The 72,089-nt window shown below is 37.2% G+C and overlaps 2 protein-coding genes and 1 long non-coding RNA gene across 4 annotated transcripts; 1 reads left to right on the plus strand and 2 right to left on the minus strand.

Moving 5' to 3' along the window:
* The first annotated feature begins 14,732 nt into the window (after positions 1–14,732).
* Positions 14,733–52,929, plus strand: LOC127010881 (uncharacterized). Of its 2 annotated transcripts, none has more exons than XR_007763745.1 (3): positions 14,733–15,766; positions 52,410–52,614; positions 52,684–52,929. It is a non-coding gene; the product is annotated as an uncharacterized LOC127010881 (long non-coding RNA). The 2 variants fall into 2 exon arrangements; XR_007763746.1 differs by lacking the exon at positions 14,733–15,766 and adding an exon at positions 52,146–52,355.
* On the minus strand, positions 29,223–31,883 carry LOC108036888 (vacuolar protein sorting-associated protein 11 homolog). The gene has a single exon (XM_017113267.3). It carries the CDS (start codon positions 31,839–31,841, stop codon positions 29,292–29,294), a length of 2,550 nt encoding a protein of 849 aa, XP_016968756.1. The 5' UTR covers positions 31,842–31,883; the 3' UTR covers positions 29,223–29,291.
* On the minus strand, positions 37,151–37,779 carry LOC127010880 (uncharacterized). The gene is made up of 2 exons (XM_050886302.1): positions 37,302–37,779; positions 37,151–37,243 (listed from the first exon to the last, which is right to left on the minus strand). The coding sequence occupies exons 1-2, from the start codon at positions 37,617–37,619 to the stop codon at positions 37,241–37,243; spliced, it is 321 nt and encodes a 106-aa protein (XP_050742259.1). The 5' UTR covers positions 37,620–37,779; the 3' UTR covers positions 37,151–37,240.
* Positions 52,930–72,089: the final 19,160 nt, after the last annotated feature.

Below are 72,089 nucleotides of genomic sequence, written 5' to 3' on the forward strand. Positions count from 1 at the left end.
AAAAGGAGAGTAAAAAGTACGGAAGTAATGCAACCATAAGCTCAAACCGTTGTAACATATTATAAATAGCCGCAGTGTATATCCTTGCTTAAGAATTGGTAACTAAGAAAGGAGGTTAGGGAAATTCGGCAGAAAGATCAGAATAAATGAACCGCAAAATTCTTGTGATATTGATTTTTCTTGTAAGAATATGTTATGCGAAGAAATGTCAGACACTTCACTCCTAAAGAATACAAATTACCCATCCGTGAATTCTTCATAAGAGAATCTCCCCATTTTGTTTCGCCGTTTGCCTAAAAACAAATAATGTTCATGTGTTTTATGTGTTTACGAGTAAAATTAAAAAAGTGTTTTTGCCTAACCATAGTCTGAGCTTAATAATGCTCTCGTGTTTTGATCTTAGACTGACAGGTTAGACATAGAATATGGAGTATATTTTGGGAGATCAAAAAAAAAAAGCCTTGTTAATATTTGATTAAACAAAAACACCAGTTAAAAATGTAGTGTAGCAAGATGTCCTGATCAAATGATCTTTTATTATATTTGGAGCACCATAGGTGCCACTACCAAAGTTCAGTTGTTTCTATTTTATACATTTTTCCTTAGGTTCTAAGTAAACCTAATTCTCGTACTGCGCTGCCCACAGTCGAACAGCATAGAGATGTCCATGTATATCTTAAATGTTATTTGTATATAATTATGCTCTCTTGAGCTAGAGCGCTAGCGTCTATGAAAATTAAATTTTTGCTTAACCATAGTCTGAGCTTAATAATGTTTTCCTGTTTTGATCTTAGACTGACAGGCTAGACATAGAACATTGAGTATATTTTGAGAGATAAAAAAAAATCTTATTAATATTTGATTAAACAAAAAAACCAGGTAAAAATGTAGTGTAGTAAGAAAAGAAAGATGTCCTGATCGAATGATCTTTTATTATATTTGGAGCACCATAGGTGCCGCTACCAAAGTTCAGTTGTTTCTATTTTATACATTTTTCCTTAGATTCTAAGTAAACCTAATTCTCGTACTGCGCTGCCCACAGTCAAACAGCATAGAGACGTCCATGTATATCTTAAATGTTATGTGTATATAATTATGCTCTCTTGAGCTAGAGCGCTAGCGTGTATGCAAATTCAATTTTTGCTTAGTGAATTTTTAAATAAATATATTTATTATTGTTATATCTTATTCACTAGTTTACAAAATTGTTATTAGTACCGAACTTAATTTTCACTTCTCGCGATATTCAAGTTGTCGACCGATCAATTCGGATTCAAAAACGGACTGCCTGACTTTAGTTCAATAATCCATAATAAAACCACGGCTTAAGAGATTTATCTCAAAAATCATCCAAGAGAGTCGGAAAATAGGGTGATGATTAAATTTGAAATTATTGTTAGTTTTTGATATAAGTTAGGCCAATAATATAGTCGGTTAATTTGTTTATAATTTTCATCAAGCACCCTGTGTGCTCGACTATGCGTTTCTGTTATTATAAGCGATCTGTCTTCAGCGTTTTCTACGTCTTGAACAAATATTCTAGTAAAAAAAGGATTTTGGAAATTATCATTAAGTGGTTTTAAAATTATATAAAGGTCTTCTATGCTACAATGAATTCCGATTGTTATATTAGATGGAATATTTTCCTTTAAGATAGTTATGAAATTTTCCGGAGTGTCATACTTTATATGTCTAGTATTTCCAAACAGATTAATAGACTCATGTATTGTATACCTCCTCGTTGCTATTAGCAATTGTTGCTTAAACTGGTTTAAGGGTTTTCGGGTTTCTTGTATAACATTCTTAAAACTACTCTCTGCTGAATGCTGAGTGTTTCGATCTGAGACCGACTCGATACTTTTTGTTAAGTTATTAAATTGTATCCTAGATAATGCATTTGCAACAACATTTGTTGCTCCTGGCTTATAAATAATTTTTGTAGAATAACTTACAATGAAAGAATACCATATATTTTCGATATTAGAAATCTTTTGAGAAATTGAAAATTAAAGAGGTTGATGATCTGTGTAGATTTCAATGATTTCAATATTCCATATAAATAATTTCGTAAATTTTTAAAAGCCCAAACTATAGCTAAAAGTGCGTTCTTATTAGAAGCATATAATTCTTCAGTTTTTGTGAGAGTTTTTGATATAAAAGTAATTGGTTTTCCTTCCTGAGAAAGAACCGCACCAAAAGCCAAATCTGTCGCATCGGTGGTTAACGTAAATTGTTTATTATAATCGGGCTTAAATTAAATTTATTAAATTATTTTTGACCTCGTTGAAAGCTCTTACAGCTGGCTCATCTAACTGTATAGAAGTTTTACGGGATGCTTTGTTTGATACTTAGCCATTTTGGCCTTCTTAATATTTCGTTAATGGTTTAGAAATTTTGGCGTAATTTTGAACAAATTTTCTGTAATATCCAGTAAGGCCTAGGAAGCTTCTAAGCTCTCGAATATTTTTAGGGCTTGGATATTTTACGATTGTGGAAATTTTTTCGGGATCGGTTTTGATCACATTGTGAGAAACAACGTAACCGAGAAAATTTGTTTCCAATTTGAAGAACTTTGATTTTTAAATTGAAATTTTCATGTTTGCGTTTAGCAAAATGATAATTATAACAATTAAATCTTTATAATGCTGTTCAATTGTTTTTGAGAAAATAATAATGTCATCCATAAAAACATGACACGTTTTTCCAAATTGTTCTCTCAAAATATCATCGCTCTTTGGAATATGCTAGGGACGCTTGTTAACCCAAATGGCATTCTCAGGAATTTGTTTTTTCCATTATTTATTGAGAATGAGGTTTTATGAATTTCTGTTTCATTCTTAAGAATTTTGTGGAATCCTGATTCCAAATCAATTGCGGGAAAGTATTTAGCCTTTGCGAGGTTATCTTGCATTGGATATCTATCCGGTATGGTGTTTTCGTTAAGTTTCTTATAATCTACTAGTTTAAGTTTTGGAGTTTCATCTTTGTTAAAACCGATTTTTGGTACGACTAATACAGGACAGTTATAAGGGCTTCTGCTTGGCCTTATAATTTTTTCTTTAAGCATTCTGGCGATTTTAGAATTCACAAAATCTGAAGCTGATAGAGCATAAGGGTATTGCTTACTATAAATATCCCTATAATTTTCGGTATTTATTTCACCGCGTACGAGTATGTCAGTCCTAAAAGGAATAAAAAATATTGTTATTTTTGAATGTTCTTTATTAATAATATTTAATATTTTGTCCTCCAAATCTTTTATTTCATTTATGGATAAACTCTGTATATTGTTAATTTTTTGGTTGTCGTGACGGCGCGTTCAGGTTTTTTATATACCAAACTTTTATTTTTGTCGGAAATTTCAACGACGGCGTGTTCAGGACTTATGTTTCCTAAACTAAATTCACTTTGATTTCCCTCTTCAGATTCGGATCTGATTTGAGGCTTTTGATCAAAGTATTTTTTTTATTATGCATTCTTTTAACGGAAAAATGGTGTTTTCTTCTGTCACAGAATGTTGGTTTAAAATATTACCGTTATCGTAATTTAATTTTTCCCATTTCCATTATACTTTATTACCCTTTTTGCTGTATCAATCCGATTTTTTCAATAGGTTATAGCCAACAGTAAATCTGAGTCTAGCCCATCTATTTCATAAAAAGTATACCGCGTATCGAAAATATTTATCATATGATAAAACTTAATTATTGAATATCCATTCACTGTGGATATTCTTTTATATATAGTAGTTCGTTTTTGTTTTTATAAATTCCTCTTTTAGTATAACAAGAAGTTGTCCATGTATCAATTAACATCTTTAATATTGTATTTATTTTATTATCATGTCTTATTATGTAGGGTCGGCCTACTCCTGAGTTTGCCCTAAAAAATTGTCCTCTTCAATGTTGTTTAACCTCATAGTCTTGTTAGCCGGTTGGTTAACAGTTCCTGTTTGTACTCTTTTATTTCATTGGCTCTGGCTTACTTTGTTGTCTAAAAGAGTTCCACAGATTTTGTTGGTAATTATTAAATCTTCGATGATTTGAGGTATTGTTTCTATTTTGATTGTTATTTTATTTCTGTTTTTAATATTTACTTGATTAAACCTTAAGTTATTAGTATATCTTTGATTATTATTATTGTTATATTGTCTTGGTTTATTATTTGAGTTTTTTTGCCCATATAAGTTTGACTCATTAGTCTTGCGTTGTGATGATATAAAATTGTTCCCGAATTGGGCCCTCAAATTGTTGCTATCAAGTTCTTGTATTATTACCATTGCGTTCTGTAAATCAGGTAGATTCATTGAAAATATTACATCTGACATATGGCCGTTAAGGCCAGTTATGAACACTCGAAGTGCTGTCTTTCTATGTTTATACCCTTGCGAGGGTATAATGATTTCAGTCAGAAGTTTGCAACGCAGTGAAGGAGACGTTTCCGACCCCATAAAGTATATATATTCTTGATCAGCGTCACAAGACGAGTAAATTTAGCCATGTCCGTCTGTCCGTCCGTTTGTCCGTCCGTCTGTCCGTCCGTTTCTAGGCAAACTAGTTTTAAAGCTATCGGGCTGAAATTTTCCCAAAAGTCTTCTTTCTATTGCAGGTAGTATTTAAGTCGGAACAAGCCGGATCGGAAAACTATATCTTATAGCTCCCATAGGAACTATCGGGGAATTAATTTAAAAAAAATTATATCTTTCGTGTTTTTTCACATATACCTATCTAAGCTTGGATATAACGTTTTTAAATTAGTTCTGAATTTCGATTTAAATTTTATCAAAATCAGAAGACTGTTTGTTTCTATGGGGGATATATGATATAGTCGTCCGAGTTTGATAAAATTTAATTCGAAATTTAAAACCAAATAAAAATGTTATTTCTAAGCGTAGGAGGTAAGTTAAGTTATAAGTTAAAAAACGCCGAAGATATAACTTTCTTTTTTGTGTTTATTAAGTTCAGATGTAATAGGCTTATTCCTCCCATGTGTCATAATGGTTTTGTTAATCAAGAGAGTTAATTTTTTATTAACCAAATTATAAAATTTATGCACATACTTGAGTTCGGTTAAGCGGTTTGCGCGTGCAACACAATGCTGACACTTGCAGTTTCTGGGACCTCCGATCGACTTATGGTTCGGCCACTAAGATTTATGAGCGGCGGAGTTTGGGAATATGATAGTTTTCTTATATAAGCAATGCAACAAAGTCTTAAATTGTGTTCACTTTAAGAACTCTTGGAAAATTAGATATTCAATATATGCATACTACATCTCCCTCCTCTTCAAGAATAGCGTTATAATAATAAGTTATTTTATATTTAGTATATTTTATTTTTGGTATAATTTACGTAACAAAATAAATTTAAATCAATCAAAAAAAAAACAATTAAAAATTTTTTTTTTTTTGATTACTTTTAAAGAAAGTGAAATTACGTAAAAAGGAGTATTACTTTCTAAGCATGGCCATACTAAATACAATACATACAATTATAAAATAAATATTTTTAATCCTTTCTTATGAACTGCTTGTTTTTTGTTTTTATTATCTCCCATTTCCGTTACTTTATACGGACCAGTATTTTTATAATCTAACTTATGACCTCTTTAATTTCTTGATAAGACTCCTTCACCTACTGATGTATCTATGTTGTTTATTTTCTGATCATGAAGTGTCTTATTATTTTTCTTATTGTTTTCTATCATCATTCTACTTCTACTGTAAATTTCTTTCCTTAGCATAGTCGTCTATCCTATATATGGTTTCTATATTATCTGTACTGTAAAATTATTTGGGTAAATTATTTGTTTTATTTGTACATACGAGATTTTTATTACATTTTAGTATTTTCTTTCTTAATGTAATAAGTTCGTTAAGAATTCAAATCGAATGTACTAAGTCAACACCTTTAGTCAACGCTTTATACCGCAGCTTAGAAGCTGACTCTACATTTTGTAATCCAAGACCCTTGGTGGATATTGGTAATTACAGTTTCGTTTCCCACATAACAATTTTGAACGTTATAGTACTGAACGAGCAATTTGGTAATTGGATGACCTCTGCTTAAAATAATTGGATTTTTAGAGTCGACACTCATCTCCTCGTCATTTAAGTTATTTATTCTGCCTCTGAGCTTTAACATGAGAAGTCGAAGGATGATATCTTTTTTGCTTTATCAGCGGGGCTCAGCTTTGAGGGTACGTGTCGCCATTCACTTAAATTTGCTAATTCTTGTATATCTCTCAAGCGCTGGCCACAAAAGTCTTGAAACTTTTGATGCTCGATTTTAGCCAGTATAAGACAATCAAGTAGTAGACAAGTAGTTTATTGTCGTAACTTTTGCGATATAGACCACATTAAAAATCTGTCATCGCCTCGTTTGAGGGATTTGTCGACAATTTTTAAACATCTTGAAAGTCATGAGGAGTTAATAACTCATGCTCAATGGACCAATAGAATCTAACCAAATTGTGTAGAATGTCTACGTCATCATTGGGGTTGTTGTAACCTATGCAATTAAATACATGGCATGAACAATTTCTATCTTCTATTTCTCTAGTGATTCCTACCGTTCCACGTACAACCCAACCTAGCGCCGTTTTGCTAGCGACAGGACATTGAATTATTAATATTTTAATTTCCAAGATACGATGATTGACCATTTATCTAGACCAATTTTTGGATGTGCCTTTTTGGTAGGAAAAAAAACAAAAGGAAGGAAAAAGAAAAGTCTTTAGTCTTTACCTTACCGTCTTTACTTTTCGAAGTATACTGAGATCCCACACTAACTATCTTTGAGTTCGTTGGTTCATACACCTCGTTATAAGTCCACTGCATCTTCAAAGAAGTTGCACCGAGAACTTCTAGTTGTAAGTCAGTCGCTAGTTGTTCATCGATCAATGAAATTATCGAGGCTTCGTCGAGTAAAGCATACGACTCGATTGCTTTTTGGTAACCTATTAGTGTGACTGGAATGACTTTTTGTAATACTTTGTTAAATCCAAAGTTAATGTTGCAGTTGGTGTCGGGAATTGACTTGTTTTGGTCAGGATTACCAGGCATATCAAGGGAAACGATTGGTGTGTTGTCTTTATGCAATAAAAATTGTGGTTAAATTAACAATTGGCTGCCCTACAAGTCTGATTGCGTTTGCAGTCTTTCATAATGTGATTTCTACCCAGACAAGATATACATAACTTATTGTGTGATGTGAATTCCCAACGTGTTATGTGATGATCACCAGACTTATAATAATTGCAATAGTATTTGTATTTTTTAACCTGTCTTATCTGGACTTGAGACTATTAATGTCGTTTTTTTTATATTTATTCTGACTGAATCTGAGCAATGTCGCTGCCTTTAAGGTTTGACCTAACCATTCGTAAAATATAATAATCTTCGGCTCGCCAGACTTGATATTTTGAAATTGAGGCCCATGAAAGGACGATGCTACGCCACGATTGAGGAGATAAAGCTGGCATCGAAGGAGAAGCTGAAGGAAATCATAAAAAATTATTTTTCAAAATGCTTTTAGGATTGGAAAAAACGTTATCACAAGTGTATAATGTCTGTACTTGAAAGGGACAAAATAGATATTCATGATATACAACATGAACTTCGCGGTACTTTTTGAACAAACCTCCTATACTCATATACATATGGTTCAACAAACCCGACGATGATTCCGACTTGTTTTTGTATTTCGTTCACCTGAAAGTGCGGGCTTCTGTATTTTTTTTATACACTGCTTCATCATCTTTTAATCTCAGTTTTTGTTTATAAAAATTATTTGTGCTTATTGGTTCAGTGTTCAATCCAAATATGTCATTACATTTGGTGCATAAACTTGAAAGCTGTAATTTGAATTATGAATATAAGTTTTCTGAAAGTAAATATAATAAAGATTTTTCTATATTTTTACTAGATTTGTCGGAAAGTGTGTAAAAGGTAGAAGCTAGCGTTTCCGACCCCATAAAGTATATATATTCTTCATAAGGATCACTAGCCGAGTCGATCTAGTCATGTCCGTCTGTCTATCTGTCCGTATGAACGCTGAGATCTCGGAAACTATATGAGTTAGAACAATCAGACTTGGCATGCAGTTTCCTGTGCTTTCTGCGCAGCACAAGTTTGTTTCTACCGCCCACAAACCGCAAAACTCTGTAGTGTAATCTACAGTTTTTATTATAGAAACAAAATGTAAAGTGAAATGTGTTTGTCTCAGCAATACCTATCAACTGACCTAAAAAATGTGCCACTCCCACTCCAACGCCCACAAACGGCTTAAACTCTTAAATCTGTCTGCCGCCCACATAACATCTACTGAAATAGCCGGTAGGTGGCGCCCTAAAATATAGTTTTGCTGCTTACACATCTATATTTCTCCTTTGCTTCCTTAAGCTGAGTAACGGGTGTCTGATAGTCGAGGGACTCGACTATAGCGTTCTTCCTTGTCTAGATTAGTTTTGACAACTTCGTATTGATTGATTGATTCATATGCTAAAATATTTTTATTGACTACTTCATCTTAATGTGTTATAATGAGTAGTCTTATGAAAGCGTTTTTGAAGTTACTATGGTACTTGCTATGTAAGTACCATCCCAATTTTTTGAAGACTAATTCACAGTTGTATTCTTTAATAAAATTGATTCCCAATATGCCATCACACAATAACGAATTGTAAATCCACAAAACAAAATCGTGTTGGATTATGTACTTCGGGGTCTGTATCTCAATAGAAGTTAACCCCTTGGATTTGGTTACCAATTGACTTATTTTTTTATGTCTATGATATAATTTTCTTTTTTATCATAAACAACATCAGAAGACAAGTTCTTTTCCTGTAGCCATATGAAATTAATCGAATGAACCCTTGAATTTTTTCCCGATGTACTATTGGTTACTCGGACACTTCTTGGTTTATTATTATTGTGCCCTCCTCTTTATTGGCCTAGATCATAATTGTACTGGGTACCATTGTTGTTGTAATTTTTATAAGTACTACGAAAATTACCTCTATATTTTTCCCATCTGCAGGGTCCTCCGCGCTACCAGCTTGCATGATCGATTGTGGCATTTTCATTCATTGCACCTACATATGCACCTTTAAAGCTTTTGTTATCTGCCCAACCTCTAGACTATACTGGCTAGCAGTTTTATTCGTTGCTGTAGGTTTATCAGTTTTGCTGACAATACTTCTATAGTTTCACCATTTACGTTGGTTTTTAACCTGGAAATGACTGTTGCTTCATTTCCGATTGGATTTCTTGCGGCTCCTTTTAGCTTTGTTTTTATTATAGAAACTTTTCGCCTTTTATCTTTTCTACTCGTATTATTTGTAATGGATACTGTATTAATAAAATCCATATTAAATTGCGCCATTGTGATATTGTTGCTAAATTTGTTCTCTATTATGCTTGAACTAGCATCAGAATCTGTAGAATTATCCAGCTAAACCCTTTTTTTAAAATAAGGTCCCAATGATGTGTTTCTCTAATTGCCTTAAGTGTAGCCATATATTTTAATATTTTTTTATATTTTTAGTTAATATTTTTATTTGCAATTAATTATATTTATTTTATTTTATTTTTTTAAGTTTTACAGGATTGCTTTTTTCGATTAATGTTGTTTGTGCTTCTTTTTTTTAAATTAAATTTGGTTCAGATCATTTGCCTGGCCCATATATTTCTTTTCTAAACATTTATTTACTATTTTATATAGTTTATAAAAACCATTTGCGTACAGTATAATAAAAATTATTATCAACAGTGGATGTATTAATTATAAATCATTATTATTTGACTCTACTTTATTAATGACATTATCATTCACTGAGTTAACGTGGACTATTGCTATCTTCAAATTATAATTATAATTACAGGTTTTCTACGTATTGTTGTTTATAGCTTTACGGGCTATACTTCTAATTGAGCGGAGATGGTTCCGTACCATTTTACAATTTTCGTAGGCAAAAGTGGAGGGGCACCCCTCGCCCTGTTATCTTCCTTCTTATCTTACCTTCCTTGCTACTGATGCCCATGTGGGTGGCGTGTTTGTGTATAATAGCCACTTAATGTGTGCTATTCTTTTATTGATTTTGTCCTTTTTTGGCCTTCTTTACCTCCTTTACCCACTTTACCGCACTTTACTCACACAGCATAAATTTTATGTAATTATGTACACATATATGTATATATAATTATCTTAATGCACCTCTTAAGAGACAAAGGGAAACTGACAGTGCACAGAATAGGATGGACGTACATTTTCATTTTGCCCATATGTCAGGGTAATGATAAAGGGAAAACCACATTAGAATGGGATAGTCTGCCCTTGTCAAATAAGCAATCATTTAATTTTAGAACACTTGAATAAGAAAGAAAAAGAAAATGTAAAAAAGGTTTTATTTGAATTTAATGACATTAAGTAAAAGGAAGGTGAAATTTGACTTTTACAAGTACTATTAAACATTCAATTCAAACCAAGCAGGAAGACCCAGTGTATAGGAAAACATATAAATACCCTCTTTCGGTGAAGAAGTTAACAAACAAATAATTGAAATAATTAAACTGGGAATAATTCTTAAATCAAAATCTCCCTATTGTTCACCAATTTGGATATTTCCAAAAAAAGAGCAACGCATTAGAAAAACCGAAGTTCAGACAAGTAGTAAGTACAGAAATTTTAACGAAATTACTATCAATGATAAATTTCCGGTACCCAGAATGTATGAAATATTAGGAAGATGAATATTTCACTACCATTGATTTATCCAAAGGACTCCATCAAATTCAAACCAGCAGAGCCCTTAATTAACAGGAAATAAATTATGCTACGATATAAAAATAACTTTTACCAATCGGCTACCAATTATTTTAGATCATATTTATTCGGTAGGTCTTTTGAAATATTAAGCGACCACAAACCTTTAGTTTGGTTCGACAATATCAAGGAATCAAATGTGAAACTACAAAGTTGGAAGATAAAAATAAATGAATATGACTATCAGATAAAATATTTGCCAGGAAAAGAGATATTAACGAAATCACAATAGCTAAACGTAGTAAGAGAGGTCTATTTAATACTGTAGGATTTACAAATATCTATTCGGAACTTTAGATCAAGACGATAAGGATGAAATGGAAAAATTAAAAACACTGTAAATCAGATATGGTCATTGATGTTTTAAGTAAAGGAATTGAAATAATTAACAATCTAAAAAAAAGGAGAAAGAGATCAACAGGTATCGTATTAATCGTATCGTATTAATATTTAATTTACAACATTTTACAGAAAATGTAGAAGATATGTTATGTGGGCGAGAGACAGTTTGGGGGTGTTAGAGTGGGCGTGTCAAATATTTTTTTAAGGTCAATCGAAAGGTTTTACGAGACAAATACATTTCACCAATAAAAAATTCTAGCATGACAACTTTGGCCACCACAGTTTTGTACGGTTTGTGGGCGTTAGAGTGGGCGTGGCACAATTTTTTTTTTTTGAGTTAGTCAATAGCTATTGATGAGAGAAATACATTTTAGTTAAAATGTTTGATCTATCATAAAAACTGTAGGCGCTACAGGTTTTGGCGGATTGTGGGCGTTAAAGTGGGTGGGGCACCTCGCAGGATCATCAGGAACCTGCATGCCAAGTCTGACGCTTCCTGTTACATACTTTCCGACGAATCTAGTTATACCCCTTACTCGTAGAGTGAAAGGGTACCTACCAAATCGTCAATACGCGCTTACGGTTCTAAAAATGAAAAGTGCCCATTGAAAATAAAAGAAAAGTTTATGTCTGTAAACTAAGTTAAAAATCCAACTCGCATTGCATTGCATTTTACTTTTTAATTTTGCTTCAAAAAAAAGTATCCAATAAAATCATAAAAGTGTAGTGACTGGTTCAATAAATCTACATTAACGCGAAACGACGCTTACTGCGATGAAACCGCTAATGTTTATATTGATTAATTATTTTATTAATATATAACATAAAACCTAAAAATTTTAATAAATCTACCTCGATTACAATTAATCAAAATGACGTTCGCGCACAACGGCAACGTGAGCAAGACGAGAGACGGCTTTCAGTACAAAGAAACAAGGCGTACTTCTCTTTTAAAGCAACCGAAAATAACGTAAGCTCTGATCAAGCGCGGTCAATTACCTCCAACGAAGTGCAGAAAACGACCCTACTTCACAACAACATGCAACGGTAAAACTTGTGCATCCACACTAAATTTTTTAGCAACAACTACAGGTTTGGCAAAAAAAACAACAACAACCTTATCACGGCTATTAGTTCGGAATCGACTGTAACTGCAGCTCTAAATACAACGGCAACAAAAACCACGACAACAAAACAAAACTCAGCAAGCGGTCCGGCCATACAGACCGGACTAGATCGGTACAACCACATCAAGCGTAAGCTTAGCTCGCAGAATAGGGGGGATAGGGAGGAAGAACATTTCCGAGCTGTATTCAAATACCTGCAGAAAGCTGGGAAAAGCTACTATACGTATAAACTAAAAATCAGAAAGGGTCTGCTAGTGGTACAAAAAGAAATAAAGCCCAACGTAACCGCCAAGGAAGTTATCGATGTTCTCAAGGAAAAAGGGTTTTCTGCAAAGAACATCAGGATCGAGCTGAAGCTAGTCAGCAGTGTCTTTAAGAAAAATGAAGTGCACCCCATTTATAACCTGCAATACTTATTGCACCGAAGAATAAACATGGAAGAGCCACATAAAAGAAACGGCCCAGTGCAATGCACAAATTGTAAGTAGTATGGTCGCACCAGGGCATACTGTTCACTTTGAACAGTCTGAGTAGTTCGTGGAGTGTTTCCGAATTCGGCTAACTGTCCTGCCAACAATGAAGACCCCAAAAAGAAAAAATGCGTTAACGCATCATAAGAATACCCAAATATGTACACTTACTCGCATACGACGCCGAAAGTATTTTTCGGCACGGCTGCAACATCCTCATTTAGTCAACTAAATACCCAGAAGGGCTTCTCATAAGCCGATGCCCTTCGATCAGGGACGTAAAACCCACTCCAGTCCAATCTAGGAAGCGCTCAGCAAATCCAAGTACAGTCACAAAGCACTCTGGCATCTATGATGGTCACCATGCAACAAAGTATGATGGAATTCATGTCAGTCATGAAAACGACCATGCAAACACTGGCTCGAAACCACAACATGGTGTTACAGCGAATTGCATCTAAGCAGTCCAAATAAAAAAAAAAAAATCTACGATAAGCAATGTGGAACGTCAATGGCGTTTTACGGCGCAACCTTAAAGTAACCCAGTTCCTGAATGACAATCATACATACCCCACAAGCAAATGCAACATCCAAATAAGAGGCTACACTTTCTACCGCACAGATCATCCAGATGGTAAAGCCCACGGCGGAACCGGCATCCCTATCAGGAAACGCATCAAGCACTACTTTTACCAAAGGTTTGTAACTAATTATTTGCTAGCCACGTCTATCAAAGTGCAGTGAGGTAACGGAATCCTCACCATAGTCGCTGTTTACTGCCCGCCGCGCTTTACAATCATTTCCGCCTCTTTGACTCAAGCTACTATCGAGATCGGTTTGTTTGCTCCATAAAAAAAAAATTGTTTCATCCGATTGCATCCATATTCCCGCGTGTGGTAATCTTGCTAGTCTGTGCTTATTCTATCCAAAATCATTCACAATCTTGGTGGTAAGATAATTTCCCCGAAGTATTGTCATTATCTGACTGGAATTCCCCAGAAAACAGAAAACCATCCAACCGATTTCCAAGAATTGCGAAAGTTTTGCGAACCCTCCCTGGGCGCACAGCAAGGAGCAGGTTCCGCTTTCAGCGGATTCATTTTGTATCGGTGCCACGTCTGGATCAGCGCGACGCACAGAACCCGCGCCATCGCGACGCCCAGAACCCGCGCCATCACGACGCCCAGAACCCGCGCCATCACGACGCCATAACCCGCATCAGCAGAGCGCCAACCCGCAAGCGGCACTGCAATCCGCGTCAACGTTTGCCACGCTGGGATCTACTTCGTAATTTGCAACAGGATCGCCGGTGCATACCCCCCCAAGTCGGTAGCACAATCGACACGCCTGAACGTGTTCCCACAGGGACGCCTGTTCGCCGCGATCGTCGGCAGCAGGTCGCCCTAGTCCAAATGGAAGTGTAGTTCCAATTCCAACTATTCCAGTTCATCATTGGCCGGAGCTGCCAACTCGTTTTGTATCGCATTAAGTTATTATATTCAATACATTTAAGACAAGTTTCTAATTCACTTAACGATTCCTATTTAGCCTTCAATATTTCGTGTGTGCTTATGATATAATATGACATATTTATCCCATACATAGATTTAAAGTTCCACAGCGCACATCGATCGTCATCAGGCCTGCTGACTTCGTTGGAAAATTCGTAAGTACGGCAAAGCCGTTAAACCATTTAAATTAACTCATATTCATACTTGTCTAAGCCCACACAATTTTCTTATATATATATATTTACCTATCTACAATCAATTAATCTTTGTTATATATCGGAGTGTTAAATAAGAATCGTTTGTCTTTGAGTATTTAATCGTAACCAGCCCAAGTGCCTTTGTATTGGATGAAGAGTATTAATTAATCGACTATAAAATGTAATCGTAATTTCGTAACGTAATTCAAATATCCTTTTTCATTTTCCTTTTTTTATCGTACATTCAAAAACAATCGTATAGAGAGTTGTTGAACGTAAATAACGTTTAGTCTTAAGACCTAGTGTTAGGATTATTAGTATTAAGAACCATGAACCAATTTATCGTTTTTGATGAATTATGTATGAGGTTAGCACTCATTAACTTGGCTGTCGTCAAAACCATTGAACAACTGAACAAGTTAACACAATAATATCAGAAATAGGCACATCCTTTGAGCGTTGGGAATACTGCAGCCCAATATTCCTCGATGTTTTTCAAGCCTTCGATCGTGTATGGCTAGATGGCCTCATACACAAAATCAAAACAAACTTGTCTTATTACACTCACAAGCTACTTGAGACGTATCGCTATAACAGAACCTTCGCAGTAAGGTTCAACATGATAACATTCCACGACTATATTATCAAAGTTGGTGTCCCGCAACGAAGCGCGCTAGGGCCTACTCTGTTCCTCCTATACACAGCGGATATCCCCATAGGTGCCCAGGCGGAGGCACAACACAGCTAGCAAAATACCTCCCCATAGTAGAGAGGTTGCTACCTGATTGGCGGATTAAAATAAATGAACAAAAATGTAAACACATAACGCTTACTCTCAACAGGCAAACATGCCCTCCACTATCATTGAATAATACGCAGGTTCCCCAAGTCAACGACGTAACGTCCACCTTGACAGACGACTAACCTGGACAAGAAACATCTAACGCAAGAAAGTACGTCTATAGACAATTAAGGATTGAAACTAGAGAAAACTTCCCGACATATTCTCTTTATCTAAAAAAGATAACACAACACTTGCTAAAACAAGCAGCAATGATTTTAGGCCATCGGGACGCAGACCCATTCGATAACTATAAACTCAGACGTCATGATAATCGAAGGAATTCGGGAGGTTCACATCAAAATTATTGTTGACAAAAATATAATTTCCAATCAAAGTGCTATCCAAGATATAACAATATCAATTCAAGGGATAAAAATAATTCAAATAATTCATCAAGTCTCCAAGTCTCCAAGGTTCACAAAATAAAAATCGGATTTTCCCTAAGAACCAAGGTAATTATCATGAGTTTAGGAGGAATCTACCCCAAGGTAGGGCACAAAATTCTTCCAGGCTCATCTTCAAGTAATTCTCCTAATGCACTTATTAAGAGACAAAAAGAAACTGATGGATGTACATATTCAGCAAACTGTCTCAGATACAGGAAGGGTTGCCCATATGTCTCCTCCTTAGAACTATGATAGATATCAATAAAAGAAAATAAAGAAGAGGAAAAGTTAATAAAATATGTGGATCAATGGAATTAAATAAAAAATTTACATTAGATCCTTGTAAAATCTGTCCTACTAAACAAAAATTTTATTTGCATACATTTTCTGACAATTACTTTAAATAAAGTATGGAGAAAACGATATAGAAAAAGATAAGATCGCAGTAAAATGCCTCAGTCCACCATCATTTGAGAAAAAGTTTGTGAGGATAAGACCGCATTAGAATGTGTTAGTACGCCCTTGTTAAAGGAGCAATCATTTAATTTTGCCATTAATAAGAAAATAATGAATACACGTTAGAACATTTGTATGAGGAAGAAATAGAAACTTTTAAAAAGGTTTTATTAATGACATTCAGTACAAGTACAGTTTGACTTTTACAAGTACTATTAAACATTCTATACAAACCAAGCATGAGGATCCAGTGTACAGAAAAACATATAAATACCCACAAACTTACGATGAAGAAGTTGACAAACAAATAAATAAAATAATTTAACAGGGAATAATTCGAAATCTCCCTATTGCTCACCAGTTTGGATAGTTCCAAAAAAAGAGCAACTCATCAGGAAAACCGAAATTCAGAATAGACTACACAAATTTAAACGAAACTATCAGTGATAAATCCGTTTGCCATTTAGCCTTAAAAATGCCCCGGCTACTTTCCAAAGATGTATAAACAATTTATTAGAAGATTTAATCTATAAAGATTGTTTAGTATATCTAGATGATATTATAATTTTTTCCACTTCATTGAAAGAACATATTCTATCATTGAAAATAGTATTAAAAAATAACGAGATGCAAATTTAAAACAAGGAAGAACGCTATAGTCGAGCTCCTCGACTATCAGACACTCGTCACTCAGCTTGAGGGAGAAAAATAAAAATAGAGATATATAAGCAGCAATAAAATATTTTAAAGCGCCACCTACCGACTACTTTGGTATATTTTATGTGGCAGACAGTTTTAAGCGTTTACCCGTTTGGGAGCGTTAGACTGGGCGTGGAAAATATATTTAATTAGGTCAATCGAAAGGTTTTAATAAGACAAATACATTTTAGCACAAAAAAATTTCTAGCTATACAACTGTGGCCACCACAGCTTTAAGCGGTCTGTGGGCGTTAGAGTGGGCGTGTCAAGTTTTTTTGGGTCGCTTACTTACTTTACTAACTTTCCGACGAATCAAGTATACCCTTTTACTCTACGAGTAAACCGAAAGAAAAGAATTGCCATCATAAATTTCCCCATACCAAAGACCCCAAAAGAAGCTAAATCACTTATAGGATTGTGTGGATATTATCGGAAATTTATACCGAATCTCATCACAAAATCATAAACCAGTTTGTTAAGTTATCAGAACCCTTAATTTAATTATGCTACGATAGAAAAAAAACTTTTACCGATCGTTTGGGCTACCAAATATTTAGGTCATATTTATTTAGCAGGTCCTTTAAAATATTAAGCGACCACAAACCTTTAGTTTGGTTCAACAATATCAAGGAATCAAATATGAAACTACAAAGTTGGTATATTTAATATTGTAGAATCGGCTTACAAATATCTGTTTAGATCTTTATATCAGACGATAAGGATTTTTAAGGATAAACGGATATTATGCCACAAATAATCAATAATTTGGTAGACACTAGTGTTCAAAACACCTATTTAAATATGATCATTGATGTAATAAATCATGGAATTAAAATAATTAACAATCTAAAATAAAAAGGAGAAAGAGATCAACAGGTCAGAGTATTAATATTTAATAATAATAATAATAAAAATAATTAATAAAGAAATTCTATTGTCGGAAGTAACATTGTTAAAATTCTTAATTGTTCAATACAATTAGATAAATACACACTTTTAAATTCAATGTTAGATTATACACAGAGTGTTTATGTAAGCAATAATATAACAATATTGGAACCATTGTCCTATATTAAAACAAAAGAAATAATAGTCTAGAGTTCAAAGTGTGAGATCCACTCAAAAAGCTCATCGTAAATGAAGTAAGAGTTGGAGGCCGAGGTCGGTTTGAAATTTGTCAATAGCAAGCCGGAGTTCTTTCTTTATAAAAAATATTTTAACCAGTTTAAGAATAAAATTACTTAAAGTTTTTTTATTAAACTTTTGTTGCAAGAATTTAATTATACATATATTTATGTAGTGCAGTGATGATGTTCTAAATATGTCAATTTTAAAAGCAGCACCACTTTTTTTAGATAATCTTTTAGTAACTAAGAAATGAAAAAATGGCCATTGTTTGAATACTTTTTTTTTGATTAATCCTGTTAGAACTCCCAAAATATACTGAGTCCCTCCGTCTCCGCCCAATCATATACATCCTTGAGTGTTGATTCCATCCTTGAGCTGAGACTCGAGTATACATCTTAGTAAAGACACTATCTATGTTACCATGATGTGGTATACTGTATGAATTGTTACTGTGAAATAGTTTGCTCATATGTGTAGATTTTGACGCAGAACGTCCTATGTTTTAAAAAGTTCCTAGCCTTTGAAGGTACGTGTTTATTGATATTGATAAATTTAATCAAAATTATTATTTATCAAAAAATCACCTTAGAAGATATAAATATTTTTTGGCATTAATTAGCTCACTATTTATATCCGTTACTTTTAAAATAAAAGTGTATAGTAGACTCGTCGAAAAGTATGTATCAGGTAGAAGGAAACGTTTCCGACCCCTTAGAGAAGTATGTACGAGGTGTGTTAAAAAATTAAGGTGACTTTGTATTTTCAAGAAAAAATATTAATTTATTTATCAATATTAATGTTGTTCCCTTCAAAGTAATCCTCAAAGCACTTCCCATAAGCACTTTTCGGTATAGCCTTGAGCTCTTCCAGCGATGCAGTCTTTATCTCTTCAATCGTCTGTTTAGTTTTGGGAACAAGAAAAAGTCACATGGGGCCAAATCCGGTGAATATGGTGGCTGAGGCATTATTGTGGTGTTGTTTTGGCCAAAAAATCTCGCACAAGCAAAGATGAGTGAGCAGGGGCATTATCGTGATGCAAAAGCCATGAATTGTTTTTCCACAATTCTGGACGTTTCTTTCGTATTGCTTCTCGCAAACGGCGCATACTTCCAGATAATACTGTTTATTGACCGTACGACCATATGGTAAGAACTCCTGATGCACCATAATCGAAGAATACAGTGATCAAAACTTTGAAATTTGATCGAACTTGGCGTGCTTTTTTCGATCTTGGCTCACCTGGGCTCTTCCATTGTGACGATTGGGCTTTGGTTTCGATATCATAACCATGCTTATGCGACGGTTCTTTTGGTCAAAATTCAGCAATTTTGGAACAAACTTCGCTGACACACGACTCATGCCCAAAACGTTTGAAAAAATTTTATGGCACGAGCCAAGCGATATACCGACATCTTCAGTAACTTCGTATATATTGATCAGGATCACTAGCCGAGTTGATATAGCAATGTCCGTAGAAACGCCGAGATTCTGGAAACTATAAGAGCTAGAGGAATGAAACATGGCATGCAGATTCCTTTCTTTTATCACGGTGCCACGACCAAAAAAAATTTTTAAATAAATGTATAGGTGTCATCAATAGTTATCGTATGAACCAAGAAAATATTGCCAAGCCCACTTTAATGCCAGCAATTTCCGCAAAACCACAAAACCGCGCCCACAGCTTTTAGGCTAGAATTTCAGAATTTCACTTAACACTTCCAAAACTTTCCAAAAAACATTTTTAGTTTTTCATGATATTTGGGACTCCGCGATGTATCATAGAGCACACGAATATGTATTTACTGACCTTTAGAATTATATGTCATATATTATTGGACATATCTTAAGTATTTTCGCTGTAACAATAAAAAAGGCCGACCACTAAGAAACGAAAGCCAGAGGACCAGCACAAGCATATCTATCCAGTTTCCAATGGCAAACCCGGAATCAAAGCTAAAAAGAAAGGAAGTTAACTTCGACAAGCCGAAGTTTGTATACCCTTGCAGTTATAAGAAATAATCAACGTTAGTAAGACCATGTACAATTTTTAAGGATTATTGCTAGCTTCAGTGATATTAAAAATAAATTATGTCATTTTTTTTTGAAAAAAAAATTATATCTTTTGTGTTTTTTAACATACACCTTTCTAAGCTTGGATATTACATTTTTAAATGAGTTCTGAAAAATAATCAAAAAACAAGAAAGGAAGTTAACTTCGGCAAACCAAAGTTTGTATACCCTTGCAGTTATAAGAAATAATCAACGTTAGTAAGACCATGTACAATTTTTAAGGATTATTGCTAGCTTCAGTGATATTAAAAATAAATTATGTCATTTTTTTTGAAAAAAAAATTATATCTTTTGTGTTTTTTAACATACACCTTTCTAAGCTTGGATATTACATTTTTAAATGAGTTCTGAATTTCGAATTAAATTTTATTAAAATCGGACAACTATATCATATAGCTGTCATAGGAACGATCGGATAATTGGTGGGGCTATTTGACATATTATCTAATAATATTAGGAATATAAATTTTTATATTTTTAAGAATTTCGATTTTTTATAACTGCAAGGGTATACAAACTTTGGCTTGCCGAAGTTAACTTCCTTTCTTGTTTTTTGATTATTTTTCGTAATGAATCAAATTTTATTTTTAAATGCTTTTAATTTCTATAGCTGGTATAGAGCAGTAAAAACCAAGAAAGAAAGCTATAGTCGAGGGTCTCGACTACCAGATACCCGTTACTCAGGTTAAGGAAGCAAAATAGAAATGAAGATTTATAAGCAGCAAGGAAATATTGTAAAGTGCCACCTACCGGCTTCTTTCGTATATTTTATGTGGGCAGCAGACAGTTTTAAGCGTATTAGCCGTTTGGGGGCGTTAGAGTGGACGTGGCAGACATTTTTTGTGCCAATCAAAAGGTTTTAATGAGACAAATTTAGTGTTAGGGGACTAAATATGAAGTTACCCAAGCTTTATGCTGATTCCTCTGCATTTACTGAAGATATTTTAACTTTTACGGAAACTTGCCTGAAACCAGAGATATACGACTCGGAAGTTCTGTCTAATAACTTTAATACTTATAGGACCGATCGGCGGTGTCCTGATTGCCGTTACCTCTAGCCTAACATCTGAAAGAATTCTCATTCATATTCCCAATGAAATTGAATTTCTAAGTGTTAAAGTTTCTTTGCAATCTTTATCTGTTTTGTTACCTGGCTCTGACCTAGTAAATTATGAGCACCATCTGTAATAAAATCTGTTTTATCCATTCTTTCTAAGAGAGACCTTTTGATTGTTTAAGGTTACTTTAATCTACCTGCTATTTCTTGGTTTCCTCTTAGTGACTCATTTGTTGTTATGCCGTTACCCGCCCATGATTTTGTGGATGGCCTTTTAGAATTATCGTTACAGTAAGTAAGCTTTATAAAAAATTCCTTACGTAGATCTTGTGTTTGTTTCAGACCCTCTGAAATCACAGTATGTAGAATTGACGCTCTTGTTGTACCTGAAGACCGATATCATCCAACTATGGAACAATTTGCCTCCCCTGCTCTTATACCCTCTCCCCTTTAGTTTCTCCAGCTAAAATGAGATGTTTTCGTAAATGTGACTATAATAAACTTAACGATATGATTTCTCATTATAATTGGACAGACTTGTACAATTATACAGACATTGAAAGTGCCACTGAACTATTCTATACAGTCTTAAATACGTTCTTTAATAAATGCGTACCTGATGGGTTTCTTTCAAACCTAAACAGACCTCCTTGGTTTACCATTGCGCTTCAAAGACTTAAGAACCTTAAATCTAACACTTATAAAAAGTATAAAAAAATCGGGTAGACCAGCAGATTTTTCGAAATATGTTGTGGCTCGAACAGATTTTAATGTTCTCAACAGTCATTGCTAGTCTATGTATCTAAGTCGATGTAAATTTGAATTTTCAAACGATCCGAAACAGTTTTACAATTTTGTCAATGCCAAGCGCAAGGCATCGGCGTTGCCTTCATCGATACGTCTAAACTCAATGGAGGCATCGAAGGATTCTGAAATTGCTGATTTATTTGCTGAGTTTTTCCAAACTACTTATAGTTCGACAGTTTGGTCAAATTCTAACTGCCCTAATCCTTTAAATAGGACAAGTTGTATTTTTTCCCCTTTAATCACCGAAAGCTCTCTCGTAAGAGATTTACAACAACGCCAACATGTTCTCGCGGTCCCGATGGACTTCCTGGATGTGTGTAAACCGATTCTTAAACTTTTTAATTTGTCTATTTCATCATCAGTTTTCCCTTCTATCTGGAAGGACTCTTTTATTATTCCACTCAATAAAAAAGGTGCGAAGGCAGATGCCCAAAATTATAAAAGTATTTCTAAATCGTTGGCAATTCCTAAAGCATTTGAACATATTATCACTTCTCATTTGCAACATTTATGTTTCTTGCTTATATCACCGTGTCAGCATGGTTTTGTTAAGCGAAGATGGACCACCACCAATCTTCTTGAATTGTCATCTATTGTAATAAATGGGTTTAAGAATAAAAAAAGGAGACTGCCATTGTATATACAGATTTTAGTAAGGCCTTTGACTCCGTTAACCACTCACTTCTTTTATTTAAATTAGATCAGCTTGGGTTTCCTGGTAATCTATTATCTTGGATTTCATGTTACTCGAATGGTAGGACTTAGAGGGTTATATTCAAAAATGCTGTTTCAAAATTGATCTACGTGACATCTGGAGTGCCTCAGGGTAGTCATTTGGTCCCTTTGCTTTTTACTTTGTTTATTAACGATCTTCTCTCAATCATAACACATTCTCGTGTACTAATGTATGCTGATGATGTTAAGATTTGTTTATCATATAATGATATAGCGTCTTGATTCAACTTACAGTCGGATATTGATTGTTTTCAGGATTGTGTGAGTACAACCTTTTAAATTTGAACTACCTTAAATGCATCGTTATGACTTTTTATAGGGGTACTCCTACGTTTATCAGTTACTTTCTTAAAAATACGCAACTTGACCGTATATACTCATTTAACGATTTAGGTGTTCTTCTATTAACAAAGCCTTGAGTGTTCTTGGATTAATAAAGCGTTGGTCAAAATAATTTTATGACCCTTGTACGACCAAATTATTATTTACCTCCCCTGTCCGTCCTATTTTGGAATATTGTTCGTCGGTTTGGAGTCCACAATAACAAGTGCACATCGACCGTACTGAGTCGGTACAAAAAAAAACGTAAGGCTACCTTCCTACGAGAGTAGATTACAATTGCTTAATTTACCTACACTTGTAAATCGTAGAGCAATGTTTGGTACTATTTTTATTCAAAACTTATAAGAGGTGATTCTGCAGATCTTTTAAGCCGCCTAACATTCAACGTTCCTGTTAGACTAACACGAAATTATTATCCTCTAAATTTGCCACGTCTGCACGAGCCCTTTCGCGTTCTATGTAATAACTATAATAAACTTAATCATTTTATTTGCATTTCAACATCTATCCCGGTATTAAAAACTAATATTTAATTCTTAGTTGTGCCTTTTATTTTCATTTGTGTCCCGTCTCTATTTGTTTTATGTATGTATCTTCCTCGCGAACTCGCCTTTCTTGCCCAAATTGATAAAACGGCCCCGCGCGAAACAAGCACGTGCTTGGTGTCGTTGGGCCACTTGATGGTACTGTTCGAAGTGCATTAACGTCCATATATATTCCATGGCCTATATTCCATGACAACTGTGGCTAGCACAGTTTTGGTCAGTTTGTGGGCGTGGATAATATTTTTTTTAGGTTAATCGAAAGGTTTTAATCAGACGAATACATTTTAGAAAAAAAATATTTCTAGAATGACAACTGTGGCCACCGCACTTTTGGGAGGTTTGTGGGCGTTAGAGTGGGCGTAGCAAACTTTTTGGGTCAATCGATAGGTCTTGATGAGACAAATACATTTTAGTTAAATTTTTTGTTCTGCCATAAAAACTGTAGGCGCTACAGATTTCGCGGATTGTGGGCGTTAGAGTGGGCGTGGCAACCTGCTGAAACAAACTTGCGCTGATCTGAATGCCAAATTCGACTGTTCTATCTCTTATAGTTTCTGAGATCTCATCGTTATAGTTTCTGAGATCTCATCGACTAGGCTAGTGATCCTGATCATGAATATATATACTTTATGGGGTCGGAAACGCTTCCTTCTACCTGTTACATACTTTCCGACGAATATAGTATACCCTTTAACTCCATGAGTAACGAGTATAAAAAAAGCTTTAGAAAATAATAAAATAAAAAAAATAATTTTAATAATTAAATAAAAAAATTTTAAGCCCTATTTTATTTTCATTAATCGTTTTGCAATCGTAACGATCGGTCGTGTGTTTCTCCCAATTCAAACTTAATAGCGTGACTCGCTAGCTCAAGTGACAAAACAAACAACAACAAACAAACAACTTTGAATAGATTTCTTATCAGTTCTTACAATATAAGCACTCCTAACCATCCTCCAGACATCTGAAGGAAAAAACCTCACCTACCAGCAAATTCTTAGTAATAAGCAGGATTAATAATGAAGAAAAAACCCAATCTAAAGTCCCACTAGCCCTAGCAGATGTATAATCATTCACCATATAAAAGATCATAGATTTAATATGCGGAGGCGAAGTAGTGAGCTGCAAGGAAGCCCGCGGCGGAAACCTTCTAGTTTAAACAAAAGTCCAATAGCAAGCAGAAAAACTGTTAAAGATAGGCTGATGCATTCCTGCAAAACGTCAGAAATCTGCGAAAACGAACCACGTCGACCTGGCAATAGGTCAAAAAAGCGATCGAACAATTTGCTGCATTGATTGCTCTGAAAAAAAACCGTCCTAACTCCAATTACCATCCACCTCTCATAACTCACCACAAACAACAGGGAAGGAAAATAATTTCCTACGACGACAATGATGATGAAAATATGTCTACATACTCTGGCGAAGAAGCCATCAACAGTGGTAAAACAACTCAAATAACTATTATTGCAAAAAATATAAGTAACAAAACCAAAAGACATCTTATCAACAAGGAAAAATCGAATACCACTATGTTAACTAGATATAACAAATAACTAAAAGTTAATATTAGCGAGTGGGGTATGCTACCCCACAATACGAATTATGGCACTTATTATATTACAATGGAACATAAATGGCTATGTAAATAATTATAATGAATTACTAATACTCGTAAAATTCCATTACCTCAAAATTATTTCGCTTTAAGAAACACACATAACACACTTTCAGCAATTACTGGGATCGGGAATTCATATTCATAATATTCAACTTCATAATATTTAACACAACTTCAGCTTCAGCAAAAGGTGGAGTAGCTTTGCTGATACACAAATTAGTTAAGCATAAAGAAATCTCTGCAGGACAAGTTTTCTAAACCATTGGATGGAAAAACAATCCCAAAAAAAGTTTAACATCTTTTCAGCTTATATACAACCTTCACAAAAATCTACCAAGTCAGATATAGAAAACCCAATCCGCTACCTAACAACACCTGCAATGATCACAGGAGACTTTAATGGATGGAATAGCCTCTGGGGATCTCCCAAAATCAAACACAAACAACGAAAAGAGCAAACTGGGAAAAGTTAGAAAGCCTTACCATACCTTTTTAATAACCAAATTTCATTATCAACTAACACAGAACACATAAACATAAACATAAACATAAACATAAACATAAACATAAACATAAACATAAACATAAACATAAACATAAACATAAACATAAACATAAACATAAACATAAACATAAACATAAACATAAACATAAACATAAACATAAACATAAACATAAACATAAACATAAACATAAACATAAACATAAACATAAACATAAACATAAACATAAACATAAACATAAACATAAACATAAACATAAACATAAACATAAACATAAACATAAACATAAACATAAACATAAACATAAACATAAACATAAACATAAACATAAACATAAACATAAACATAAACATAAACGTAAACATAAACATAAACATAAACATAAACATAAACATAAACATAAACATAAACATAAACATAAACATAAACATAAACATAAACATAAACATAAACATAAACATAAACATAAACATAAACATAAACATAAACATAAACATAAACATAAACATAAACATAAACATAAACATAAACATAAACATAAACATAAACATAAACATAAACATAAACATAAACATAAACATAAACATAAACATAAACAAAATAAAATTCGAATTAGCAAAAAAGAAAGTGTTCACACACATCTAATATTTCAACCGACTCGAAGCCAGACGTGATCTGGAGTAAAATTAGACTGTTCTGTGGAATACACAGATCAACACACACACACATACATTGTAGACAGAGCAGCAATTCTAACACAACAGATTTAAATCCAAAAGATATTGCTACAGCTTTTTCAAAACACTGGTCATCTCATTCCAATTATAACAATTTATCGTCAGCCTTCTAAGACGTAAAACGCAATGCATGCAGACAATTGACTACCTTGAATTTTGTGTAGCTTTGAACAGTCTAGTTATTCATTGATACAGCGAACGGCAAGACCAATACAAATTAGAATAATAAACTTCTTCAACTCAATTCGTAAATCATTTATAACTCAGGCCTTTAAAATAAGTACAATAGTCCCAATCCATAAACCTGGGAAGGATAAAACAATAGTTAAATCATATAGACCCATTTACCTTAACCCCTGTACCTCAAAAACACTTGATAAAATCATCTCTAAACGGCTCTGGTAGTTTGTTAGCTCTAACAGTCGTCAAGTCTGATCAACTCTTTATTTTAGTTGAAATTGTATGCTAAAATATTACCCTCTATTATGATCCACAATGAAAACGGAAAATTAAAACTTTCTTTACATTATAGTTGACCTTAAAAAACCAAAAAACACTACAATAAATTAAAATAGTCTATTCGAGCACATCAGTAACTGGTGCAATTTATTCGGAGCTTCTTTGTCTCTACCTAAATGCAAACATATGCACATCTGCAGAAAGCACAGTTGTGTCTGCCAAATTTCTACAGTAACAAACTCAATACGCACAGTACCGGAACTAATAAATAAGCTAGCAAAATCCCTATAAAAATCAATTAATATAATGAAATGCCTTTCAAACGATAAATAAAACTACCAGCCACTGACCTTAGTCCAATAGTCAGAAGTTTATGTCGGTCAAATCGCAAATGAAACTGATTCAATCCCTTCCCAATAATGCAATCCGTTGAGCATTAAGAGCCTTCTGCTCACCACCCGTCATTAACCAACGTTTATAATCTAGCTTACACCCCTTGGACATAAGAACAAATCAGATCTCCCTATAAGCCCATCTAAAATATTAGCAAAATTAAAACCTTTCACTTACAATCAGATGTTATAGACACATATTTAAGCCAATATAATCAAGAAAAAAAGTTTACTTCGGCAAGCCGAAGTTTTTATACCCTTGCAGTTATAAGAAATAATCAACGTTAGTAACACCATGTGAAATTGTTAAGGATTAAGGATTAAGAAATTATTTCATTATTTCTGGACAGTTTCTTTGACATCTATATGTTAAAGTCGTCTACACAGAAGCTATAATTTGTTTCATATTATTTTACCACCCATTTTCGGATCTTTCCTATTACAGCTAGATTAATATCCGTCCGATTGTGATCAAATTAAATTCGAAATTGAGAACTAAGTAAAAGTTATTACTTCCAAGCGTAGGAGGTTGTATGTTAAACAAGAAAAAAAGTTATCTTCGGCAAGCTGAAGTATATATACCCTTGCAGTTATAATCAATGTTGGTAACACCATGTTCAATTTTAAAGGATTGTTGTTAGCCTCAGCGATATTAAAAAAATATTATTTCATTATTTCTCTGACAGTTTCTTTGACAGCTACATGTTAGAGTCGTCTGATTTTTATTGAAAGTTAACTTCGGCAAGCCGAAGTTTGTATACCCTTGCAGTTATAAAAAATAATCAACTTTAGTAACACCATGTGAAATTTTTAAGATTTCTTCATGACTTCAGTGATATTAAAAAAAAAAATTATTTCATTCCTTATTTTAGACCATATTTTTACATCTATCTGTTAGAGCAGTCAGTTTTTTATTAAATTGAATATTCCCAATATTATAAGATAATATGTCAAAAAGCACCAAAGCTTTAATTTGTTTTATATTATTTTAACACCAATTTTCCGATCGTTCCTATGACAGCTATATGATATAGTCGTCCGATTTTGATAAAATTTAATTTGAAATTCAGAACTATTTAAAAAATGTTACTTCCAATCTGAGAAGGTTACATGTTAAAAAACACCAAAAATATAATTTTTATTTCATGTTTTCCGACTAATTTTCCGATCGTTCCTATGACAGCTGTATGTTATAGTCGTCCGATTTTGATAAAATTTAATTCAAAATTCAAAACCTAAAAAAAAAACAATAATAATAAATAATAAAAAAAATAATTTTTCCATATTATTTTACCACTAATTTTCCGATTGTTCCTACGGCAGCTATATGATATACTCGTCCGATTTTGATAAAATTTAATCCGAAATTCAGAACTCATTTAAACATGTTATATCCAAGCTTAGAAAAGTATATGTTAAAAAACACCAAAGATAAAATTTTGTTTTATTTTTTCCGCGATAGTTTCTATGGCACGTATAATATATAGTTGTTCGATCCGGTTGGTTCCGACTTATATACTACGTGCAATAGAAAGAAGACTTTTGAGAGAGTTTCAGCCCGATAGCTTTAAAACAGATAGACTAGTTTGCGTAGAAACGGACGGACAGACGGGCATGGCTAGAACGACTCGTCTAGTGACGCTGATCAAGACTATATATACTTTATGGGATCGGAAACGTCTCCTTCACTGCGTTGCAAACTTCTGACTGAAATCATTATACCCACTGCAAGGGTATAAAAATAGGTGTCTACAAGCGGCCACAGACCGGCAAAATAGTGCAGATCAAGAAAAACAAATTTAGAAAAGTTTGAATTGGCTTGCCATTTGTGCGCTGTAAGCTCTTTTTTGAAAAGCAGATTTTCAAAATAAAAGGGTTTCCCTAATGTAAAAGCGCAACTATAAGATCCAGTTTATTGCTTTTAAAAATGTGAAAGAAAAACACATTTTTAATTTTAATTATTTTTTTTTTACATATAATATATTTTTTATTATTTTAAACAATATAATAAAATATAATAATATTTAAAAATAGGCATTTTTATTCAAAAGGATTATTAAATATAGCGGATTGGCTTTTGTCTTGAAGTTCTTTTTGATGATTTCTTTTCGCTATAGTTTTCACCGGTTTTTGAATTATACTTTCATTTGGTAGTTTTTTAAATCCTATAGCTATTACTTTTGCAATTACAGCTATAATACTAAAAGGATCAGAATTAATATTTATTAAACTTTTTATATTCACCAAACTGCTTTTTGTTTTGCATACAACACAAATCAATTCTTCACCACGTTTTGTCCAGTTATAATTAAGGCATTCTTTATGAAAGGAATGTTGACAGAGAAAGTAAATAGACTGCGTATTCAAGGTTTCACGACAGATGTCACATGAATCATTACGAAATTCCATTGGATTGTTTTTATAGAGAGACAGCATCAAACTAGACCTATTTATTTTATCATTGAAATTTTTAATTAACTGAATTTCATTAGCTGAATCAACTAAATCGCAAACAATTTTTTTCCTTAGGACAGGTTTAATATGAAATGCTTTTATTGTATCATGAGAGCAAAAACTATGTAGCATCATAAGAAGTGTTATTTCATTAAAATTAAAATTTATGGCAACTTCTGGATTATTTTCAATTAGTGTTTGTATAAACTTATTAACGGTTTCATGATACAATGTTTCATTTTGTTGGTTAATTGTAATTTCTTGTATTCCGTTTAAGAATGTATAAAGTCTACAAATAATTAAACGTTTGTCCACACGTAAGCGTACTTTTCTTATGAACTCTAAAATAAAACTTTTGGTAACTTTGTTTTCTCGCCACAGAATAAGATATAGAACAAGTAAATAAAAATTTAATTTTTGGTTAGAATTGGGAAATTTTTCAATGATTTCAGATAACAGTTTGGCACAGTGTTCGTTCTGTTGTGGCAACATGGAAAAAAATGAAAGAATATTATCGGGTCCATTCAAATGTTCCGTCTTAATATTTTCTAAATACGTTTTTGGACACGCTAATAGCGATTCCGGTTCATATTCCAAAAGTCTGTGCAACAAATGTTCTTCTTCAGCTCTGCTCTGATTTTGAATTTTCCATCCGAAATACATTTTTGATAAATCTGAAAGATGCTTTTTTTCGGGCTTGCTTGTTAAACTCAAGGGGTAAACTCCATCAGACAAATGCTCTATTTTGTGCTTTATTTGATCGCGATTAATGCAACATTCAATTAGTTTTGTGTGGTTGCTTGAAGTCTTGTTAATCTTTTGGCATTCATATAGATACTCTAGCAGATAATTGTTGTATCTAGAATGCAAAAGTTTTGAAATTACAGAATACGGTTTAATAAAACCAATTGTTTTAATGAACTCTTTAACAGCTCTACTAATTTCGCCTTTAAGTATTAAATGATTTCCGTATTGAAACCTTACGAAAGCAGCTTCCGACGAGCAAGAAAAGCCTTCTCGATGTAACATCCTTAATGCTATATCGTACATATTTTGTTTAATTAACAGTCGTATTTTTTTACTCATATTGAGCTGCTCTAACAATAATACCTTGCATGTATTTACGACATGAGAATTGTTTATAATTAAGCAAAAATGATTGTCACTCATTATGTAAAACAATTCTTGTAGTTGCTTCTGAAAAACTATAATTTTGTTCTCTGTGTCTACAACTATTAGATTCGAGATGTTGTGCTTCAAAAATGATTTTCTCGTGGCGACAACAAGGTAATAACCTACCCAAGCAATACATTTCTTTGTGCCGTCGATAGCAAAACAAGGTCCTCTCCCTTCACGGGTATAGCAATATATAGCATCCGACCGTCCAACTACCAACATCGACTCTTCGATACTGTCGTCTACTGTCCTTCGCATCGTACTACAATGATTAGATTTATCATCATCGAGTATAAATATTTGCTCCATTCCACTTTTTTCTTTTAACACGAAACAATAAACTCCTTGAATGCATGTTACAAACATGATTTGAGTTGTCAAATCTGATTGCAGCTTCTTAATATCGAAATGTATTCCATTTATTACGTATTCACTTACAGTATGTTGGCGAATATTTGCAGAAAAATTTTTGGTAATTTTTCCATAATGCAAAAGAATATTACCATTCTCAAGTCCTATAGCTAAAAAAAGTATTTTATCATCGACGACTGCAGCATTAATGCAAGAAGCAGTACTTGTGACTTGAAAATATGCGGATGCAATTATTGGCGCTCCTTGTTTTTTGGTTAATCTTCTCAAATCGTATATATCAATGTGAATACCACAATTGGGAATTGGTGTGGCGGTTGCAAGCCAGTTATTTATTGTAAGGTAGCAGAGTGTGATAGGATTCGGTCTTGCTTGAGATTTAAAGGTAACACATTCCCAATTCCAAAGGTATATAAGAATATTTCCGCTTCGATCGCATATTACTAATCTTATTTTCATTTCCTCGGTGCTTGATTTAGCTTCGTAAAAGCAGTAACACAAGATTTCTGCAGTGGTCGGACATTTTACAAACGATAGGGGGGTTGTATCAAAGAGATCAACATTTTTCCATTCCGATACACTTTTATCCATTTTATTTAAATTTGATTTAGCATAAGATTCAACTATTCCTCCTTAAGTAAGATAGATAGTGGCAATTTATTGATTTGAGAGTGATAATAATAATAATTTCAAAACATTGTCGTTTTGATTGCGACTAAACTGAAATTGTCGATTTGGAGCACGGAAAGGGTTATAGCCTTTTTCCACAGGGTTGGGATTTTTGACAAACATATAAATCCATGAAGTTATATTTCTGAATGCTATTATAAAATAATGGCTTTATGTATAAACCTTTCGTTTCTAAAAAAAATGTACACTTGTGAATCACCTTGTGAATACGGAGTGGTATGTCAGCTTGGACGAGTGAAGAACTAGTGACGCTCCATATAGAACATTTTACGAGATGTCCGCTTTTTCAGAAGTGAAACTTTTTAGAAGTCACTTTGGATTTCATTTGTTCCTTATACTCATTTGTTGTATGGCCTGTCAATTGCAAGACACACGTCCCAAGCAAAATCACTTAGGAAATTGTAAATATTTTCATTGATTTTTCACCTATCAAAATATTGTATTTAAAATACATTAATTTTAAATTACTTTTTACTTACCTTTTCTCTACCTAACTTTGCTATAATATTAAATATTATTTACATTTTTGTTTTCTTTCTTTCTGAAAAAATAAGGGCATGTGTTGAAATAAAATGTGTTTTACTTACTTACTTCCCTTTGCGGGATTTTCATTGGCACAAAACATATCATCATGACACTTTTGGGTAAAGGAAACAGAATTTTCTAGGTTATGAATTAAAACCTATAAAACATCTTAAAAAGGGACGTACAGAAAGAGGGGAATGTCCGAAGATCTGCCTCTCCTTGTTGCACGACCGCTTATTTCGGCGCTCTTACGCTTCTAACGTCGACAGCGGCATACAGTTTTCGGCAGAAAAAATAAAAGCAAAAAGCTTTTTACCGTCTGACATGTCACTGCGAGCCTACTGCAGAAGTGAAGGGAAGCATGGCGCAACCGCAACGCATAGCCAAATAAAATTTGAACGAACAGCGCCAAATGAGTACTTCATTAAAATTATCAGATTGTCTAGGTATGAGACTTTCACTCAGGCAAACAAATTGAGAATTGAATAGAGACCTTTGGTTGGCCAACAGTTGCGTCATTAAAATTTTCAGAAATTGATATGTGCTAAACTTAAAAAAAAATCATAAATTACAAATTCAACAGAGTTGTTTACGTTCGGCCAGACAACGATAGGCATTAATTCGATAAACGGCCATCGATGAATCGTGGGTCCAGCTAGTTGGGAAGCTGAGTCCAATTATGGAACTAGTTCCTTAAACCGAATGAGATCCAAATAACCCGTGCCTGAAATCCGAAATGTTTAAGTGGTTTTTGGCGAAGAGTGGATAAGGAAATCTGAATAGCATAATTAGGGCCTAAATCAGTGAGTGCATACGGTTCTGTTGGCGGAAATTAAGTTAAAATAATTCAATTTTCAATCCTGTGAGTGTTAAATGAAATACTTGTTCAGATGTGAGTGAAGCTATAATTTAAATACTTATACAATATTCCGGAGAGAATTAGCCTGGATCAGGAACATATAATTTGTAGAAGGATCGATGTAGACTAGCAATTACATTAAATAAAACAAAATTAAAAACTGCGAGCGAGGAAAACTAACTAGCCAAATTTCAATTTTATTCTACTTAAAAAGTTATGTATTTAATTTATTTGTTTATTCAGACAAAAATACTCAAAATATTATTTATTATTAATTATTTATTTTTATACCTGTTGGGGGATAAATGACTTAGGTGTCGATGCACAAACAAATGCATTAACGGTTGGGAGGGACTCTAAGGACTATTATTATAGCCGCCTTTAAGTTCCGCAATTGGCCCCGCGGGACATGTCTGAACGCAAAAAGCTTTTATGTTTTTTTTCTGCCTATAATTGTATGCTGCTGTCCACGTCAGCAGAGAATGCGGAGCAGTGCCGACGAAAGCGATCCGGCAAAAAGAGAGGCAGATCTTTGGAGATTATCCTCTCTTTCTGTGAAGCGGCATGAAAATGCCCTAATATTTTATAAGAACTACATATTGTATTAAAAAAAAAGAATATTGTTTTAAAAAAGTAAATTTAAATTTTAAATTAAAAAGACTTGGTGCATTCTATTGAAGCGGAAAGCAAATCTTTTGAATTGTGCTTAGCTAATCAGATTTCAAATCTAAGGACTTAAAGATTTTCTTTATAAAAGTGAAAATAATGAAGGCAGGTAAGTGCTACCTTGATGCAAGATGTTGTGCGTTAAAGATGTTTTACAACATAACCTAAAAAAATCTGGTTCTGTTACCGGAAGGTGGCATGATGAAATGTTTTGTGCGAATAAAAATCCCGAAAAGGGCTTTACATATTTCGAATACACATATACAAGTAAAACTCATTTTATTTAAACACATACCCTTAATTTTTTCAGAAGCATTGGGATTGGAGCACCCGGACCAATGTTTAAGGAAGGCGATGACGGACGTATAAAACAAATTAACAAAAAAATAAGGCTAACTTACAATAACTGTAACTTTAAAGAAAACATAAATAATACAATTTAAATAAAATGAAGTACAATGTATATAAATATGTATGTATTTTAAATTCAATGTTTTGATAGGTAAAAACTCAATGTAAAATTCATTATTTCCGAAGTGATTTCACTTGGGACGTTTCACTTGCAAAGGATTTCAGAATTTTCGAAATGGTTTCACCTGGGACGTTTCGCTTGGTCGTGACAGGCCATAAAAGAAATCCAAAAATTTTTCTTTCCATTTTCAGTTGTGAAAAAGCAGGCAACCCATAGAATTTCTTTATATGGGGCGTGCCTTCTTATTTACCCGTGCAAGCTGCCATGTCACTCTGGAATCATAAGGTGATTCACAAGAGAAACTTTTTTTTCGGAACTAAAGGGCGTGTATGTTTAAAAATTCGTCGTAAAAATTGCCGTTGTCCAATTTTAAAATTCCGGTTGGTTTTTGTTGTGTCTTCTGCGGGAAGAACATTTTTGGTGTTCCCCTTCCTGGGACATTCGACGACTTGCTGGGAACTAACACCGCTCGAAAAGTAGGATGTTTCAAAGTTAGAAAATGTAGGACCGTTTTATTTATCTATAAAATCATACTCGCATAAGGTTCTACTTTACCCATTTTTAATTAAAAATTTCGGCAAGCAAACGCACTCTTAAATGGTTCCAGCTTCCTGGTCTTACCAAAGATTCAAGTTGAATGTTAGTTTTTCCCTTAAAAGTAAGCAAAACACGTAATTTTTCAGACCTACTACAAATTTATCTGATCTTTTTAATTACTGTGTTTTTGTGATGCCGAATTCATGTTTTATTTTCACGATTCGTGTGTGAATAAACGCCATTTTCTAAATTCGGCAACACACGACTTTGATTTTAAGCTAAAAGCATAATATGGTGGCAACTAAACTTTGGTAACTCAATATAATTATCAAAACTACCAGACCAATATAAACGTCTTCGTTTTAACAAGTTTTTTTTATATCATTCTAAATTTTTAAATAATCTGCCATCGAGAGATTAGTATGCAAAGGTATTTTTATTTTACATAAGTGAAAATCGGATAATTTACTAAAAATATGCAAACACACCTAAAATAAAAAAATGTAAAACTAATTCAATAGTTGATAATTATTATACGCGGGTCTCATTGCTCTCACCAATACAGTCAGTTAACCCAAAAATAAAAATATTACCACCGTCGTATATATATATAATATAGAGATTCTAATGTGTAGTGTGCCGCGACCATTATAATGCCCTACTTGAGCTAACATACTTACATAAATATTATTTTATTTTTATATTAAATACTTTTCGCCCCGAAGAGCAATTTTTTAAATCAGTCCAATTGTTAATTATTATTTTTTACGGCCGTAACTATCAATAACATCGTCACGTCACAACCAGGTTATAAACGAAAGTAGTGTAAAATGTAAAATTAAATTGTAAAATGTAAATTTATTTTAAAGTTGGCTAGCAGAGTAATAGGTATTTAATAGCAAGAAACTCTGTCTTGCTTGGTATAAACGCAACTGGTGATGGAAGCGTTTCCGACCCGATAAAGTATACACGTTCTTCATCGGAATCACTAGTCGAGTCGATATAGCAATGACCATATGTCCGTCCTTTTGTCCGTCCCTATGAACACTGAGATCTGGGAAACTATAAAGGCTTTAAATTTGGTATTTGGCATGTAAATTGTTAAGAAGCGCAAGTTTGGATAGACTAGAAATAAAGGAGTTGACCGCACACATTCAGTCACACGTTTGAGTTATAATGTTGTTACTAGCATAACAGCTGTAGGCGCTTCTTTCGCGAATTGTGGGCGTTAAAAGACTAGCGCTGCACAGGAAGCCCAGGAATCTGCGTGCCAAGCCTGACTTCTCTGGATTTAATAGTTTCCGAAATATCACCGTTCATACGGACAGACGGACGGACAGACAGACGGACTTGGCTAGATCGACTCCTGATCAATAATATATATACTTTGTCGAGTCGAAAACGCTTCCTGCTGCCTATTAAATACTTTTCGACTAATGTAGTATACCCTTTTACTCTACAATTAACCGGTATAAAATTCATTGAGCAGGTAGGCTCTCATGTACATAAAACTTTTGAGGAGTTAATCAACCTCTCATATCATCTTGTTATTTTTTTTACGTTACCAATTCAAAGGCAGAGTGAAATTTTTTCCATGCATATGCCCGTTACTTTTAGAGTAAAAGGGTTTACTATAATTGACGGAAGGTATCTAACAAGTGTGTCAGTCCGTCCGTCTGGACAGTTTGAAAACTATAAAAGCTAGAACGTTGGAAATTGGCATGGAGATTCTTGCGCTTCTTGGGCATCGCAAGTTTGGCTCTTCCCTCGATCTGGTAGGTATTTTGAAACTTTAGATTTTTGTTCGTGGATAAAAGGTAGGAACGCATTTATTAAATACCAAACCTAATACAATAAAAATCGTTCAAAACCGTCAGTCATATCGTTGTATGAGTAAAGATCTCACCAACCAGAGCAAGCCCATATAGAAGTAATTTTCAGTTTTTTATTCAGTTTCTTACCCCTTTCGACAGACAACTCAAGCGTTGTGAGATGTGGGTCTTCAGGTAATGTAATAGCAGACGTTTCAACTATGCAAACACAAGCTGGACTGGATAGCACAAATCTAGTATACGTCCATACATGTTTCGAACATGGTTTACTGGAGACAACGAAATACTCTTTTATTTTATTTTTACTGTATTGCCATTGTTTTCTATGTTTTTTGCGATGCCCGCGTATCAAAAGCTGCCAGCAGGTGCGTTGTCCCAAAAAGGTCGGAAAACAACGATCATACTAAAATTACTAAAAAATACTAGATATTAAGAAATAATAGATTATATAAAATATTAGCTACTAATACCAATGTACTACATGAAGAAAATCTAAAGAAGGAGAGGTTGTTACATTGTTGTATAGAAAACCTCTTGGAATGAACGCATGAATTGGGTTCGCGTAGTTGCTTTTTCACTCCTGCTCCCTTTCGCTCAACCTGTGCAACTTTAACTTCATCTTTCGCCTCTGGATCGCCCGCACAGTCGGAGATCCTGTACCCAGATATGGATCTCATTGTTAATGGAGCGCACATCGGTTGCGTCCATCTCCTCTCCTCCATCTCGTCGACCGTGGTCTTTAAGCTAACCTCGACGAGGGAGCACCGAGCGGTACATCCCAAATTCATTTCGTCGCGGGAGATGGCCGTCCATGCATGCAATCTTTATTTTTATTACATAAATTTTAGTTATCAACCGCACGAAGGCCCATACCCAACACATACGCACTCACACATGCCTCGATTTGCGCACGCTTTTCGAATGTTTTCATCTTTTCTTATTCCTTCAGAAAAGGCTTACCAGATCGGAGAAGCAAGTTACGCAAAGGCCCATGCGGCCTGATAATCCGTACATAATATACTTTAAATGTATCTCTCGCTTGCTTGAATACGATCTCTTATCGACACCGTAACTGCTATATATAAATCGCAACGCAATGGTAATTCTTACCGTCATGTCTATAGTAGATCCCAAAAATCGGTCGCGTCGGGAAGAGCAGCTTAATTACGATTAGATTCCTTAATGGAAAGATTGCTCAGCGCGCAGCTACGGAGTAGCCATTGTCGAGGTTCGAAATCAGTCAGGAGGCAAGCTGTGCGCTAGGATTTCGCTAAACCTAGGGTCACACATTAATTTAAGGACGGAGTATTTGGTAAATATTCTGCAATTAAAACGGTACCGCCATAAGGCTAAATTTTGAGGCATTGGGAATTTTTGTGTTCATCTAGCTTCGAAGTCCAGACGACAATTGGAATTTCCCTACAGGTGCCTGTTCGGGCGCCACATGTATTTTTTTTTTATAATTGCTAAAGCAAATTCTTGAATGAAGAACATTAATAAAGTCAGTTATATTATATGGTTAAGAGAATCATAATCAGCTGCCTTTGGCGAGTTAACATTAAGATAATCATTAGCAGCTACCATGGGCAAGTTATCTTTAAGTGATTTTTTGTACGTTAATTGAGAATAAAGTATAAAATGAAGTAAATTATTGCGAATTGGGACACCTAAAGTAACTGCGCGTCAAAGCGTGCCTGTACAAGGTTGGGTGGGTTTTGAAGAAGAATTAAATGACATCTGCAATTCCTCACACTACACGAAAAACCAATAGTGTGTAGCTTAACTCATAACTAAAACTAAATCATATATTCCATTATTCAAATTTTGTTTTTTTGTTTTTGTTATTAAATTTATTTTATTTTTTTCTGTATGTACTATGTGTGTCGATATTATTCTATGTATGGCCATACTTGAAATGTTAATAAATAGAGTATACAGAATATGAAATAAAGAAACATATCCTTATGTACAACTCGTTTTTTATGTTTCCCGATCCTATTTCCGTTACTGTATACGCCCCAGTATATTCCAACTCTAACTTATGACCAGTTTCATTTTTTAATGAAACCTGGTCTGCTATTTTTAAACAATATCCTCCCTTTTTTATCGAATATTAATTTTGCTATTTTTCAGCATTAGTCTAGCTTTTAGTCTACATTTTTTTTAATCTCAATCAGATTTGTTGAGTGGTATTTAAGACCGTATGAATTCATTAAATGTTCTATGACATTTTTCTACGGTTTTTACTGTCTTACGATGGTGTGCGGAGAATGTTGTGTTTTTAATTTTTAAATTTTTACATAAATCCTCTTTTATTAAACTTTTATATTTTTTTCCCATATCTGTAATGAATAACAGAATAACATTTATTAATATAGCTTTGGCTACAGCTTTCGCACTTTTGTTTGGTAAATGTAAATTATTGTAACTGCATATTCGTTTCCTTTTTCTAAGCTAGTTAGTGGACCCATTGTATCCACAATTATCCTATCAAAAGCCCTTTGCTATTGGTCTTGGTATCTTTAGTCTTTATAAACTTTTGCCATTTGAGACATTTTCTTATCAAATTTGTTATGTCTTTAGACATATTTACCCAATAATAGTGTCCCTGTACCTTGGCTGTCGCCAATGCAGTCGACAACGACAGCAAGACGGCGGTCGCCAATGCAGCCAGCAACAACAGCGAAGAATAAAGCGAAAAAGAAGATGAAGAAGACGACGTTTTCGGCAACGAACTTAAACTTGTCGAGAAAGTTGATCGTGATGGCGTTCAACTAGAAGGAAACGGCGTTCCACTAAATACTTTAACCTTTGGCGCTCAACGTAATCCAGATTGCTAATTTGTATGCTATCACGCCCATCACTGTTGGCTGGAAGTTATGACCTGATTCTGGCACAACTAAAAATTTTTCCGGAACCAAGGATAACGTTTTGGAAATGCGACGCAAGTTTGAAAACCGCAAGTGGCACTTCGGAGAGAAGATATTCCTAAGCGAAACTACTACCTTTCTCAGTGCCTGCTGATGTATCGGAAGACTTTGAAGATGTAAAGAAACCCAGAGCTCCAGTACAACAAAATAGGATCCAACGAACATCTTCATCAAACGCTGCGACCCCGGAACAGAGGGTCATCAAATGCTTTGTCATCTGGCTAAGTAATGCCCAAAGCTAGTACGGGCTAATGGAGCTTGCTATGCCTGTGGTGAAGTTGGACACTTTTCTGGAGAGTGTTCATTGTACAAGAAGAAAGAACATGGCAACGATGTAAGACATTTCAAAGTTTAATTTAACAAGAAGGCAAGAAACTTTAAACTTTAAACTTTAGTAAATAATTTGTTCATATTATTTTCCCACTAATTTCCCGATTGTTCCTATAACAGCTATATGATATAGTCGTACGATTTTGATAAAATTTAATTCGAAATACAGAACGAATTAAAAAATGTTATATCCAAGCTTAGAAAGGTATATGTTAAAAAACACAAAAGATATAATTTTTATACCCTTGCAGAGGGTACAACGATTTCAGTCAAAACTTTGCGAATGTAAAATAGAAGACGATGTAGAGAAACAGGTACATGTAGAGAGAATAGTAGAAAGCGATCTTGGAAACAATAACGAAGTAGAAGTCAATGTCGAGAAGCAGATAGACGTAGAGAAAAGAGTAGAGAAGCCCCAGGAGAAATTTAGCGAATACTAAAGTTGAGGCTTATGAACCTACAGATGGCGAAGTTGACACCAGATTGGACAAAAATGTTGCGAATAAAGAAAGTCACAATGTATTGATTGTTTGTTTAAGACATTTTATGAAGACGCTGATCGTCTGATGGAACCTGGGATAAAACTTACTATGAAAATCACAATTGAAAGTGATACCAAATTTCGGTGCCCCCCCACGAAGATTGTCCTACGCGGAAAAGTCCGAAGTTCAAAAAATATTAAACGAAAATTTGGCCAGTGGGTATATACGCCCAAGTGAATCCGAATAAGTCTAGCCAATTGTTCTTGTAAAGAAAAAGTGGAGAACTTGGAATGTGTGTCGATTATCGTCGTCTTAATAATGTTACTCTTAAAGATAATTATCCGATTTCGTTAATGAAAAGGTTAGCGAATAAAAAATTCTTTTCGAAACTTGATTTGAAAAACGGATTTCATCATGTGTTCAGACGAACACTAATAAAAATAAAATATAATACTCTATGAGCTCTGTGCATGTCTTGTGACAATTCTAAATCGACCCAGAGCCATAAACTATGATCTGTAAGGGAGTGGTGTTAGTACTTGTAATCTATAAGGGCAAGCCACTGGAGCCTAGCCGAAGATAATTACTTGAGATGTTTCTCACACTGCACCAAGGGTTCCGCTCAGGCAGACGCGTCCTCTGCGTAGGGCACAGATAAGACTAGCAGAAGAATGTCATGGTAGTTTCCTAAGCAGGGACTTAGAAAATAAAATTAAGTTTTAATACAGAACTCAACTAAAAAGGTGGTTTTTATTCAAATAATATTCATCCCTTTCATTTTGGTCCTTCGACAACTCTTCAGTTTTTCCCTACCAGTGGTAAGAGACTCAGAACTTAGGCCAGCACCTAAAAAATAAAATCTGTAACGCTTGCAGTTTTTGTTTAAGGTGTTAATGAATAATTGACTCTTGTTTTCCCCCACCAGTGGTAAGAAACAGAGTAAAAAATTTATAAAAATCAAAAAGATATAAAACAATCTTTTCTGATATAATATAAAATTTATTCAATTAAAGTATTGCCACCAAAAAGTCAAAATTTGTTGTAAAAGTGGTCGAAAAATCGACAAATCAAAAAATAAAATAAATATAATTCTTGCCATCGAGCAGTTATATTTTTTTTTTTGTCGTTTTCAAGGCCTTTCAAACATTGAAATATGATTGATAAAATCAGGCGTATTCGAGGCCGACAAACCGTTAAATAAAAAGACCTCAGAAAATAAAAAGATATCAAATAAATAATAAATCATTAAGAGACTCCCAATATAAAAAATTCCAAGAAAAAAAAAAATTTTAAATAACTCTTAGATCATCTCACCTGCACATAAGGACTCCAAGACTTCAAGGACTTCAGCACGTCTACGACGACTACAACTACAAGATCGAGGACAGCATCGGATCAAATTAACAAGTATCAACAGCGGAAGAAGCAAATAACATCGAAGATTCAGCAGCGGCAACGATATCAGATAAGTCTTATCTGTCAAATTACATTTTTATTTCTTAAAATTACAAATATTTTATAAAAAAAATATTATTTAAGTTTTCAATAATTAAATCCAAATTTAAATAATTCAAATAATATTAAAGTAAAATGTTGTCCGATCAAACTATCGCACTGATAAATAGGCAGGTGGAGATCACAAACGCCAGTAAGGCGCTTGAAGATCTCCCAGCTTATCATACGAATATTTAAAGAAATTTGATGAGCTGAAAGCCGAGTGTATCGAAAACCACCATGCTCTGATTCATATTGGAGTAGTCGACCATGACTACTTCAATAAGAGTCATTATGAACAAAGTAGCGTTCGATATTTCAATGGTAAAAAAGAACTCAAGGAAATTGTGCCAAAAAAGGAAAAAGTTGCTAATCATAAAATTGATGATTTGCCAACGCTGCCTAAAATTCAGGCACCCCCATTTTTTGGTGATTCCAAGAAATTATCGCCTTCTTAATCTTCAAAATCTAAATGTGGTATCAGTTTGGCAATTAAGAATGTTTAAATACATTAAATACCTGGGTCGTGCAGATCTGATAATTGGGGCAGATCTATACACCGATTTCGGGTGGATTGTCTATGGATGCAAAAAATTCAAAGGTAAGAAGACAGTTGTAGCAACCACCATCGAATTAAAAGATATAGATCGGTATTGGGAAGTAAAGGAAGAAGACAAAAATAATATCGAATCAGAAATATGTGAATATCATTTCTTAGAAACTACAAAAAAAGTTTCAGATGGTCGGTACATTGTGTCAATTCCATATAAAGATGATGTCACCTTAGGAGGTTCGAAGAAACAGGCAAAGGCTCGTTTCATGAATCTTGAGAAAAAATTAAAAAAAAAATCTAAGGTTAGTCTATGCTAAATTCATGTTGAAAAAATGTATCGTCAGATAAATATTAATGATAATGATCAAGAGTACCAATATATTTTATAAAGTGATTCTCCAGGTGAAAAAATTAAAAATTATAAATTGACAACAGTCACATATGGTACTGCACATGCACCATATTTAGCTACTAGAGTTCTAGTAGGTATTGCTGATAAATGCAAAAAAAAGGAGATGTAAGTGAGATAATTAGGAATGATTCTTTTATGGATGATCTAATGACTGGGGCTGATTCTATACAAGATGCCAATAAATTATTTAAATTAATTTCTCAAGAGTTACAAAAAGTCGGAATAAGTTTAAGGAAATAAATTTCAAACAGCTTAAAAATAATGGAATCTGTAGAAGATTCAGGAGATAACAAGGTTCTCACTATTGTGGAAAATTAAAGGGTAAAAACCTTGGGGCTTCAATGGGAACCGCAAAAGGATTTATTTAAATTCAAAGTAAATGGCGGGGAGTCGAAAGACATTAACGTTTGTTAATAGTGCTATCAACATTATCAAAAATATATGAACCTTTGGGATAGCTAGCTCCTGTAACTATTTTACGAAAACTTTATATATAACTTTATCAAGAATAATCCAAGGGAAAAAAATTATTGAGTAAATTTTAGAACAGATTTGAGTCTCAAGATGGATTAGTTCCAAAAGTTATTCAATAATACAGCTTTATGGATTTGCTGACCTTTCCGAAAAGGAAGATGCAGCAGTGGTATATGGTAAAGTAGGGAATTGTGTAAGCATAATACCCAGCAAAAGTAGAATTAATCCAATTAAAAATAGAAAAAACTATTATGTGCAGCTCACTTACTTAGTGATCAAACCAATAATTGAATCCATTGATACCAAAGTAGAAATCTATGCTTGGAGTGATTCCACTATAACTTTAGCATGGAGTAAAAATGGTAATTATAAGGTTAAGTTCATTGGACGAAGAACGGATGACATTCAAAAACTAACTAATACCGAATGAAACCATGGAAATCCTGCAGATTTATCATCTAGAGGAATTAGTTCTAGCCAATTGACCACCTGTGTATTAACTCCAAGTCATTTTTTGATTGGTAGACCACCATTAGAGTCTGTTGAACCAATTGAAAATGAGAAAATTGGTAATTTAGATAGGTTGAAATTAATATAAAAAATTAAAAGAGACTTCTGGGTTGAATGGAAAGAGGAGTATTTGCATACCCTACAACAGAGAAACAAGTGGAAGAAGGAAAGTCTAAATATAGAGAAAGGACAAATTTTCTTGTTGAAGGATAAAAACAGTCATCCAGTCAGGTGGCCAATGGGAAAGGTGGAAAAAGTCCATAAGGGTAAAGACGAAAAGGTTAGTGGATTTATCACCAGACAAATAAGCAAAGTTTGTCCCTTAGACCGAATAAAGTCTGTCGATAAAATGGAATCGGATCCCGAAGAGACAAAACTTAAAAGATAAACAAGAGGTACATCAAAGATCTCAAAACTTGGTTTTGTAATGGCTATGTTATTATTTATATTCTTCCAATTTGCTAACGCATCAGCTAAAGTTGATCACCCAAGGTATGCAATAGAGAAAATATATAAGACCTCGGCAATACATTTAGATCCAATGGGATACGTTGAAATTGTAGCCTCCTCTTGGAATGTAATAATACATATATAATAAGGACGTTTACTTTGAAATGCTTCAAAAAGTTAAAGAATTAATACCAAAAAGGTATGAGGATCAATGCATTTTAGTTCTGAGTAACACAGAAAGGCAGATCTCAGGCATAGATAAAATAATAAACTTTTTATGGCTCAAGGAAAATATTTGTAGTAATGGAAGAAGGCGACAGGATTCAAATGGAGGATAATATGAAAAAATTATTAAGCAATCAGCATAGCCTTAACGAGCTAAGTAGAAAACAAACTTCCCTAGTCGATTCTACGGCTAACATTTTAAAGAAAAAGACTGATGAAGTTAACTCAAATTTTAAAGGAATGAACTAAAGAATCAAGAACATGACAGCGGCATTGCAAGAATCTTATTATGTGTACAAAGAGTCTTTCAACTTTTTATGATAACCAAACAGCTAAGTAACATTATAGATAAATGCGAGAAAATTCAATATGATATCATAAGCATATTAATAGACATAAAACATGGCCGACTTAATACAAACATATTATGACCTAGTACGCTAAAGAGTAAGATTTTCAGAATAAAAGACAGTTTGTCTGAATGTTTAGTCTTGCCAGGGAAAAGAACAGGCACAGAATTAAAGGAAGTTTACACATTATTGACGGCTATAGTTTTATTTGTGGATAAAAAGTTAAAATTTAATGCCAAAACACCTTTGTTTGGTAGACATGGTTCTGTACTTTATAAAATTATCCCAGTTCCGGTTAAATTGGACGACCGCATGATTACAGTGCATGTACATTCTCATACTTAATTTATAATTTTGAGATCGATGCATATCACCATAAATGTCAAAGGTGGCAGTTGAATAAAAGAGTTTGTGAGGGAAGTTAGCCTTGGAGTAGTGCTAACGACAATAGTTGTGATGTTAAACCTATCAAACCAAATAAGGTATCGAACTGCAGGTATAAAGTAGTAAAGTAGTTGGCTTTTTAAGGTTCAAAACAATTCTAAGGCTAGAATTCAGTGTAGCAACTCAAAAATAGAGATAGTAGATTTACCTGAACAAGGAGTGATGGCTTTGAGGTCAGATTATAAAATATTGGTAGCTCAACAGAGTATTCAATTAAAAGACCAGGGAACATTAGCTTTATCTTACATTGAAGAAGTTAAAGAAATTACCAAAGATTATTAGGAACCCACTCGACATGCCATTAATTACCCATACGTACAAAATCAATCATTTATCAAAGCAAGTTCAATATAAAAAAAAATTACAAGCTAGAATTGCATTATACATAGCATTACCCAGCGGTATGATTAATATTTAAATTTGCAGATACAATAAATGAATAATATAAAAATGTTTTATTTTTAAAAATAAATAAATTCACTAAAATGTTAAAGCACAATAATTGCAAGCCGTGGAAAGGTGTCAAAATTGTTATGCAAAATAAAATATATAAAATTTATGCAATCCACTAATTTTGTATTGAAATTTTTTTAAAAATAAAATAAATAAATTGTAATTATTGTTCAGACGAACACTAATAAAAATAAAAGATAATACTTTATGAGCTCTGTGCATGTCATGCGACAATAGTAAATCGACCCAGAGCCATAAGCTATGATCTGTAAGGGAGCGGTGTTAGCACTTGTAATCTGTAAGGGCAGGCCTCTTGATCCTAACCGAAGATAATCACTTGAGATGTTTCTCACACTGCACCAAGGGTTCCTGTGTTTGAATTTGGTAATTAACTTACTGTACACAACTTGCTGCGAATTGAAATTTCGTGCAACAACATAATCTCCTTCTTAGTTTTTGTTATAGCCTTGCGATTTTTTCTGACATATATCAGCTTGTAGTCTTATTACGTTTAGGTCTTTGTGCACTTGTCATCAATAAAATTTTCTTTTAAACTATCAATTGAACAACTCTTCTGCCTTACAGCAAACAACAGTACACTTGGGTATTGATTAAAACTACGATTTCTTGTGTTATTCATTGTGAACTCTACTTTTTCTAAAATTTTGTGCCGCGGTTGATTATTTTCTGTTAAGTTTGCTATCATTTGACCTAAATCTGTATTGACTCTTTCTACCTGTCCGTTTGCTTGTGGCGAAGCTGTTCCTACTTTTACATGCCTTACAATTTATTGTACAACAAACTCTTTAAGTTCCTTTGATGTAAAACAACTGCCTCGGTCAGATATTATGTTCCTGGGTCTACCGTACGATCTGAAATAGTTTTCTAACACTTCGATTGCTTCTTTGGTACTAGTTGTACTAGTGCTAGTTGGTTGGATATAATCTAGTGAATTTTGTACATGCGTCAATTATTACTAGTATATGCTTTTTAGTTGTTTCCTTGCTATTTATCGGGCCACAGTTTTAACTGTTTTATTAGAAAATGCTATAAACTTTAGCCAGTTCTTTATGTGACTCTCAACTTTCTTTCTTACACATGGAAAACAATAACTCTTACTTATTACTTACTTATTATCAATTCCCACATGCCTCATCTCATCATGGTATTTGTACAGAACATTTTCTTCTATTGATTGTGGAACACAAAACAGTAGCCTGTCGTTTCTTTTATTGCATACAACGCCAATTTGTAGTTCATAGTGCTTATCCTATTTACTTAACAACAGTTCTTTAACTCTATTTATATTTTCATCTCTTCCCTGCCAAACAATTAGATTTCATCAAAAGTATTTGTTTCAACTACAAGAATGCTATTATTTCGACTAAGTGCGTCCACATGCTGCATTCTTTTTCCGGATCTGTGCTCAAGCTCGTAGCCATTGTTTTGAAGCTCTGAGTCCCACCTTGCTATATGGGGATTTAATTTTTTATTTAAAGTTAAAGTTAATGAATTGCAATCTGTCACAATTTTGACTCTAATTCCTTACACATAAACTCGAAATCTTTTTAATGCATTAATTATTGCTAAAGTTTCCAACTTGAAGCTGTGGTATCTTGACTACACGTCGGTTGTTCGTTTCGAAAAATAAAAATGGGTGAAACTTGTTGTCCGTTTTCTTTTGTAATAATATTGCGCCATAACCTAATGAGCTTGCATCACATTGCAACTCTGTTTCATCTCTTGGATCATATATTGGCAAATTGGAGCTTCTATTAACTTTTCCTTAAGTATAATAATAATAAGTCTTTTAAAATAAGAGCATAGAACTCGCTTGAGACCTCGCTGACTTTTGAGGGCACTGGAAAAGACCTAATTTCTTCTAAACCCGTTTCGTTTGCTTTTATCCCATCTCCATTAACTGTATATCCCAAGTAATCAATGGACAATTGTAAGAATTCACATTTATCAAATCTAAGCTTTAATTTGTTTTCAACTATACGTTTAAGAACTCCCTTTAAGATTTCGAAATGATCGTACAAGCTCTCCGTCGCTATCATAATGTCGTCAAGATAAATCACAACTTTTTCTAGTCGTACCATATCTTTGGAATGTTGTTGGTGCACGTCAAACAAAACGGCATTCTTAGAAATTCAAACTAACTTAGTGCCGTAGTAAAAGACCTATATTTAATAGAATTATTATCCATGAACACATGATGAAAGGGATGAATATTATTTGAATAAAAACAACCTTTTCAGTTGTGTTCTGTATTAAATCTGAATTTTATTTTCTAAGTCCCTCCTTAGGAAACTAACATGAAATTCTTATTAACATGAAATTCTATATTCTCGATGCTGTTGAGCCACTTCATGTGGTCGTTTACCACCTTAAGGTACCCTTCCAGATATGGTTTCAGTTTCCGGATCGCCCAAACGATTGCCAAGCACTGCTTCTCGGTCGTGGAGTAGTTTTTCTCAGCGGCGTTGAGCGTTCGGCTTTAGTAAGAGATCACCTTTTCGCCTCGTTGAGTTTCCTGGGTCAAAATTGCCCCGATACCGTAATCGCTCGTGACCGTTTGCAGGATAAATGGTTTGTCGAAGTCCGGACACGCTTGAACGGTATGTGTCACCTGTCTTGCCTTTAACTCTTCGAATGCCGAATGATTTTCCTGTGGTTTGATTTTTTTTGCGAAGTAAGGTACAAATCGACCTGAAACCTACTCTCCCGCACACCCAGCAAACCACAGGCAGACCTCATGGGGGTCTGTCAATACGGCCTCTGTATTGTGTTCGGCGGCCTCCACACAGTATTCGTTGGCTGCATCTGTTCCTGTTGTAGTGGTGTCCATTGGCCTCCTCGTGGTACTCTTTTGCCTGCTTCCCGTTCCTTTTCCAGTTCTTCGTACTCTTCGGCTAATAACATCAGTGAATCCAGGTCCGGCACTTTGTATGCTCTTAGGAAGATCCTAAAGCTTGGGGTGCAGTTTTCCTTGATGATCTTTAAGGTTCAATATTAAATATTTTAGTTATTCAAAATACAAATTTAATAGATTAAATAAATTAATTATATGTATTTGTATATTAAGTATATCTCTACAAAAGCGCCTAAAAGGCAGGGCCTGTTGCTGGGATGTAAATCCCTGGCGCATCTATTATGGGTATTCACAGAACTTGTCCTGTGACAAAACGGTGTTACGATAGTCGACGTCGCCTGCGCTATTTTGTAGAGCCAGTTGCTCAAAGTCTAATGGGAGTGACCGAATCGTCGCGGGTGTGAATCTCCCAATTTAGTTTGTGGCTACTTGGAAGTTTGTCTACAAGCTTCTTGACTAACATTGGGTTGTTTAAGTACTCTGTTAGGCTGCATGCTTCAATCGTTGCGCAAATGATGCGTACTGCAAGAGAGTATATATTATGGATTACAATTTTTCTTTGGGTGGCGCAAGCTTTCTCACCTTGTCGATCATCCTCTCCAAGATGTGCTCGGGTCTACCGAAGAATATTTTTAGCGCGCTCATTACTTCCGGAACTAAGCTAGGAAGAATAAGCTTATTCTTAACCATTTCTTGTGCCCTGCCTTTTAGGCGCATTTGTACACGGAGCATGTTTTCAACATTGGAGCATCCTGCTGCGGAAGTGCTGTGCTGGAATGTACCAATAAACATTGGCCACTCCACTGGCCGCTGAACAAAGGAACAAAGGTATAGCTTGTCTTACGGCAATTTGGGAACTAGACGGTGGTGCTGGCTTCGCCTGAAATAGCCCGTCTGTCGATACGTTTAGCGTATTCATTAGCAGTAAGATTTTATACTTCTCCTCGAAAAATCTCTGATCGGAAGCTCTTTTTCCTTACAGAATATCGAGCATTAGCTTAAAATTAACATCAGGAATAATGATTTCATTGCTGGTTTTTATTCATATCGATGAGATTGCCAATAGCTGCTCGACCTTATTTTGGTTTACAGGTAATATGTTGGAGTTTTCGAATTGATTTGGAGGCTGTGATCGTAGTATCCTTCCAGAGGGGTTTTGGGGCTCCAGCAAGGCACAGATCGCATTTCCAATCTTTGCCTTCGACGTCGTCGTCGACGCCTGCGCAGCGAAAGTGATACCACCTGTCGCATTGGACCCAGCTTTCCTCAGTTTCTGTCGCTTTTTTCTTGCATATTCTGCACACTTCTTTGCTCATCTCTGTTACCTTTTACCCAGTCCAGTTTTGTATAAAGTTTGTGTGTTGCTTTGTTTTTAAAATTGTATAACACATTAAAATGTTCAACTCAACGAAGAGTGCGAATTTACGTTAAGCTGTATGATTACTTCAAGATATTTTCGCATTACCTGGCTCGATTGCAGTAAAATAAGCATTCAAAGATTCTCCACCTATTCTCCAAATTTATTTGTACTATAAATATAAAAAAAATTTTGCTTCTGTTTATTTTAGAAATGGTTATTATTAAATTTCTCATGGGAATGGATCTGGACACAACTAAAATTAATAAGCACCTACTCTGATATGCCAAGGACCGTGTCTACAAGTGCTCAAAGACCTTATAGAAAATAAATTCAAAATATTGCCTAACATGTAAAAACAAGTTTTTTATTCAAGATTTCTAAGGGGGAAACGGCCTTCTGGTATCTTCTACAAGCGTATGTTAAGTCACTTCTAAGTAACTTCTAGAAGTGACTTCGGCGATATCGCATTCGGATCGCGGAAGTCACTCCTGTCGGGAAGAAGTGTGCCACTTCGGCGGTACTTTTCGGAGTCACTTCGACGACACTGTAAAACCGGATAGCGGTGAACTATGATTTTAAAATAAACTTTATTTTATTTTCAGCTTTCGAATCAATGTGTTTTACATTTGGCGTTAAGAACTTAAAAACGTTGTCTTTTCCCTTCTACAAGCTCATTGACAAACATTGGGTTGTTTAAGTGCGCTGTTAGGCAGCATGCTTTAATCGTTTTTTCAATTTTTCTGTGGGCGGCGCAAGCTTCCTCTCCTTGTCGATCATCTTCTCCAGGATGTGCTCGGGACTAGGCTAGGAAGAAGAAGTTTATCTATCTAACCATTTCACGTGCCCTGCCTTTTAGGCACTTTTGTAGACCGAGCATGTTTTCAACATTGGAGAATCCGGCTGCGGAAGTGCTGTGCTCAAATGTACTAGTAAACATTGTCCACTCCTCAGGATCCCCGCTGAACGATGGATTTAGCTTGTCTTGCGGCAATTTGGGAACTGGACGGTGATGCTGGAGTCGGAAGTAAGATTTTATACTTCTCGATAAATCTCTGCTCGGAAGCTAATTTTTCTTCCAGCATATCGAGGTAGAATTATCTTCGGATTTTATCCATATCGATGAGGTTGTCCACTAGCTGCTCGTCCTTATTTGGTTTCCTATGTTGGAGTTTTCGGTTTTCGGAACTACCTCCAGTAAGGTACAGATCGTAACTCCAGTCATTATCCTCGACGTCGTCGTCGACGCCTGCGCAGCGAAAGTGATACCAACTGTCACAACTGTCGCATTGGACTTTGTTCAGTTCCTGTCGCTTTTTTTTCCGCATATTCTACTCACTTCCTTGCTCATCTCATTCTTTGATCCTCTCTACTCATCTCGGGGGCACGCTAAAAACTTTGTTTTCATTTCTTCTCTTCTTTCGCTTCTGCCGGTTCTAGGGATGGTTTTCAAAAGTTAAGGAATCTTAATAACTATACCGCTTAAAATTTAATTTCAAATCGTTAGAACCGCTTTTGAGAAATCAGTATACAATTTAAAAATATCACCATAAAAAGCTTTCAATCACAATTTTTGAACGGTGGTATTTAAACAAATCATGTTTGAAAGACGTAAATAAGAATTACCTTTCTAATGACGTATAGCACAAGCCTGTAGCTTTAGTAGTTCACAAATTACGGGTGTACAAAATGTACCTATTTATAATATATATTCAAACTAGCTAGTTCTTCCAAAAGTTGTTAAACTAATGATTCTTTCCAAAAAATTTCCAGGATCCTTAAAAATAATTTTGAGACAAACTGACATAATGACAAACTAACAAGCAGAAAAAACAGCATTGCCGCTGGCTCAGTTTTACCACAGGGCAGAGTACCTCTAATGCCACAGCTCGCAACATAAAACATCGACAACTTCGCTATCTCACATCAATAAACTATCTGTCATTACTAAAAATGAAACCTAATCAAATGAAAAACACTACAATTTTTGACGGGAAAGTGCGTTAAACTGTATGGCTATCGCTGACTTACCCAGGGCTCCCACCAAACCAAAGAGTCCGTAAGATGCTGCAAAGCACCACCAATTTTTGGTCGGCCAGAACTGCTGCGACTACGACGGTTTCATCTCCTTTAACAGGACATCTAACTCACACATATCGGGTTTTACAAACATTTATTTAATATGGTAGGAACAATTATTTATATTTATACTTCTCTCAACCAATCTGTCTTTCCTCAGACTTCGAGACCAAATCTTGGGCGTCGTCTTCATTATCGACGCGGTCAAAGCAGATATCTTGCTGCTTGGATAAGGCTACAGGCGCCGCGGAACTGGCATTGAGCTTCATGGACAACACGGCCCACAAAAGAACACAAGCGATGCAAGCGTGTCGGGTTAACTAATCCTTAGGAGCTCCTGGGGAAAAGAAGGATCAGCCCAAATTGTACGTTACCTGTGCTGTAAACTATACCATTTAATTTAACATACGGTTTAAACATCCGATGGCCGCCAGACCCCTTCTTTTCCGTGACCGAGTAATTAACCAGGAGTTTGTTTATCCTGGACGAAAAAAAGAATTAGGTCATGGTTCCGCTGAAACAGTATTGCGCCGACGCCAACGTGAGAAGCGTCACACTGGATGCAGAAATGAGGAGAAACTCCTCCGATTTTCTTTTGCAAGCAAATGGAAGGTAAGGTAATTTAAAGTCTTGTTTTCCGCTGGACCCCTAAAGAAAATATACAATTTGTAGTATGCTTATATGTTTATATATTTTAAATAAAGTTTTATTCTTGGCCGTTTGTAAGTTGGTTTATTTTATTAAAACGTCTTTCAAAATACGACTTGAAAACACTTACTGTGCGGACTCTGCCGAATGCAGAGTTATTAGAAAAAACGTTCAACTCGTTTTGTTTTCTAGTATGCACCAATTTTAATGTTCGATTTCGAGATTACAAAAGAGAGATATGTATATATGTACATGGGTGAGCTGCATGTATAAAAAAAAAAACTCCAAACTCCGAACATTCTCTGCCCAAGGAGTATTCGCACCAATTTGACCAGGCAGGGGCGCTATCTTACAGATGGTTTTTCGAATGGTTCCATTTTTTACCTTGATATCGGACACTCTTACTCGTCCATCAGCTCCGACATGCGTGTCGTTGATGCGACCAAGGATCCATTCCTGGGGAGGTATATTATCTTCGTGAATTATTACCATTTGGCCAATTTGAATGTTGGCATTCGGTTTGAGCCATTTGGAGCGCGTCTGAAGCACGCCTCCATAGTTCCATTAAACGAGGCTTGTAATGGTTACAGTGTGTGCAGCGCCGTACAATCTTTTGAACGATTTCTCGGGCGTTTACAATCCAAGCCTGAAGTCGCAGGATTCCAATGAGAGCCTTTGGTCCAGCGTGCATGTGCTTCTGGTGGAGATATTCAACAAATTTCAATGTGAACCAATAATTCTTTGATAGAAGAACAGGAAATTTGACATCGAGTGAAATGGGCGCCTTGGCTAAGCGGCCTCCTACATCAAGCCGTTTAATCCGTCAGTCGCTGCTAGGAACGGATTTAGTTTTTGAAATTCGGCGTTTAAAATCTTGTTTTCCTTTATCTGCTGCATTTCCTTGGAAAAGGTTTTCTTCTGAATATGTGATACGATGTGCTTGAGCGCGTATTGCAATTCAGTTGCAGATGTATGAATTACTATGTTCATTTTTCTGTTGATCTTGATTCAGTTGAAGACTCGCAACACAAAAGATATGACTCGAAAAATGCGCGATAGGATGACAATTTGTTGATAACGTAGTCGAATATATCTTCCTTGCTACCACTATCGGTACATGTGAGGACTCTTGCTTTTCGCAGCTCCAACTCTTCATTGGTGGCCTGAGAATTTGGTACTGGTTGACGCCATCCCGATGAGTCCTAACGTAAGAAGCTTGGTCCACGAAACCATATAGTTTCCATAAGCTCGGACTCTGCGCAGCCTCTTGACACTATGTCCGCGGTATTGTCCTTGCCCGGAACGTGCCTCCAAGAGATGTTTGACGTGGTTGATTGCATCTCAGAAATCCGGTTGGCGACAAACCATTTTAGCCTGGACGAGTGCATGGTAATCCATTGTACAACTATTCGTGAATCTGTCCAAAAGAAAATATTATCAAGGTATTTTTCGAATTTATGCTTAATCTTGGCCCATTTTTCACACAATAAATATGCGGCGCACAATTCTTGCCGCGGCAATGAAATTGCTTTTATTGGGGCCACTTTAGACTAAGTCTTATTGGTATTTATTTGAACTCTCCATTTATGTATGTTCGTAGATATAGGCAACAGCCATAAGCTCGCAGCGATGCATCTAAAAATCCATGTATTTCCGATGGATTTCTTGGTGGCGAGTTAATAAATCTTAGAACTTCTATGGTTTGAAGATTGTGCAAATCTTCTTCTATTCGCTTCCACTGAGATTGACCAACACACGAGAACGTCATTAAAATTTGTAGGAACACGAAATTAAAATAATAAAATCTAAGTGAAAAGAAAAAGCAAAATAAAAATCTTGGAAGGACCATTTCGGCTGTCGTAGTTAAAAATAAAATAAGAAAACAAATTCAAATTATAAAACGGAAATAAAATGAATTAAACAAAAAAAAATTAATTTTTTTTTCCCCCATTGGCGATGATTCCGTTGATCCAACGATGCTTCCGGAGGTCCAACGATGATGCTAAACACTGTCAATATAAGCTGCGCTGCCTTCCGATGAGCTGCACTGCCTGCCAAAATAGACCTAGTATTGGCGTTGCTGGAATCTATTTCCCCGCTGAATGCAGAGGGAATGATTCTATGTGGTCTATGGTGGGACTTGCCGAATGCAGAGTCCTGTCACGGTCGCCAAAATGTGCGGACTCTGCCGAATGCAGAGTTATTAGAAAAAAACGTTCGACTTGTTTCGGTTTCTAATATGCACTGATTTTTAATGTTCGATTTCAAGATTACAAAATGGAGATATGTATGTATGTATGTATGTTCGATTTCGAGATTACAGGAGAGATATGTATGTATGTACATGTGTGAGCTGCATTTATAAAAGACCGTAAGGGGAATTCAATGAATAATCATATAATTATAGTGTGGGGTAATTAAGTGGAACAAGTTGGCAAAGAATTCAAATTAGCTTAAACAAAGTTATTAAAAACAATATTAATATTTAAATTATTGACTTATGATGTCATCGAACGGTGATTTCTTTATGCATTTGGCTTTCCGGTCACCACTTCCGATGCAATTGCATTCTATGTTGCAAACCACCGTTCGGAATGACCGGAATGAGTCATAAATGGTCGCCACTATGTTACGAACTGCATTGTTGGCAGTGCCGCTAGCTCAATCTTACCCCAGGGCAGAGTACCCCTAATGCCACAGCTCGCAACATAAAACATCGACCACTCCGCTGTTCCACATCAACAAACTATCAGTCATTACTAAGAATAAAACGTAATTAAAGAAAAAACACTACAATTTTTGACGAAAAAATGGGTTAAACTTAAACTATGGCTATCGCTAACTTAGTCCTGCGCTCCCACCAAACCAAAGATGCCCGTTAGATGCTGCAGTGCACCACCCATTCTCAGTCGCCCAGAAGCGACTGAGAATGCAACAAATCCTCTCATTCACACATATCGGCGTTTTCAGACACACTTGTAGTATTTGCGTCAAGTACCCAACAGTCGGAAATCGGCAGGATTGTCCAAAGGGTTAGGTTTTATATTCGGGGGTGGATTGCTACGGATTAATTCTGGACGTACTTCGACAATTCAGAAGATGACTTACCCGAATTCAATAAAGGAAGTACCTGCCTTTCTTGGGTCAACGGGATGGTATCGACGGTTCGTCAAGAACTTCTCTATGCTACCAGCGCGCCTGTCCTAGTTCATGTTGGTTTCAAGAAACATTTCTACATCCAGTGTAACGCTTTAGGTTGGAGCGACAAGTTAGGTCGGAGGCCCAACGGAGGCTTCTCCTGTCCTCTGCATCCTACCCTCCAGAAGTTTTTGTCTTCTCAAGTACTTTAGAGCAATAATTCGTGCAGATGGCATTTTGTTTGATTTCAAAATTCTTGATAATTTAAAAGTGTAAATAAACCATTTCAGCAGTCGCAAGCAGCTTTTCAGGACGGCAGTATGTTTTCCAATTTTGAATATTTTTCTTTTATTTTGTACAATATGCGCTTCAAACAAGAATTTTTTTTTAATTTTGCAAAAAAGCATAGATTAAGATTAAAACTTTTTGGAAAATGGTCATAATAAGTCAAATTAAATTTCATGATAGTTCAGTATTCAATATTTTGCCTGGTAATTTTCTCGAATTTAAGTGACACGTACGGTTTTGATGGATTGGTTTCCAAGCCAACCGTCCCTAAATCCACCGCCGGTTTCTGCGACACCCCTGATTATTTATAATCCCATTTATTTGTTATCCTATTTAATAATTATTCGTTTTATTTATATTATTTTTTAACGGCGGGCTAGTTAAGCATTCATTTCAAAATTGTTGGAAACCACGTTCGAGGGCAAGGACGTAAGGACTAAGCACGGTCACCAGCAAGGTTCAATGGGTCCTCTTTGCGACGAAAATAACGCTATTTAGTTCCCTGGCGAAGAGAATTGCTGAATTGCCACCGCAGCACTATGTAGAATGTGACCCGTTTCCGTGGCCAAAACTAATTTTTTGGCTAAAATGTTAACTTAACAGTTTAGTTCTAAAATAACATCTGGTTAAGTCAGCTGTTGCAAGCGAACAACACATGCTCTCTTAAAGGTTAACTTTGCGGTGTAATTTTAAATTAACATGTCTCTGACAAAAATCATTAAATAATTAAATTCAAAAATAATATAATTCTTCAGGTTAGTACTATTTGTTGATTATTAATATGTGATTAATATGTTGGGTGTTTTGTATTTTTGTAACAATATGTATGTATATTTAGCCAGTGGTGTCTTTTTGTCACTTTTGAAATGTAAGTCGAACTTTCCAAAAAGTTTAAAAACAAACTTCAAATTATTTCGTTAAGTGTCTATATACATGTTGCAGAGTTATCAATTCAACATTCGGAACTAGTGAGCACATTGTGCGCTTTTTGCGCCTTTTTGCATTATTTGATTTATTAGGAAGCAACATCTTATTCGGTAATGCAGATCTATTAAAAGTTTGGCGTAAACAAAGGAGAAGACATCCAGCTGTTGGCTTATAAAGTTGAATCTGCAGATGAGTCTGCAAATGTATGGATATAGTTGAAAATAAATATATAATGTAACACAAACAACAAATAAAATTGAATAACATTTATTTGGGGTTCTGATCACGGCAAAAATAGTCAAAGTTGGCTCAAATAACGAGATCATGGAAAATAACGGTAAAAACAGTTTTTCGTAAATGTCTTCGAATATATTAAAATTCGAAGAATTCGAATTTGCCAAGGAGAATTAAAAGCTATTAAAATGATTAATGATTAATTTTTGTTTTATACATTTTTTTTGTAAAACTAATAGTATTAGATTATTTTTTACATTTTCACAAGGTTTGAAAGAAAACAACCTTTGGAGCACACGTGCGTCCTTTTGACCGATATATCGCACTAAAGCTTGTTGTTATATCGGCGTGTCGACATTGACATCAGTTGGTTTCTACATTCGGCGCATTCGCACTCATTTTCGCACCAGGATCGCTGCTCGCCGCACTTCGCAATTTTATTGCCGTTTAGCATTTCGTTACATAATCTCTACGATGTCAACTATTGAGCAATGCAAACGCCAACGGACCAACATTAAAAGGAATATAACGCGCATTAAAACCTTCGTAACAACAAGCGCTGGCGAAGACAACAGACTTTCCGGAGAGAGAGTTGTGAAAGCAGAGAGTGCGGTCGCGATTTTAAATCGCTCCGTCTATTTTTCCAAGTTTTCAGCAAAAACCCGAAGGAACAGCCGGCTATCCGGCCTGGAGCATCTGGACACATACCTTGACATCAGCTGGTGGCCAGGAGGTCGTGGACGACATCTAGGAACAACCCGGGAATTTTTCCCCAAGATTTATTCCTTTTATATTAAATAATTGAGCAAAGTCCGATCACTGCGGGTAAAGGCCAAAATTTTAGTGCAGTACCGGTGAATTCCCCAGGCGGGGATATGGTGGGTAGGGGACCGGGTGCACAATCCCCTGGAGCAAGCCTAGGCGTTGGACTGGTGGTGGGCGGTGGTACGCCGGCAAGCAAAGGACTGGCGGCGCCGGCTAATGCGGACGGATTCCACACGCCACTGTCCAGTTTACCCGACTGGGCCAACATGGGAGCTGACCCATTCAAAAAAAGCAACGTAATGGCGAGATCGCCAGAAAAAAGGGCGGAGAGCATCGGCAAGCAGCCTGGCACCCCCCAATAGTAGAGAAAGGCAGCCCAAAAGCTGCTGACGAAGAGCAAGGGGATGTGCTGAAACAGCTTACTGACCTTGGATCGAAGGCCAGGGAGCTGAAGAAGCTAATGGACGGAAAGCGCTCCATCACAAACCCTATGCGGGACATAGTCGATGAAATTGACTATCTTCAGAGAAAAGTTCTGTCGGCTGTGCAAGGCATACTCGAAGAACAGGAAAGAGCTAAGGTGACCACTAAAAAAACCTGCGCAGAAGTGCTCGCGAGCGGCAATAGTAAGCGACCCAGGGGACATGAAACTGGGAAAACGCTAGCCATGCCAGCAAAAAGGCGAGGCAGATCCGCAGCTGGAAGACCTACGTCAAGCTGTACAGGCCGTCAGCCGAACAGCAAAGGGGGAACTGCTAATCCTCCTAAACAAGGTCTCTGACCCAAAAACCGCAAAGCTTCAGAGCAAAATGAAAGCGGACCTGGGCAGCAATGTTGACGTCAGAGCGCTGACTGAGACAACGCTGATCGAGGTGAAGGACATCGACGAGACCACGGACAAAACGGATGTCATATGTGCGGTTAAGTCACAGTTTGATGTGGAACTGCCAGAATCTGCGGTGGTAGGACTACGGGCGGCGTACGGGGGCACCCAAACCGCCACACTAAGAGTTATGCCCGACATAGGGAGGCGTCTCATGGAAAAGGGAAAACTCAGGTTGGGATGGACCTGGTGCAGAATCCGGTCAAAGACAACACCCAAAAGGTGTTTTAAGTGTATGGAATTCAACCATATAGCAGGGAACTGCAGATCCCAGGAGGACTGCTCTAAATGCTGCTACAACTGCGGCGCGAAGGAGCACCAAGCCAGAGGCTGCAAAGCAAGCGGACTGAGTGGAAAATGTCCGTACTTGAGGAGGGCTTTGCAAGGGCTAAGGGGCTAATGAAGATTCTTCACATCAACCTAAACCACTGCGAGGTTGCCCAATCGTTGCTGGAGTAAAATGTCATCGAGGAAAACTCACTCAAACTCATAAGCGAGCAATATAGAAATAAAAACTCCGGTGAATGGCTAGCAAATAGTAGCAAAAAATCGGCAATATGGAGCTGCGGAAACCCAAGGCGCCAGATAAGCAGGAAAAAAATCGGAAATTGCTTCGCCAGGGCCCATGTGAATGGTATAGCTTTCTATAGCTGCTACCTGCCGCCAAGCCTTAGCCTCCCCCAGGCAATAAATGAGCTCGAAGAGATTGCAGAAGACGCCCGGAAAAATCGCCCTGCCGTAATTGCCGGGGACTTCAACGCCTGGGCTACGGAGTGGGGCTCACCCCGAACAAATGCAAGGGGAAGGGCGCTACTGGAGAGCTTCGCCGCACTTGAGCTAGTACTGCTGAACTCTGGAACAAAACCGACGTTTTCTAGAGCCAGAACAAGTTCCATCATTGACCTTAAATTTGTGAGCGCTGGACTGGCTTCGGGCTCCAGCTGGGAGGTTAGTGACGCCTATATGGGTAGTGATCATGCGGCAATAATTTGCACGATTAAGTCCACAAATGGCCCACCACGCGTTCCAGAGACCGTGGTAGGGTACAAAGTAGAAACGCTAGATGTGGAGATGGTGCAGATGTTATTCGAGGACCTCTCTACAAACAGCAGACGAAAGGGCAAACCGCATCGCAGATTACACCAAGGTAACCTGTGATGCATCTATGCAGAGGAAGGGGAAACTCCCATCAAGGAAAAGACCGGCACACTGGTGGAACCAATCCATTGCGGAAGCCAGGAAAGAATGCCATAGAGCAAGACGCGCATACCAACGAGCAAGAGGAAGACTCGAATTTAGGGCACTTCAGATATACTACAGGGAAAAAAGACGAGCCCTGGAAAAACTAATAAAAGAAAGCAAACGCAGGTGTTTTAATAATATATGCGAAGAAAAAGACTCCAACCCTTGGGGCTTCGCATATAAACTCGTCACATAACGGCTTCGGGCATTTAGTACACCGTCGCCGACATGCCCAGTCATCCTAAAAAGGGTAGTAGAAACACTATTCCCTGAGCAAGAGGGTATGGCGCGTATAGCACAGATCGTAGACACGAGAAGCATTAAGCTCACAAGTCCTGAGGAAGTCCTTGAGGTTCCGAAGACAATAAAGGCCGATAAGGCTCCGGGACCTGATGGAATCCCGAATAAAGTACTAAAAATAGCCATAAAAGCAAACATAAAACAGGATGTTGACATGTATAATGCGTGCCTAACAGAAGGTTGGTACTCATACCAAAGGGGTACAAGCCAGCGCAGGAGCCTTCCTCGTATAGGCCACTCTGTATGCTGGATACGGTGGGTAAAATTCTTGAAAGAATAATCCACTCCCGGCTAGAAGGTGCCCTTGTTGGAACCAACGGCCTCTCTGAGATGCAGTATGGTTTTCGAAAGGGACTATCTACAATCGATGCCATTGGTAAACTGTATGAGACCGCAGACAAAGCCATTGAGGGAAAAGGGTGGTTGTACGGCACTAAGCAGTATTGCATAGCGGCAACATTGGATGTTAAAAACGCATTTAACTCCGCTAGCTGGCACCACACACTAAATGCACTAAGCAAACTTAATGTCCCAGTGTACATACAGCGAGTAATAGCGAGCTACTTCGAAGGCCGCCTGCTCCTGTACGAAACATAATCAGGGCAATCGACTCACAGGGTCACCGGGGGAGTCCCCCAAGAATCAGTCCTAGGCCCTTTGTTGTAGAATGTCATGTACGACGAGATCCTTAGGATCACGATGCCCGAAGGGGCACGACTCATTGGTTTCGCGGGCACGACTCATTGGTTTCGCGCCATAGTAGTTACGGCCAAGAAACTCCCAGACGCGGAAAGAATCTGCAATGAAGCTGGGAAACGAGCAAGCGCATGGCTCGACTCTAAGGGTCTCGCCTTGGCAGCTCATAAGACCGAAGCAGTCCTGATAAGTAGCAGGCAGAAAGTGCAAACGGCCACTATTAAAATTGGAGAAGCCACCATAAAATCTCGCCCAAGCTTAAAATACTTGGGGTCATGATCGACCACCGGCTACTAGCGTACGCTAGTGGCAAGGCAGGCAGAACCGCGGCAGTAATTTCGCGAATTACGGCGAACACTCGTGGGCCGAGGCAACCAGGACGTAGATTACTGGTTAGCGTTGTCACATCGACGCTGATGTACGCTGCTCCCATACAGGCCCTAGCCACATAAAATTGGAGTTATTTGCAGGAGGGCGATTCCGTACAGAGACTGTGTGCCCTGAGGGTTTGCTGTGCGTTCCGCACGGTATCCCATGGCGCGGCGCTAGTAATATCAGGAGTGATACCGATGGACTTGCTAGCAGTGGAGTCAGCGGGTATCCGCGCAGGCAGCACAGGGGTCGCAACCGTCGAATTCCTACGGAAAAGGTGCAGACAACTTACCATTGCAAAGTGGCAGGAGAGGTGGGCAAATAGCAGCAAAGGATGTATGTAACATGGCCACAATAGTTCTTAAAAAACTGCGCATTGCAGAAAGGCTGCGAAATTCCAATAGGATAGTATACTAGAGAGCCCTTAGGGCATTCCCCCCGGCGAAGTAATACATAACGGCAATACCGCCGGGGAAGCGGGGAGGGGGTGGAGTTTTTACTGGGTTAGAGTCCCAGAATTCGGTAAGCTAGCACAGCTCCGAGTTGGCTTTCGATGCTTTAAGCCACCAATAAAAAAAAAAAAAAATAAAAAAAACTCATCAGACTTTCCAGCGCCGAACTGCGATGCCGGCTACGAATTCTGAAGTCTTACTTCACACAAGCAATGGCAGTCCAATATGAGAGAGACGTTGGATCCCAACGACAGCGGTCGCGGAGAACTGGAGGACAGCTATGTCGAGACCAAAGTCGCCATCAAGGATTAGCTAGTCGAGGAACTCAACAACACCAGACCACCACATTCACCGCTTTCGCTGGCCCAATCCAGTTCGATTGCTCTGTCGTCGTCGAAGCTGCCCCGCCTTACCTTGCCAACGTTCGACGGTAAATTTGCAGAATACAAAAATTTCATCAACTCGTTCACCTAAATTATCGCTTTTGCTGCATAGCCTAAAGGGACCAGCATTAGACGCAATCAAGGCGTTTCCAATAACCAACGAAAACTATCCAAGGCTTTGCAGCGGCTTAATGAGACATTTAATAATCCAACACTTATCTTTACCAACCATAGCTGCGTTATTTAAACTTCAACCAGTCGTGAAATCAAACGCAACACATGCACAAGGATTGGTGGACAAGGCGTCTGCTATGTATGGAGCACTGGAATCCCTTGGTACCGGATCAAATATTGCCCAGGCCATGTTGATCTACATCGTGATTGACAAATGCGATCAGCACATCCGCAATAAATGGAACGAGTCGTTGGATTTCAAAAATCTGCCTAACTGGCAGTGGTCATTGAATCGCTCAATGCTCATCAAGGAGTCGTTGCCGCAGCTGCAATCAAGCTCGCCACACAATGTTGCTTCATGACAAGGACATTCCGGCCATAGCAGGTCCTGACAACCGCACAAACTGTCCAGTCCAGCCAAGTGATCCGATAACGTTCTCTCATCTGCACACTCAACCGGGACAAGTTATCCTAACCACGGCCGTGGTTCTGGTTAAATACGCATAAGGAACATACAGGCCTGACAGAGCATTGCTTGATGTATGTTCTCAGGTTAATCTCATCAACGAGGAATTCGCACAAAAACTTCGGCTTCGGCATGAAAAATTCAACATAGGAATCCGCAGCGTTGAAGACTCGTTAACTAATATAAAGCACGTGGCCACAACAACCATCCAATCACGTATCACAGATTGTCACTTCTCACTTGAATTCTGTGTCATCGGCCACATCTCGTATCAGCCAGATTCTGAGATTGACATCTCGTCTTGGAATCTGCCCACCAACACACCTTTGGCAGATGAAAAATTTCATGAATCTCGTCGCATCGATCTTCTATTAGGTGCTGAAGTCTTCTTCCATTTGGTTGCCGTTGGCCAATAAAGCTCGCACCTTACTTGCCAATACTCCAAAAAACATTGTTCGGCTGGGTGATCGCCGGCCGATGTCAACAACAACAGCTGCAGCAAGTTTCAGAATGTTTTATGTCAAGCACAGTCTCGATTGAAAACCACTTGCAAAGCTTTGGGAGCTAGAAGATGTCGCTGTCTCACCTGAGAGTCTACATCCGCACCACCAAATTTGTGATACAAAATACATTTGAAATACAAACACTAGAGTTCAGGAGTCCCACGGTCGCATTATAGTCAACGTAACCTTTAAGGATGATCCCTCTCGCATTGGAAACTCCGCTGAAGTGGCTCGTCGACAATTCTACGCAATGGAACGCCGCATGCTGAAATTTCCTGATACGTCTCATTCATGCAGGAATATCAGGCTCTAGGACGCATGTCATTGGTGACCAATCCAGCCCTTCACGAGTCGCATTATTATATACCCCACCACTGCCTCTTGAAGCCCTCGAGCACGTCAACCAAATTGCGAGTAGTTTTCGACGCCTAGTGCACAAAAACTTCGCAACTGTCGCTTAATGACCTACTACTTGTATGTCCCACTGTGCAAACGGATCTTTATCTGCAGCTTCTCAAATTCAGACTGTTTCAATATACCACGACAGCTAACATGACAAAGATGTACAGGCAAGTCCTCGTCGATCCAAGCTTTCCAAAATATCATTACATCTTTTCGAGAGACTTCTCCAGACGCACAACTGCAGACGTTCCAGCTAAATACCGTCACTTACGGAACCGCCTTTGCGCCGTATCTAGCAGTGCGCAGTTTACACTACTTAGCTGACAAGTACAAGGATATTCAAACAAGAAGTCATCGAAGTTCTTAAAAGGGGAACTTTCCGTTGATTGCAAGCCCACAAAGAGACTCAACATCTGTGAGAAAAACGTTTCGAGCGCACACGGCGTCATTTGGAATCAACTCGATGATGCGTTTCTGTTCACCGTTGCTCCAAAACGATAAACCTCGCCAGCTACAAAGTGATCCATCTTATACATTGCACCGTCACTCTTTGAACCCCTTGGCCTTTTGTCACCAATCATCATCATGGCGAAAATGTTTCTTCAGGAACTGTGGATACTCAATCTTAATTGGGACGAATCGGTTCCACAATCTCTAAATGATGCATGGACCGACTACTTAAATTCCTTGAACATGTTGCCAACTCTCCAAGTACCGCGGTGTTGCCTGTAAAGTGCCAACAACATTCACCTACTTGAATTTTGCGATGCGTCCATCAGGGCGTACGGATTTTATGCGTACGTGCGAAATGAAGGAGCAAATAACACCACCGTTCGGTTGTGGACATCAAAGTCTAGAGAAGCTCCTGTCAAGAAACAAACGCTTCTGAAACTGGAAGTGTGCGCCGCACACTTACTCGCTCAACTATTCAACAAGATCAATGAATTGTTCTGAGAAAGACTTATACCGTCTTACCTCTGGTCAGACTCACAAATCGTACTCCATTGGCTCCAGCAGCACTCCGTTACACTCTCAACCTTCGTAGGAAACGGGCTGTCAGAAATTCAGAGTCTAACATCTGCCGCCAAATGGAGATTCGTGCCCACCCAAAGCAACCCAGCCGATATTGTCTCTCGTGGTTGCACTGTCACCGAACTGGACGCATCAATATGGTTCACCGTTCCTCCGTTTTTCTATGAAGGCATTTCAAAGTGACCTGCTGCAAAAAATGCTGCCATCGATTTGGATATCGTTAACTGCGAGAAACGGAAACAACTATCTGATGGCATAACTCGAAAGGCACAGCTTATACACAGTTTGTCTACGCATTGTCGCATTGATGTTTCGATTCATACACGTCATTCGGAAATCATCGAAGTTCAAGGGTCAAACCCTCAGTCCGGAAGAACTAGAACACGCAGCGGACTTACTCCCTTACCTCATGAAAAATCAAGGACTTAAAGGACCTCTAAAGTTTCTTTCTCCTTTTGTAGACGCCTCTACTGGATTCGAACTCATAAAGGTCGTAGGACGACTCGACTATTCAGATCTGCCTGAGACTGCTGAGACCCACTACTACTTTCCAGCAACTCATCAATGGTAGTTAAATATGTCCGCCACCTTCACATTAAAAACTTCCATGCGGGACCAACGGCGATGGTGGCGCTACTTCTTCTGAATTTCTGGATCATCAATTCAAGGAATTTTGCGCGCCGTACTGTTCGAGGCTGTACCCAAGGCAAGTAAGTTAATTACCCAAGGCAAGACACACACATACACACATATCTTCGAATAAGAGGAAGGCCTCCATCAAAGAACTATCTCGCCGTGTTATATGTCTCGTCGTCAAGGCCGTGCATATTGAGGTGGTTTTGAGCACAGAAGCATTTCTGGCGGCTCTGAAAAGATTCTCTGGACGGCGCGGTCTCCCCACAGATATTTACTGTGACAACGCGACCAATTTCATTAGAGCCTCTAATCATCTGCACGACCTAAAGAATTTCCTATTCAATGAGAAGACTCAAACCGCAATTCAACAATTTTGCGCCGCTGACTTCTTCAGCTTTCATTTCATCCCACCCAGGGCTTCGCATTTTGGTGCGCTCTGGGAAGCGGCAGTGAAGAGCGCAAAGGGACTACTCAACAGATCCTTTGTAAACACCAAGTTTTCGTACGAAGAGCTCTCAACAGTCGTGGTTGAGATAGAAGCCATCCTCAACTCATGCTCACTAACGTCAATGTCATCAGATCCGAACGATCTCTCAGCCCTGACAGCAGGTCACTTTTTGAGGGGAAGCTCAGTGCGTTCCATGCCAGAACGTATTGTCAATGACTCCAAGGCCAGCACATTGCAACGATTTGAAGCAATCACGGCATTAAAGCAGTCCTTTTGGCATCGCTGGTCTACAGACTATTTCAACGCACTTCGATCAAGAACTAAACTGGACCTCCCCATCGCCAAACTTCTCTGTCGGTACCATGGTGCTTATTCACGAAGATAATGTGCCCCCTCAGCAATATCTACACATGTACAGCTGTAAGCCCTCTTAAAACTCTCCGATCTGCTCGGCTTACCGAGCGTTCGGTCTCAATTTTTATATTTTAATTTTCGGCTTGCTGACTTGGTTTGCCGTTTGCAGTTTTCGGGAACAAGTTTTTTATTTTGTGATAAATATAATTCTAAGGGGCGAATAAAAACTTGTGGCCACCCGGGGATGGGTGGCCAATTTTCTGGTCAAAAATGTAGATCTCCTCCTGGTGGCTGGTCTTCGTCCCTCCTTACATAAGTCTCCTTTTCCTGATCCAGGCTTATCCCTCACGGAATATATGGGTAGGAACTTAACTTCTGCTAATATTATATTTTTTTCAACAGAACCGTCTGCGATTAATAACTTTTGCCCTTTAATCACCCTTGCTAGTTTTACTTTTCCAAGCCTCTATCCACCAAAAACCACTATAACTTTTCGAATTTAAACCTTGGTTCATTTTGGTGTTATCCGGATTAAGGAACCAGTTCCATGACTTGATAAAGTTGTCTGACTCCCTGAGATCACGAGTCGTCGTTAGTCGTGTATCGATTTTTCACCCATCGTTATCAGTCTTAATGTACACAGCTTTGCTGAATTTACAATTTGTACAGATTTTTTGTCGTTTAGCGCATAACAAGCACACTACGGTTGCGATGCTCGTCTCGGAACAAGAGTGGAGGATGTGCGTGTGCTGCTGGTTGTACTGCTCTACGCCACCGCCCATAACCCTGAGATTAATGCCTGGTGAGTGTGATTTGCTAGCCGGGCACTATTGTTTCAGATCCTTTGCATGGAAAACTCCCAAAGGATTGACGCGCAAGTTTTCCAAAGCGTATAAAGAGTTTCCCAACGCTTTTGTAACTCGACATTTAGTATACTTTCTGCAAAGTTTAGTATTCTTATTCTTGCTGAAGCCACTTAGGACAAAGTTTCTCTTATTTATTTCTTGTCCCGGTGAGTATCGAATTCTCGGGCCTTTAAGTTGTAACTCTTCGCTGCTTTCTCGTAGGCCTAACGTATCCTTTCTTTTATTTTTACTCTGGATAGCTGTCGTCGTTCCGACCTGGGCAGTTGGTCATTCTCAGCTTCATCCAGCGCATTCAACTTGAGAGCCAGCGAGTAATCTTTTGTAAACATGTGCTGTCCGAACATGGCAAAATACCGCGAAGTTCCGGTGCTGCTATGGATGGATGACCTCAGCGACGCTTGTATGTTATCCAAGTGATATCCCATCGCGTGTGGTCGTGGATGTTTACTCGAATTGCTGCTAGGACGGATTGGTTTACTCTCTCCGAAGCATTGGATTCCATATGTTTCGAATTGTGTGAATATTCCTTCTTGTAGGAATCGGATTACAGCTGTCGACGTGGCCTTCGGCAACGCTTTTAGCGATAAATAGCATGGTATTTCCTCGGCGAGACCGCAGATACTTTCCTAAGAAATCCAGGTACAACTTTTGAATTGGTCGATTCTTCCGTACTTCCCCATCTTCCCCGTTTTTGCATGCTGCTACAAAATCTCGGACTTTAACTACCATTTTATGCCAGTAATACATCAGTTGAAGTCTCGCTAAGGTCTTCGCCATACCCCCATTCGAGTGTTCGTAAAAGCTTCCGGAATCCACAGTTTCCATTCAAATTCGTCACTTCCCTCCCTATTGAAGTGTGTCTTCTTGAATAGAAGTCCTTCTTCCACACGTAATTCCGGAAATTTATCTCTTCCTTGCTCTTTAACCAACTGCAGTCTTTCCAGGTATTCAGGACTCTCAAATTCCGTTGTTTCAAAATCGAAGAACTCTACTTCGGCGGTTTCATTTGGCCGATATAGCATGTCGGCCACGATGTTGTCTTTCCATTTCCAATACCGGCGCACAGGTAAGTGCTTTCTTCAGCGTTTCGAATGCCTTAGTTGCTTCCTCCGTCCACACAAATTTTTTTTTATTTTTAAGGCAGTCCGTGGGCGGCGCACTTACAGCGGAGAAATTTTGGATGAATCTGCGATTCTAGCCTTAGATATCATAAGCAAGTCATCCAAGTATACAAAGACGCGGCTGCGAAGACGCTGTGGAATTACCTTGTCCATTACCCTACACAACCTTTGAGCCGAATTACATAATCCGAATGGCTTTCGTCGAAACTGGTAAAGTGGCCTTCCAGGTATTGGGAAAGCGGTCAAGGGACGACTCTTCTCATCGAGTTCCACTTGCCAGAACGCATGTTTCAAATCGATACTGCTGATAAAAATCGTCTCACCCACCCGGCTTAAAATCGACTCAATGTTCTGGGTAAGCATCCTCCACTGTAAGTGTGTTTCGTTTTCTCGCGTCGAAGCACAGCCTATTCTTTCCAGGTTTCTGTTTCAGCCTCGTTCGGTTGTTCCAGGGACTTTCACTTAACTCGATGACTCCTAACCGTAGCATCTCATCGACTTCTGCGAACAGCAGTTGTTGTTTCGCTGGATACACTGGAAATGATCTCTCCTTGACGGGTACGGCTCTTCTACCTTGGTAAGTCCTAAACCTTGACTTTCGTAGGTCAGAAAACGTCCTTTTGCTTCTTCCAGTTGCTCAGTCTGTTCGGAGGATATGATATGTGCCTCTATCGGTTCTCCAAAATTGGCCACAAATTCTGATTCCACCTAGTGAAGGATTCTACACCCACCACCTCTGGTGAAAATTCGAATTTTCTCAAGGAAGGGCAGAGGAGTATCGGCAATCGATGTGTTAACCCATTTTACGAGATGTTGGGTTTAATCTTCCCCACTCATTGATGCTGCGTACCTCCTGCTGATTTCATTATCGATTGTGATCTCTATAAAAGCAGTCCTAACCTTTCCACTGTATCTAGGCAACCTTCCCCAAGCAAGCTTACTGAAGCCCCGGAATCCAAGAAACCGTGGAGCGTGGTTCCTCGTTCATGACCAAGCTCCTCACATCGTTTCCCGTTTAGCATCGAGTGCATCTTGGAGTCCTCACTCCGGGTAGTCCACACTTGAAACAGAACACCTTTAACACCTCCGATTTACACGCGTTGAATGGGTGTCCCACGGTTCCACAATTCCAGCATGTAATCTGGCTGTCGTTCCCTGTTGTTTTCCCAGTGTCTAGCTAATGACTCTCTTCTCCGACTGATTCTGGACAAAGCTCATCGATCCTCGGACGATCTTTATACCCACGGTGAGTTTCGAGTTTGCTTGAATGTCGGGTCCATCGAGTCGCCAATATTCTCTCCGCATCGTGGCATTCATGTCGGAGTTGATCCATGTTCGTGATGTATATCGGGTATATAACTCTGGATGTACACCTCGATGGTTTCTCCTGGCTTCTGCTTCCGTTCTGGCAACTCATACTCTCGCTCGAAGTTGGATCGGTGACTCTGAAACTGCTGCTGCAGCGCGTACCTTAGGCAAGGTACTCTTGCTTCTCCCTCGACCTTACGTACATCTAGTACCATTCCTTGGCTTGTCCTTCCATGGCACCTGGTATGACCTTTGCAGATGTTCGAGGCGAAATATAAATTCTGACACGGGCATGCTTCTGGGACTTCTAGCGAAACTGAGCCCCCACTTCCGCAGTTGGACGACCTTAAACGCAGAATCGCCTCCTGCACCGCTTGACCGACGCTGATCTGGTCCTGGATTAAAGTTGTACTGTGTCCCACCATTTCCAAGAGGATGTTCTGGCGGCGTCGTGTGAGACCCATTCCACCTTCTTTGTTCATGCTCCATCAACCAGGCGCTTTGCCGATACCCTTCCGATGCGTGACGATTCATCTCCTGCTTCTCGGACAGCGCCCCAGATGTTGGCGACGGGAGTCCCATATGGTGACGTACCCCTGGCAGTATGATTGGCGGAAGTTGTTGTAGCATCCTTGGGTCGAATGGTGGCATCTGACTCGGATTTTCCCGCGGCTGCTCTGCAATGCCTTGAGGTGGCGGCATCGTCGTCCCCGAAGAGGGTATTTGACCTTGGGCCTGGAGAACCTGCGTAGATGCCTTCCATGCTGCGTTTTCCTTTACGAAATCTCGACGCCACCCCGCCATGCAGTCATTAATGTCCTTCATGAACTGCATCATATCCTGCTGCATCTGCTGTTTGAACATTTCGTATTCCGTCGACATTTCCACTTGGTACGTATGTTGTGCTTGAACCAGTGCTGCGTTAATCCCTGACATTATACAGATGGCAAAGACTTTGTTATGACCCCGGTTCCGCCTACCGACTGAAGACCACTAGCTTCTCCTGGACTTCCGCTTCACATTCCTTCAGGATTCTGCTCCCTTAGCGACACCATGCCTTCGAGTGCCGATATGTTCTGCAATTTCTCCACTTGATTTGCTTGTGAGCGAGTTACTGGCGGAGTCATACCTACTGGTCTCCTATTGGATGAACTCCAAACTTCTCCTCAATTTTCTTCCGATTTAAACTCTATTCCTATCACTCTTTGGCATATTCTCATTCCTTTCTTATGTATATTTGTTTTTCTTATCTCTTTTTTAAAAATTTTCTAATCTGGGGGATGACACGTAGCTAATTACATTAACTTTTCTCTCGTTTCCTTCAGTTCCTAAGCCGTTCGTGTCAATTTTTCATAATTATTTAAACGATTTAATTTATTTACGTACGCTTTATCTTTTAGCCTCGACTTGAAGTTTGCTGGGCAACGATGTCACACTTTATTCACAGTGTACATGGACCACACCAACTCCAAACATAGACAACAAATGTAGATAAGTTTTAACAAATTTATTTTACCACAGACAACATATTATAAAGACAGTTGTTTTCTTTTTCTTTCACATACTGATGAACCTCCTAGCCTGGCTTCGCATGTCCCGCCTTTACTCGGTCATGCGTCCACTTCTAGACAGTCTCCTGTCTCTCATTCACTGTGACTACGATGGGTTCGACGTTCTACGCCCGCCCACAGTCCAAACAGCTGGTTTCCAATGTCTTTTTAATGCCACATTCCCTGGTGAGTATTTACAGTTTACGTTATGCTTGAAATATTTTACTTTTATTGATTCCCTTTCATTTGTCCATTTATCGTGTTCTGCTTTGCGCGTAGTGTAGATGCCGGCTAGTCATCGACCGTCCCAGGGAGGGGAACAACCAACAATGTTGTCTACGCAGCAGACACCAAAAAAAAAAAACATAATGGAAATTCAAAACTCGGACAACGGCAATCTTTACGACGGATTTTTCTTGAATATCTGGACTGGACAACATAGATCTTATCTTGGTCCTGGAGTCCCTTCCAACCATGAGTGTATCCTTCGACGTTTTTTGGACACCTCTTTTGGACACATGTCCCAATTCTGTTTTGTGGGTCGTGCTACCTCGCCTAACTTATCTCACCCCAACACGAATTTCTTTGCACAACACTTCATTTTCTTTTCACATTATAATTCAGAACTACACCTTAAATTTTAACATTTAAT

Source organism: Drosophila biarmipes, chromosome 3L, assembly GCF_025231255.1.
Source record: "Drosophila biarmipes strain raj3 chromosome 3L, RU_DBia_V1.1, whole genome shotgun sequence".
NCBI classification, from domain to species: domain Eukaryota; kingdom Metazoa; phylum Arthropoda; class Insecta; order Diptera; family Drosophilidae; genus Drosophila; species Drosophila biarmipes.

Bases quoted from the DNA above. Each gene is read 5' to 3' on its own strand.
- LOC108036888 (XM_017113267.3), bottom strand. From the start codon at position 31,841: ATGGATAAAAGTGTATCGGAATGGAAAAATGTTGATCTCTTTGATACA.
- LOC127010880 (XM_050886302.1), bottom strand. From the start codon at position 37,619: ATGAATTTGGGATGTACCGCTCGGTGCTCCCTCGTCGAGGTTAGCTTA.